This window comes from Peromyscus eremicus, chromosome 7 (assembly GCF_949786415.1).
Source record: "Peromyscus eremicus chromosome 7, PerEre_H2_v1, whole genome shotgun sequence".
NCBI classification, from domain to species: domain Eukaryota; kingdom Metazoa; phylum Chordata; class Mammalia; order Rodentia; family Cricetidae; genus Peromyscus; species Peromyscus eremicus.
This window is the reverse complement of record NC_081422.1, coordinates 91,302,673-91,374,761: the sequence shown is the minus strand read 5'-3', so window position 1 is coordinate 91,374,761 and position 72,089 is coordinate 91,302,673. Positions and strand designations below refer to the sequence as shown.

The 72,089-nt window shown below is 40.9% G+C and overlaps 2 protein-coding genes across 2 annotated transcripts; one reads left to right on the top strand and one right to left on the bottom strand.

Moving 5' to 3' along the window:
* The first annotated feature begins 19,308 nt into the window (after positions 1 to 19,308).
* Slc25a36 (solute carrier family 25 member 36) lies at positions 19,309 to 51,877 on the top strand. Its single transcript, XM_059268411.1, has 7 exons — positions 19,309 to 19,543; positions 29,845 to 30,009; positions 33,071 to 33,148; positions 37,045 to 37,145; positions 44,627 to 44,693; positions 47,380 to 47,669; positions 48,164 to 51,877. The coding sequence occupies exons 1-7, from the start codon at positions 19,503 to 19,505 to the stop codon at positions 48,355 to 48,357; spliced, it is 936 nt and encodes a 311-aa protein (XP_059124394.1). The 5' UTR covers positions 19,309 to 19,502; the 3' UTR covers positions 48,358 to 51,877.
* An 18,489-nt stretch (positions 51,878 to 70,366) lies between these two features.
* Positions 70,367 to 71,023, bottom strand: LOC131915672 (proline-rich protein 23A3-like). The gene has a single exon (XM_059269075.1). It carries the CDS (start codon positions 71,021 to 71,023, stop codon positions 70,367 to 70,369), a length of 657 nt encoding a protein of 218 aa, XP_059125058.1.
* Positions 71,024 to 72,089: the final 1,066 nt, after the last annotated feature.

Below are 72,089 nucleotides of genomic sequence, written 5' to 3'. Positions count from 1 at the left end.
CGAAAAAAAAGAGAAAGGAAGGAAGGAAGGAAGGAAGGAAGGAAGGAAGAAAGAAAGAAAGAAAGAAAGAAAGAAAGAAAGAAAGAAAGAAAGAAAGAAAGACATTAAAAAAAAAAAACCAGATCTACCAGTAGGAACCAAGCCTTCAACACATGGACCTTTTGAAGAGATCCTTCATGTCTAAACTAAAACGTCTTGGATAATAATATAGTCTTGTATTTTCTTGTTGCTGGGACCAAATATCTGACAAGAAACAACTTAAGGGATGAAGTGTTCATTTGGGCATACAGTTCAAAGAAACACAGTCCATCACTGTGAAAGGGCATGACAGCCAGAGCATAGGTCACATTCCATCTACAGGCAGGAAGCAGGAAGCACACAGGAAATCCAGCTAGGCTGTAAAACTTTAAGGTCCGCCCCCAGTGGTACACTTCCTCTGGCAAGACTCCACTTCCTAAAGACTCCGTGACCACGGCAAACAATATCACCAGCTGAGACCAAGAGTTCAAACACATGAGCCTATGGGGAAGGGCACCTTTTTTTATCCAAGCCACAACACAGTTCTTTTTTTTTTTTTTTTTTTGGTTTTTCGAGACAGGGTTTCTCTCTGTAGCTTTGCGCCTTTCCTGGAACTCACTTTGGAGACTAGGCTGGCCTCAAACTCACAGAGATCCGCCTGGCTCTGCCTCCTGAGTGCTGGGATTAAAGGCGTGCTCCACAACCGCCCAGCAACACAGTTCTTATATGAGAATGTTTTGAAAATATTTTCTTGCATTCTGTGACTTGCCTTCCAATTCTCTTGATTCAACTTCCATATTTAAAGTTTTGATCCATCCATTTAGATTCATTTATATTCATTTGTATTCATTATGTAACAGCATTTCAGCCAACAATTGATGATGATGATGATCTCGCAACATTGTATCCACCAGTAACACAATAGCCATCTTATTTTGTTTAAGTATACTCTATAAAGTTTGTATAATCATCAAATTGCCTAAAGACAAATTTCTCAAAATACAACATTATTCTACAAGGTTTAGTGATAAGTGACTATAGTTTTGAAGGTGAGATACCTAAATTCACCTTGGTCTGGAGAGATAGCTCAGTAATTAAGAAAATTTGCTATTCTTACAGACAACCTAGGTTCAATTCCCAGCACCCACATGGTGGCTCACCAACCATCCATTGGCATGCACAAGGTGCACATCCATACATAGGCAAAACCCTCATACACATAAATTAAACAAAAATGTCAATCTAATAAAAAAAAAAAAAAACATGTTTAAAGAAAAATTCACAGCTGGGTGGTGGTGGTGCACGCCTTTAATCCCAGTACTTGGGAGGCAGAGGCAGGTGGATCTCTGTGAGTTCGAGGCCAACCTGGTCTACAGAGCAAGATCCAGGACAGGTACCAAAACTACACGGAGAAACCCTGTCTCAAAATAAAGAAAAGAAAGAAAGGAAGGAAGGAATTCACCTCTCCCCGCTGATCTGAAGTGCTTTTAAAAACTACGTGCTCATGTACATTTGGATTAGAGTCATTTCCTTGTAGTTGCTCAAAACAAAGGGTGCCTGAGAAGCTTCAGACATAGTGAGGTGCCCCAATTATCCCATGCATGAGCTCACCATATCCTAGAGTGTGTATTAAACCATTGTGGAACCACATTGGGCAGGAACTTTCCCAAGGGTAACTGGAGTGTCTCGGAGAGCAGAGACCATTAACCTGGAAGTTCTGGGCGCTTCTCTTCCTTTTCAAACTGACCGTTCCCTAAGGGCAGGAATAGTATCACATCTCTCAGAAAAAGATGGTCTTTCTCATCAGTCAAAAGGGCTCCTGTGAAGGTGGTGATCCTCTAGGGCAGTCTGCACTACTTTCCTGAATCACTGGCTACCTGCCTGGAATATTGGCCACTCCCTTCCCCCCATTGGCCCCCTCTCTCCCTATTAAAACTGTCTCTGATACTGTGGCTCCCTGTGACAGTGTGTGCCACCGGGAGCCAAGAGAAATAATGACCCCCTATGTTTGGTTGAGTGCTTACATTCCTCCTGGCCAGCAGAAAACCATATCGGGATAGAACAGCCTCACCCCACAGCCAATCATCCTGGGAGGTTTAAATATGCCTCCTGCGGTGACGTCTCCTGCTGAGTCTGGGTGGGGAGAGAGTGTCTTGACTCTGCCTGCTGCATCCCTCATTTTTTTCTGGACTGCCTTGCATTTTTCACCTTTACCGGCTGTCCTTTTCTTCTTTCTTTCTTCCTTCTTTTCTTTCTTTCTTTCTTTCTTTCTTTCTTTCTTTCTTTCATTTTCATCATTTTGTTTTCCTTCTCACAAAATACTAATACTAATACTAATAATAAAAGTTTGCAGCTTTAGTCAGAAGGACAAAGAACAGAACTCGGCAGAGTTCTGGTAGAACAGCAAAGAGGATCATGACATAGAGTCCAACACGGAAAACGGAGGATGGGGACTCTCAATAATGAAATAAATCAACCAGGCCAGGGGTGCGATGGATGACACATCTAGCAATGAGTCAGAAAAATGACACAAATTAAGGTTACTGAGTGCTGACCAGACTTGATGTCTGCGAGAATTCATGACAATCTATCATAGAGAACAAATTAATACACTGTGCAAATAAATGGTCCTTTTTAGCAACTCCATCTTAATGTGGCCTGCAGCCCAAAGTGATAATGCCTGGGGCACAAGACAGCACAGAGCCCTGAGGGATTTGTTGATAAAAATTAACTAAATAAATTAGTTGCATACCTGTGTACATAAGTTTTGTTTCAGCCTTTGGCCCAAGTGGATTCTGCAGTTTCTCATCCACATTCACAGTTTGGCTAGTTAGTGACTTCTTCAGCTTCTCAACCCTTACATGTATGTACTCACCTGGTAACTTCATGCCACTGACATGACTTGTTTGCACACCACAAAGTAGAGTTGTGCAGACAATTTATAGGAAACAAATTCTATCAGCTGTAAATTCACTCAAGCCTGAAACAATCCTATAGTTCAGCCCAAAGGACTAATTTCCAATTAGAATTTCTTTGTGCTCAGAGAACACAGTCTGTGTCCCCAGTCCTCTTAAATTCAGTGTTTTATAGCTCTGATACGATCTGTATGGTGAATGTTCCATGTTCCACATGGCAAATGTTCCATGTATAAAGAATATAAATTCTTCTGGATATGCAGGAATATGCCTGTAATCTCAGCACTTTGGAGGTGGAGGCAGAAGGAGTTCAAGGCCAACCTCAGCTACAAAGTAAGTGCAAAACCAGCCTGAGTTACAAGAGACCCTGCCTTCAAAATACAATAGAGTTAGCAAATATGGGTTCAAGCCCCAGAACTCACACGATGAAAAGAAAGAACTGACCCCTACAAGTTGTCCACTGACCTCTATACACATGCTGTAGCATGTACATTTACTCCTTCTGTTCTACATACAAATAAAATAAATGAGAAGGGATTTAAAAAACAATAACAGCACAACAAAGAAAAAGATGCTATTGAGAGACCATCTATAAATGTTAGGACAAGTGATTGATAGTGTTGTTCAAAGCTCCTGTATGCTCACCAATTTCTGCCTACTTGTTCTGTCAATTATTCCAATAAGAGTGCTAAAATATCCAACTATAATGTTAAATTTGTCTATTTCTCCTGTATAGCCCTACCATTTTTTTTCTTTTTTTTTTTTTTTTTTTTCTTTTTGGTTTTTCGAGACAGGGTTTCTCTGTGTAGCTTTGTGCCTTTCCTGGAACTCACTTGGTAGCCCAGGCTGGCCTTGAACTCACAGAGATCCGCCTGGCTCTGCCTCCCGAGTGCTGGGATTAAAGGCGTGCGCCACCACCGCCCGGCACCATTTTTTTTCTAACAGGACTATACCACAATGAAATGACTTTCTTTCAAGAATAACTTGCTGATATACTTTGCTATGAAGTCTATTTCATTTCATTTTAACCTATGCAAGACATCTTTAACTACTATTAATATGGCATATGTGGTGGTTTGAATGAAAATGGCCCCCATAGGCTCACAGGGAGTGGCACTATTAGGAGGTGTGGTCTTGTTGGAAGAAGTATGTCATTGGAGGTGGGCTTGGAGGTTTCAAATGCTCAAGCCAGGCCCAGTGTATCTCTTCCTGCTTCCTGCTGATCTGGATGTAGAACTCTCAGCTACTCTCCAGCACCATGTCTGCCTGCCTGCATGCATGCTGCCATGCTTCCCATCATGATGATAATGGGCTAAACCTCTGAATTGTAAGCAGGCCCAATTAAATGGTTTCCTTTATAAGAGTTGCAATGATCATGGCCTCTCTTTACAGCAACAGGACACTAACTAAGACAGAAACTGGTACCAGGAGTGGGGTGTTGATGTGACAGACCTGACTATACTTCCTGGCAAAATGTGGACCCTCAGTCTTTGGATAAAGAAAACAGTTGAATGCTTTAAGTGGGGCTTGCTGGGCCATACTAGTAGGAACAGGGAAGACAGTGGTGCTGAGAACAATGTAATATGACAGCCCAGCTCAAGAGGTTTCAGAGGAGAAGAATATTATTAGTAAATGGCCTAGAGATCATTTGTGTGATATTTTGCCAAAGAACATGGCTGCTTTCTGCCCTTGTCCAAAAATCTGCCTGAGGCTAAATTGAAGAGTTTTGGATTAATGGCATTAGCAGAGGATGTCAAAACAGCCTAGTATTGACTATGTCACAATGTTGTTAGTGATGAAATAACTTCCTATGGACTCTATCCAATTTTGCCTGATTTGTGACATTTTCCATTTTACCTGAGGTGAAAAGGCATTAACCTTTGATCTTAACCCCAAGTACAATATAATTCTCCATGACCTACCTATTTGCCCAACTATTAAGCCTGCTAAGAGGTGGTGGCCTGGTGTGGAGGCTAAAGAAGATGAAAAGCTGCTAAATCCATTTTCCAAAACCCAGCCCTAGAGGGAAGCGGCCTCCTGAAAAGCGCAGCTGCTGTCACGCTCTTCACTGAGCATTGTTTACCAAGACTTTGTTCATGCTCCTTCTCACAGCACCTCTGCCAAACTGGACACTGAATCTCTAAACAATGGCCCTTGACCGTGGCTGCTGACTCAGGCCTGACCTTGGGCCAGGTGTTGTAGCAGAAGGAAAATAGTAAACATAATTTTGGTTTGGGGAGCTAGAAGACAAGCTGGCACTGAGAAACCACTGAAGACAGTCCAAGGGCATGCCCAGCATTTCACTTTCTCACTGGAAGAGTCCATTGGGGACCCAGCCACAGAGAGTAACGAGAATCCACCAGCATCCTGATACTTTGTCATGGAACTTCCCAAAATGGGGGATAACGATAAAGTTCCTAAAGGTTTTTTAAAATATGAGACAGAGAAACAGACAAGTAGGAGGCTGGACTAGGAGCTCGCTCTGCATCAGCTATCATCAGAAATGGAGTAGCTGAGGTAGAATGCAGTGTGGGGAAGTGAAAGGGATATAGGGAGGAAAAGCCCCTCACACAGGAATCTGCTTTGCTTTCCTCATTGGCTAAGAGACAAGAATCTCTTCACTACTGAAGGAAAAACTAAGAAAAAAACAAAAAAATAAAAGCAAGAAAACAAAAACACTTGAGAGATTGCCAATAGACACAACAATCCCTTTCCTAAGAAACATCTTAAATAGTACCAAAGCAGAAAAAGAGAGGGCTTCAGCTTTTAAGAGAGCTTCCTGTTGTTCTTCCTAGAAAACACAAGTTCGATTCCCAGCACCCACATGGTGACTCACAAACATCTGTAAGTCCAGGTCCAGGGGATCAGTCACCCTCTTCTGGCCTCTGGGAGCACCAGGCACACACAGGCATGCAGGAAAAATATTCATATACAGTAAATAAAATACTCCCCAAAAGTAATAAATAAATAAATAAATAAATAAATAAATAAATAAATAAATAAATAAATAGAACCAGAAAATGGGGTAGGATGGGGTTGGGTGGAGAGAGGGCTCAATGGTTAACATTTGCTTCCCTTCTGAGGACTGGAGTTGGGTTCTCAGTACCCACATCAAGCAACTCACAACAGCCTGTAACTCCAGCTCTAGGGGATTTGATGTCCTCTTCTGGACTCTGAGAGCATTCACATACATAGGATACACACACACACACACACACACACACACACACACACACACACACACACACACCTTCTGGGAAACTCCAAACTTATATTCAAAAACAACTGTCCCCTTTCTAGTCCTGCTAGCTAGCATGCCACATACATGGACTCCAATGGCTAACATCCTCATGATGCATGAATACAGACACCAACCTCTGACTCAAGGATGGCCATCTGACCACTGGCACAGGATAAAGGGAGAGGGTCTGACATTAACTGCCCAGCTTCATCCAGACAAAGCCAGAAGAGAAATAGATGCCCATAAGTCCCTTGGGCCTCACCTCCCTTCCCTCCAATCCCTATCCCACAAAATCATTTCTTTCTAAAAATATTTTGTGTGTGTGTGTGTGTGTGTGTGTGTGTGTGTGTGTGTGTATGGGTGCCCAAGAAGGTCAGAAGTAGGCATAAGATCCCTTGGAGCTAGACTTACAGGCGTTTGTGAACCTCCCAACACAGGTTCTGGAATCCGAACTAGGTCCTCTAATAGCGCAGTAAGCTCTCTTGCCTACTGAGCCATCTCCCCCAGCCTCCCTATTTTATTTTATTTTACTTTATGATCTGGGGGTATCTTGGCTAGTTTTATATCAATGTGACACAAGCTAGAGCTATATGGAAGAAGGTAAACTCAATTGAGAAAATGCCTCCATAAGATCCAGCAGTAGGGCATTTTCTTAATTAGTAATTGATGGGGGAGGGCCCAGCCCATTGAGGGTGGTTCCATCCCTAGGCTGCTGGTCCTGAGTTCTATAGTGTGGTGGTTTGAAAGAAAATGGCCCCCAAAGGGAGTGGCACTATCAGGAGGTGTGGCCTTGTTGGAGTAAGTGTGTCACTGCGGAGGTGGCCTTTGAGGTCTCATATATCTCAAGCCACATCCAGTGAGATAGTTCATTTCCTGTTGCCTTTGGATCAAGGTGTAGAATTCTCCAGCACATGTCAGCCTGCATACCTCCATACTCCCAGCCGCCATGCTCCCTGCCATGACGATAATGGACTAAACCTCTGAACTGTAAGCAAGCCACCCCAATTAAATGTTTTCCTTTATAAGAGTTGCCATGGTCATGGTGTCTCTTCACAGTAGAAGAAGTTGGTGCCAGGGACTATGGTATTGCTATGATAGGCCTGACTATGCTTTTGTTTGAGGGAATATGGACCTTGGGACTGTGGATTAGAAAAGCTTAATGGAGCCGGGCGGTGGTGGCGCACGCCTTTAATCCCAGCACTCGGGAGGCAGAGCCAGGCGGATCTCTGTGAGTTCAAGGCCAGCCTGGGCTACCAAGTGAGTTCCAGGAAAGGCACAAAGCTACACAGAGAAACCCTGTCTCGAAAAACCAAAAAAAAAAAAAAAAAAAAAGAAAAGCTTAATGGACCATCCTCATAGTAGTACTTTCCCTAAATTGCTAAACTCCTACCATGTGACAGTCCCATAGGATTGTCTTCCTAAATTACTGCCTTAAATCCTATCTAGGACTGTCACTAATCCGTTAAACTTAGAAACTTTTCCCTCTAAACTCAGTGGCCCCCCTCTCAAAGCTCAGAGACCCCGACCCTCTAAAGTCTGTAAATTGAAAAACTGCCTTTGCTCTGCATGTGTTGTTGAGTCTCTTATTCCAGCTTCCCCTGTTGTGAATGGTTGGCCTTAGGAAGGACCCAGCCCCCTGACATCTGTCTAAGCACATCTGTCTACTGGACCTGAATCTTTATTATTTACAACACTGAGCATGGGGATTCCAGGCCCTCAATCAAGCCCGGCTTCCACCTTGACCCTCTTCAGCCAGTGCTGACATATAGATTCATAACACTGTACAACCATGACCATTTCCAGATTTTCCCATTATCCCTAACTGAGCATTGTCCTCATTAAAAATTAAACTTCCTACAACCTCTCTCTCCCAGGAGCTTCTATTCTGTTTCTGTCTCCATGAATTTGCCTTTCTCTCTCTTTTTTATAAGAGAAAGAGGAAGAAATATGGAACTAAAAGCTAAAAGAAAAATCTTATAGTTACTCATAGAGACAAAAATGAGGAGCTAGGAAGGTTGGGGGATCTGATATTTTCCTTGTAACTTTCCTAGTAGTATATATTTACTTTATGACCATTGCACTGCCTACATACTTTTATTGTGGTTAAAAATCTATAACATAACATTTTACACATAACCACTATGGAACATAAACTTTATTGTTGTTAAGCACATATGTGAGCTAGATGTGCTAGTGTGTGCCTGAAATTCCAGCACTCAAAAAGATAAGGGCCGGGCGGTGGTGGTGCACGCCTTTAATCCCAGCACTTGGGAGGCAGAGGCAGGTGGATCTTTGTGAGTTCGAGGCCAGCCTGGTCTACAAAGTGAGATCCAGGAAAGGCGCAAAGCTACACAGAGAAACCCTGTCTTGGAAAAAAGAAAAAAAAAAACAAAAAAAAAACAAAAAGATAAGGAAGCGGGATTTTAGGTTTCAGCCCATCCTACGATGCATATAGCAAGTTCAAAGTGAGCCTGATATACATAGTAAGACTCTTGCCTGAAAAATTCAAAAGCTCAGCATGTAATTCTGTGGTACAAGACGTGGCTAGCCTATGCAAGACCATGGGTTTAATACCCAGCAACATCACACACACACACACACACACACACACACACACACACACACACGGGTTTAATACCCAGCAACATCACACACACACACACACACACACACACACACACATGGGTTTAATACCCAGCAACATCACACACACACACACACACACACACACACACATGGGTTTAATACCCAGCAACATCACACACACACACACACACACACACACACACACACACACATGGGTTTAATACCCAGCAACATCACACACACACACACACACACACACACACACACACACACACACATGGGTTTAATACCCAGCAACATCACACACACACACACACACACACACACACACACACACACAGGAGGGGAGGGAGACAGGCAGGCAGGCAGAGAAAAAATAGTGTACATTCACATTATTGTATGGCTATCATCACATATCAATGCCTGAAACCTTTCTATCTTTTTTTTTAAAGATTTATTTATTTATTTATTATGTATACAATGTTCTGCCTGCACACATCCCTGCAGGCCAGAAGAGGGCACCAGATCTCATTACAGATGGTTGTGAGCCACCATGTGGTTGCTGGGAACTAAACTCAGAACCTTTGGAAGAGCAGCCAGTGCTCTTAACCTCTGAGCCATCTTTCCAGCCCCAACCTTTCTATCTTAAACTGAGATTCTGTACCATCAAGCAACAGCTCCCATTTTTGTTCTCTCTTCTTCCCCTACCCTCGGTGGCCATTTTCCTACTTTCTTTTTCCATGACTTGACTATATACTAGGTGCTTCCTGTTAGTGAAAACATAGAGCATCTGCCTTTCTATGTCAGGCTGATCTCACTTCAAGTGTCTCCATGCTGCAGCATGTGTCAATTCCCTTCCCTTTAAAGGTGAGTAACGTTCTTCTGCGTGCATAGGGCATCTGTAGTTCGTCCATTAGTATACTTGTTGCTGGGGAAACCCGGTCAGCTACCCTAGATGATGCTGTTATGAGCATCCAATCATCTCTTTGAGTGCCAGCTTTCAAGTCTTGAGGTGTATGCCCAGGAGTGGAACTGCTGGAGACTATGGAGATTCTGCTTGACTTGAGGAAGCACCATGAAATCTGTCATAATGTTTCACATTCCTTCCAGCAGTGAGCAAGAGTTCCAACTTCTCCGCTCCTGGCCAGCTCTTGTTATTTGGGGCTTTTTGTCTGTTTGTTCAGCCAGCCTATGGGTAGAGGAAGTATCATTTTGATCTCTATTACCTTGGTGGTTAATGACATTAAGTGTATTTCCATGAGCTTTCGACCATTTATTTTTAAGTCTTTTGTTGTTGTTGTTTTGGTTTTTTGATAAATGCTGTTCAAATTCTTTCCTCATGTTTGATCTGGACTATTTGTTCCTGTCAGCTGTTTGTTTTTTCTTGGCGTTTAAGAGATTTATTAGGGGCTGGAGAGATGGCTCAGAGGTTAAGAGCACTGAATGCTCTTCCAGAGGTCCCGAGTTCAATTCCCAGCATCCACATGGTGGCTCACAACCATCTGCAATGAGATCTGGCGCCCTCTTCTGTATACATAATAAATAAATCTTTAAAAAAAAAAGATTTATTGATTTCCTCCATTTTTGTTGTTGTATTTTCCTCCATTTCTTTAAGGGATTTTTTTCATTTCCTCTTTAAGGACCTCTATCATCTTCATAAAGTTCTTTTAAAGATCATTTTCTTATGTTTTGGCTGTGTTGGAATGTTCAGGTCTTGCTGTTGTAGGATAGCTGAGTTCTGGTGGAGACATATTATCCTTCCTGTTATTGATTGTATTCTCACACTGGCATCTAGGCATCTGGATTTGGGGTGACTATAGGTCTAGGTGTTGATTCCTGTTGTTGGATGGGTGTTTTATTTCTTGGCATCTGTTTCCTCTCTGGTTTTTTGGCCTAAGTGGCCAAGGGTTCTGATGACTGATGAGTCTTCAGGTCCAGTAGGGTGTCTTCCCTGGGGTTTGGGGGGCCTTGGGTCCCTTGTTCTGGCCTGGCCCCCTGTAAAGCCTGAGTCTTCTTCTGGGGTACCTAGGAGCAACTTGGCCATCAGTACAGCTGCTGGGGGTGCTCTTTCAGATGGCACGAACTGTATGCAGGCCTATGGTGTCTGTTCTTCCAACTGGTGTGGACTGTGTCTGGGCCTATGCAGTCTGCTGAAGTCCCATTCTGGTTTATGTGGTCTGTGCCTTAGTGGCAGAAGCCTGCTTGGATTGGGGGTGGGAGCCCAGCAGAGCAAGGCCAAGGATAAGCTGGGATGGCATTGGCCTGGGGAAAGGTGTTGTTTTTGCTCTTTTGGGAGCCTCCCAGCTCCCAAATAAATCACATATGGAGGCTTATTCTTTTTTTTTAAATAATTTATTATTTTTATTTACTTATTTTTATTTACTTGTTTTGCCTGCATGTATGTCTGTGTGAGGGTGTCAGATCTTGGAGTTACAGACAGTTGTTAGCTGCCATGTGGGTGCTGGGAATTGAACCCGGGTCCTCCAGAAGAGCAGTCGGTGCTCTTAACCACTGAGCCATCTCTCTAGCCCGGAGGCTTATTCTTAATTATAAATGCCTAGCCTTAGCATGGCTTGTTTCTAGCCAGCTTTTCTTACATTATCCCCATCTATCTCTTGCTTCTGGGCTTTTTCCTTTTCTTACTTCTGTATATCTTACTTTCACTCTCACTCTGTGGTTGACTGTGTGGCTGGATGGCTGGCCCCTTCTTTTGTCACTCCTTGATCTCTCTTGCTCTTTCTTCTTTTTTTCTCTCAGATTTCTCCTCCTATTTATTCTCTCTGCCTGCCAGCCCTGCCTATCCTTTCTCCTGCCTTGCTATTGGCCTTTCAGCTCTTTATTTTTTGACTATTAGGTGTTTTAAACAGGCAAAGTAGCACAGCTTCACAGAGTTAAACAAATGCAACATAAACGAATGTAGCACATCTTTGCATAATTAAAGCAAATGTTCCACAGCATAAACAAATGTAACATACCTTAAAATAATATTCTATAACAGAAGGTCTCAGTGGACAGAATCCAGGGAGGGGTACAGTTCTGCTGCTAGGCAGGTCATTCACCCATTCTGGCTAGTGTCGCCTGGACCTGCTTGGCAGAAGTCTTCTGGGATTGGGAGGAGGGTCCAGCTATGGGGCTGGGGACTAGCTGGGAGGGTGTGGGCTTGGGGACTGCAATCTGGACTGTTTACTTGACTATATTGATTTGTTTGTTTAGAACAAATATTTAGAGACTGTTGTGGAATATTAGTTGAAGATATGTTACATTTGTTTATGCTGTGGAACATTTGTTTAATGATGCAAAGATGTGTTGCATTCTTTATGTTGCATTTGTTTAACTCTGTAAAGCTGTGTTGCTTTGCCTGCCTAAAACCCTGATTGGTCTAATAAAAGAGCTGAACAGTCAATAGCTGGGCAGGTGAAAGGACAGGTGGGGCTGGCAGGCAGAGAGAATAAATAGGAGGACAAATCTGGGAAGAGATGATCAAGGAGCAAAAGGAGGAAAGGAGGACTCCAGGGGCCAGACACCCAACTGCACAGCAAGACACAGAATAAGAAGGAAATAAAAGATATACAGAAATAGAGAAAGGTAAAAGCCCAAAGGCAAAAGGTAGATAGGATAATTTAAGAACAGCTGGCTAGAAATAAGCCAAGCTAAGGCCAGGCATTCATAAGAAAGAATAAGCCTCCATGTATTTATTTGGGAACTGGGTGGCAGGCCCCCCAAAAGAGTAAAGAGTAAAAACAATTACAAGGAACCATGAAATGGCTTAGTGGGTAAGGACATGGGATGGTTAATCTTAGTTGTCAACTTGACTACATCTGGAATCAACTAAAACCAAAGCAACCAGGCACACTTGTGGAGGATTTTTCTTGATCAGATCATTTGAGGTAGGAAGACCCACTCTACATCTGGATCATTTGCGATCAGAAGGCCCACCTTAAATTGTGGTGATATTTTATCTGTGTACCCCAATAAAGTGTATCTGAGGATCAGATGAAAAAGCCAGCCACTATAGTAAACAGAAGTCAGGTAATGGTAACACATGCCTTTAATCCTAGCATTCGAGAGTCAGATCTCTGTGAGTTCAAGGCAACACTGGGAACACACGCCTTTAATCCCAGTACTAACCATGGAGGTCTATACAGACAGACAGGAAGTGATGTAGCTGGGCAGAGAGAGGAAGTAAGATGGCAGGACAGAAAGAAATATAGGCATGGGTATACAGGAAGTAGGTCTCTTTGGAGGCTGAGGAGTCGGTAAGGTAAGGTTGGCTGTGGCTTGACTTTTCCTCTGATCTCTCGGTTTTCACTCCAATATCTGGCTCCAGGTTGTTTATTGATAAGACCATTTAGAATTTCGTCTTACATTAAATCTGGGTCATTTGAGGTCAGAAGGCTCACCCTAAATTTGAACCATACCTTCTGGTGGCAGCCCATATAAATGACATGAAAGAAGGAAGCTTTTTGCTTTTTCCTGCTTTCCCTCTCTGGTGCTGGTGAGTTCATCTATCCTGCTGCTGAGGAATTCCTTTGCTGATGTTAGAACCTACTTCTTTGGAATTCCAACACAGACTGAAAACCAACTGAGACATCTACCCTCACGGTCTGAACAGCTACCTGATTCTTGGCCTTTGCATCAGGAGATAGCCATTGCTGGACTAGTGGGACCACAGCCTGAACATCACTCTAGTAAATCTACTTTTGGTATTGTATTAGTCAGGGTTCTCTAGAGTCACAGAGCTTATAGAATGAATCTTTTTCTCTATTCATATATTCTCTATTCATGTGTGTGTGTGTGTGTATATATATATATATATATATATATATATATATATATATATATGGATTTATTGGAATGACTTACAGGCTGAGTCCAACAACGGCTAGCTGTGAATGGAAAGTCCAAGCATCTAGAGTTGCTCCATCCCATGAGGATGGGTATCTCAGCTGGTCTTCTGTATATGCTGGAATCTCGAAGGAGACTCCAATGTCAGTGAAGGGACGGATGTGCTGACAAGGCAAGGTCAAGCAGGCAAGAAAGAACACACCCCCTTCCTCCTTCTACTATCTTTATATAGGCTGCCAGCAGAAGGTGTGGCCCAGATTAAAGGTGTGCCTTCCAGCCTCAATGTCTGGATTAAAGGTGTATGTCATCCAGCCTCAAGATCCGGAGCAGAGGCATGTTATCTTTTTGCCTGAGGTCTGGATCACCAGAGTGCCCTCCATTTCTGCATTATAGTTCATTCCAGATATAGTCAAGTTGACAACCAAAAATAGCCATCACAACTATGTATAGATTCGTTCTGTCAGTTCTGTTCTTCTAGAGAAGCCTGACTGATGCAGCTTGTTAGACCAGGAGTGGTTCTAGAGAAACACATGAATTTTGTCATAGACTGTGTGAAAAAAAAAAGTTTTTAAATAAAAATGTTGAAGTTTTTCAGGGAATCTTGGGCATGTTTTGGGAGCCCTGAGACAGAATTTCCCACAAGTAAACAGCTGATTCACCTTAGGGAAACTCCATCTTTGTAAGGAAAGTATCTTATCTACCTCCAGTACTCCCTCTAAATGCTTATCACCAGTGTTCATAGCTAAGTCATTAAATGTCACTCAGTATAAGTGTCACAGAGTGGCTGATAGGAAGGTATCCCGGGGAGATTAAACTGCATAAGGAAGCTATTACCCTGGGATTTTCCATTTGGAGCTGAGATATAAGTACACACTTCTTCTCCAGACCTTTATCTTCTGATGTCTCTCCTCAAAACTGCTCAAGTTTTTGTAGGAACTTCAGCTTATGTTCTGAATGTGGGGAGGGGCTACTGAGCTATCAGTGTGGACTAGAGAAAGTGAGAATAGACTTTAGAGCCAGATTTCTTCAGTTTCCAGCCCAGCTCATCACTTGCAAGTTGAGTCAGCTTAGTAAGTCCCACAATCTCTCTGCATCTCAATTTCCTGTCTGTAAAATGGGACTTCCTTATACTGCGTGTAGAGAGGATTAATTTAAATATGTGCCAAGTATTTGTAATGCTGCCTGGTACATAAGAGGAACAAAAGCCTATGTCGATACAAACGAAAGTTCATAAGGACTTTATTTGTAATAACTGAATACTGCATGCAACTTAAATGGCTGCCACAGACCAGAAATGAGCTACCAATTCATGCTACTGCATGAATTAGTCTAAGAATAGTTATGCTCATCAAAAGAAACCAACACACCCATGCATATGTGGTATGTATGTATACATGTGTGCATTCTGTGGTTTTATTTAGATCAAATTGTAGACAAATACAAGTGAAAACATAGTGGTTGCCTAGAAAGGCTAAACAAAATTGGAAAAATCACAATGGGCAGGAGATTTAGGGGTGGGGTGGAAGGGAGTTGACAGATACATCATTTACCTTTATTACAGTGGTGCTTCTGATGTATGCATATAACATATCATCAAATTATATTACTTAATTGTGTGGTTTACTACATGTCAATTGTAACTCAATGAATCTTCAAACAAAACAACCAACGGCTAGCCATACATAGTGCTGTATACATATAAAGTGCCTCAAGATTATCATCACCATGGCACAAAGTGTCCAAAGAGAGAGTCACCCAACTGTGGACAATGGTTTCCACTGAGAAACAGGATTTGGGAAAGGATATTGGCAAGAAGATAATTTTTTCTTCAAACCCTTCTGCATTTGAACTTACTGCTAAAAGTAAAATGAGGAAGTAGGGGTGTGGCTCTGCTGGGAGAGGGCTTGCCTAGCAGCATGACGCCCTGGGGTCCAGCAGCAGCACTACACTCAAACCACAGCTCCACATAAAAGCCAGGTGCGGAGGCCTAGACCTGTGATCCAGCTCTGGGGAGGTGCAATCAGGATCAGAAGTTCAAGGTCATCCTCAGAGAAGTAGTAAGTTTGAGACCAGCCAAGATGCCTGAAACCCCATCTCAAAAACAAAACAAAAAAAAAAAAGAAAGAAAAAGAAAAGACGAGAAAAGAAAAGAAAGAGAGAGAGAAAGAAAGAAAGAAAGAAAGAAAGAAAGAAAGAAAGAAAGAAAGAAAGGGGGAAGGACAGAAAGAAAGAAAAGAAAAGAAAAGAAAGAGAGAGAGAAGGGAAAAGGAAAGAAAAAAGAGAGAAATGCCACATTTGGTAAAAAAGAATCTACTTACCCTTTGAGAGGGTTTGAATGAGAAATGTCCCCCATAGTTTCCAGCATTTGGACTCTTGGTCCTCAGTTGGTGGCACTGTTTGGAGATGTTTAGGTGGCAAAGAAGCCTTCCTGGAGGAAATACATCATTGGGAGCAGGCTCTGACACAAAAAGACATACCACTTCCAGTTGGCTGTCTCTGCTTCCAAGGTTCCCCTTGAGGATGTGAGTGCTCAGCTTCCTGCTCGGGCATCATGCCTACAGCTGGCTGCCATGCTTCCCCACCCCACCATGATGCACTCTTATCCCTCCCAAACCCTAAGCCAAAATAAATTCCTTTAAGTTATTTTTGGTCATGGTGTGTTACCATAAGAATACAACCTTACACAACAAAAAACCACCAAACATTAAAATTGATGTGCCAACCTAAGGCATGAAGCTTATAAGAATTTCTAAACCTACAAGAAATAAAAATAACAGGAAAAAATTAAAAAAGGAGATTAACACTGTGGCATCAGTCTAGCTGTGCTCTACTGCACCTTACCCCCATAGCTACTAAGAACTTCCTTCAACTCTTTAGCAATCAAAATTAGAAATCATTATTAGCCAGGAAGTTGAGGCCTTTGTTTTGAGGGACTCATCTGATGGTGACCCACCATCCAGAAGCCCTTTGGTAGAAATTTAGAGAGAGTGGGCAAACTGGTGGGAAGCGTCCTTTAGGTTCCATTCACCTGGTCCTAATACCAACCTTCAGGAAAGCGCACAGAAGCTTGTAGAAAGTGCAAAGGGGGCTGTAGGAAGAATTTGTTGAAGAGGTGTTCTAGTCCAGAGAGATAAGGAAGGTTATGATGGAGCTGTGGCTTGGTAGCAGGCTTGGCGGTTAGCTCAAGCCTGAGTCCTTGTGGACTTCAGCAGCTGTGCCCCAGTGGGTCCCCCCCCCCTCACCCTGCCCTGATTTAGCCAAAAATGTGTTCAGTCAGAGTCTGCTTCCACAGTGGCCTCTAAGAGAGTCAGAAAAGGAAATGGCAATACCGGACTTGTCACTGATCTAGGAATTACAGAAACAAGTAATTGTAATGGATTGCACAGAAACTTGTCCACGCTGCAGCATTGGTAATAGCCTCAGCATGAAAACAACCCAAGTGACCATTCACTGAATATGGATCATATTGTGATCTAGCCAAGCAAGGAATATCAGCCATGAAAGGGAATGAAGTACCCATCATGCAGCATACTACAATTCATCAAGGCCACACATCGTATTATTTACTTATATGTAATGCACAGCACAGGCAAAACCAGAGGGTAGAAAAATAGATCAGCGGTTTGCAGGGAGTAGGAGGAGAGGAGAAGGGGAGTGACTACTAACAAATATGTGTTTGCACTGGGGTGAGGAAGCTTCCAGAATTAGGTAGGTGAGCGTTGCACAACCAGGAATATATACCAAAACCCACCAAACCACACATTTTAACAACTATTGTTATGGGAATTGTCTCAACAGAACTTCGGTGGGATAGAAACACCCACTGGATGTCATGCCAGAACTTCTGGCGTTTGGCCAGGCTTGTCACTCTTGGAGTCTGCTCCTCTAGCTCTGCTCTAATAGACAGCTATTATTTTAACAACTAAAGCCCTGAGGTCAGACTCTCCTGGATTCAAATCAGAGCTCTTATAGGAGGAAATGGGTAACCTTGGGCAAAGTACTTTGACTGCACATGCCCCTCCCCCAACAACAACAATAATCAAAACAAGAAGGAACACAAAATCACTGGCACTTACGCCAAACCGTTGAGGTTCTTTAAATATTTTTACTCACTCAGTCCTCTACTGTGGTGTGAACACTTGCAGTCTGTACATTTTGTAGGAATTTAGGTGCAGGTCAAACATGGAGAGAGCTAAGGCAATTAGAGACTTTTGTCAAGGAAGTGGTGCCGCCAGGAAAGTGGCTCTGGAGAATTCCATGTAGGCTGGAAAGGGTGATGGGGTCCCTGCAAATGGAAGGGCAGTTATATGAGGAGGAAAAAAAACAACAAAATTTGTTTTGCTTTTTGGGGGGCCTGCCACCCAGCTCCCAAATAAATTACACACGGAGGCTTATTCTTACTTATGAATGCCCGGTCTTAGCTTGCTTAGTTTCTAGTCAGCTTTCCTTAACTTCTCCCGTCTACCTTTTGCCTCTGGGCTTTTCCTGTTCTCTTACTTCTGTATCTTACTCCATGGCTGCTGTGTGTCTGGCCCCTGAAGTCCTCCTCCTTCTCTGGCTGCTCCTAGATCTAGATCTCTCCTCCCAGATTTCTCCCCCTATATAGTCTCTCTGCCTGACAGCCCTGCCAATCCTTTCTCCTGCCTTGCCATTGGCCAGTTCTTTATTAGACCACCAGGTGTGTTAGACAGGCACAGTAACACAGCTTCACAGAGTTAAACAAATGCAATATAAACAAAAATAACACACCTTAAAATATTCTACTACATTGTTCCTTCTGTATGATTAGCATATTGGTATCTATTATATTATTTTGCCTGTTCATTTGTGCCTTGGAAATAATTGCCAGTTAACAAAAATTAAAAATAATGACCATTTTCTAGAGAAAGAAAACACTTTCCTTAGTCCTACGTATACATATAAGAAACATGTGTTAACCAATAAAATAAGTAGTTAGTTTATTCCTGTAGTCAATCTTCAGATTAATCTACTTGCCCTTTCCTTAAGACACTGAAGATTTCCCCCCCACATGACTCTACCTTATTCCTGTCTTGCCCTTTCCTTAAGACACTGAAGATTTCCCCCCCACATGACTCTACCTTATTCCTGTCAGGAATTCTCTGTCAGCATTCCATCACAGGAATGAATGTTCTGCAGAGTATGGAACGTCTTTAATCCCACCACTTAGGAGGCTAAGGCATGCCGGTCTCTGTGAATTGGAGGCCAGCCTGAACTTTATTGCAAGCCCCAGACCTACCAGAGTTAGTTTCACAGTGAGACCCCTCTCCTGACAAAAAGTTTCGTGATTTATCTCGCCACTGCCCTACAGATGCCAACTTAACACTAATGTTTAACGATCACGTTTAGTACTGTGCTGTTTGTGAGACTGCCCACAGGATCTGTGCAACCAGCCTTTCCAAGCATTCAGCGATCTCCAAGGCAAACCCGGGTCCACGCCGCTAAGTGGCGACGGCTGGGCAGCCTCCCGGATTAGCGGATCAGGTGCGAGGGCCAGTCGACCGACGACACTCCTGCACGCGCTCCCATCCTGCCCCGCGGCCCTTCATTGAGGAGCCGCCGCCCCCCCCCGGCCCCCGGCCCCCCCCCGCCCCCTCCGCGATCACGTGAAAGAGGCGTGCGGGGCTCGTGACGTCACGCGGCCTAGACCAATAGGAACTTCTGTTTATGTAGGGACGTCCGACTCCTCGGGACTCGGGCTGCGCAGTCTGGCGGAGGTCGCTGAATCAGGAACGCCGCCGGGAGGGTTCGCCGGTGGCCTTCCGTCGCTGCGGCTCCGCCCGCTCCCCCGGCGTCCCCTCTCGGCCCACGCCTCTGACTGTGGCGGGCTGCTGAGTCCGCGTCCCGCCTCTGCGCCCGGAGGACATGCAGAAGAGAGAATGAGCCAGAGGGACACGCTGGTGCATCTGTTCGCCGGGGGGTAGGTCGGTGGGGCGCGCGGGGTGGAGGCTGCGGGCGGACCCACCCGCGGGCCCACCGAGGCCACGCCGGGCCTGGGCGGGGGTCGGGCGGGAGCCGCGGCCTAGCTTGTCTGCTGCGCGGCGGCCGAGGCGCACGGACCCCGGCCTCACGTAGGAGGCTTGGCCTGGCGACAAAATGGGAGCCGCCTCGGCCTCCTCGCCCCGCGCGCCTGGGCCTCACGTTGCCCACGTTCGCGGGCCACCTTGTTTCCGGCCGCCGCTGCGCGGTTGCTGCTGGCGCCCGGGGCGTCGCAGCCGTCGGGGAAGGCGTTGTTGTGCCTCTCACCCCCGGGGACCTGGAGGTTATTTCCAGCCCGGGGAAATTTTTCTCTTCCCTCTCTTGTCCGGCTTGCGGGAGATGGTGCAAAGCGGTAGTGGCTTTGAAGTCTTTTCTCTTGTTATGTTTTATTTATTTTGAGGAAAACCAGCCCTCTGAGCACGCGCTGCTTTGGAGAAGGGGTGGGTTGAGAGAAGTCATGCACTTAGATGAACGTTTAACTATATATGTGTACAGGATTAGGATGGAGCCTGAAGTCTCGTTTGCTGATGCCACAGCCATTTTGCCGAGCCAACTTTGTTCCTCCATTCGATATGTTCCTTCCCAATTATTTAGATAAACAGAACAACGTTTTATCTGTAAGATTATAACGTCCTATGGTGAATTAACTTTCTAATCTGTGTAGTAGAAATAAAGTACTATTCTCAAACCCCAAGGGTTTGATTTTTGGATTAATCGCTTTAAGAATATCAAAGGAATACACACGCACTCTCTTCATGCTTGTTTGCTTTGAGTTAATTAGTTCTATTGCTAATAATGACAATGCTTTCCTTAGTATGCACACATTTAATCCAACATTTGTTATTTACCAAATTTTGAACCGTCCACTACTCTGGCATTAAAACAACTTCTAATTTTGTGAGAACCAGTTTGCTTTTCATGTTTCTGAAATATTTACTGCCAGTAAAGGGCTAATTAAATCTCTGCTGGACCTGAACTTTGCACATGCTAGGCAAGTTCTCCACCACAGGGCTCCATCCCCAGGCCTTTAAAACATGTTATTAAATTCTGTGTGTGTTGCGGGGTGGGGTAAGGGAAAGTAAAGATGTATTGTCCTGAAGTTATTGGATTTCTACTTGTAATTAGATCTTCTGGCAACACCTGCAAGTTAAAGACCATAGATGTAGTTCAGGCTGATTGTTTTAATTTGAGTAAAAAAATAGACAAAACTCATTTTAATCACTTCACCTGTAAAAACAAAGTTGATGTCTCTTCTAAGGCAGGCCCTTCTGTGGCTCCTAATGTTTGTTGTTCTGTGTTCAGGTTTCATGTTTTGCAAGTTTGTTAAAGATAGAGCGCACTTGTATATGAAATAAATGTTAGCACGAGTGCATTTTCAAGCTTATATTAGGATCACATTGTGCTTATTAATACTTATGAATTGAGGCCATTCTATTTAGTTTTTTTGGTTGAGAGCTGGAATGGAGGATTTTTATGGGATCCAAAAATATCAGTTTGTTCCCTGCTTCCCGAAGAAGTCTAGAATGTGCACAGTGGAATGTTAACTGGGACAAGATACAGTGTTTGGGCTTGTAAATTCCCTTCCTTAGCATTTCATCTCGATTTCATATTTGTAATAGTGGTTGCCTAAGTGATTTAACATGCACTCTTCACAGAAACAGAGTGATAGGTGATAGCAAAAGTTATTTTGATCAAAATATAGAAAAAAAAACAGATGTCAAAAAAAGTTCTCTAAGGTAAGGTCAAACATTTTCATAATATGTAAAATGAGTCATAAGTAATTGTAAAAGTCTTGATGGTTCTACATAAATTCTGTTCTGTATCTCATTCTGGCGGTGTTGTATGTGATAAATGTGGAGATGCAAGACAGGTTATGTTGGAAATGTTCTTAATTGAAAATGTCTAATTTATATATCAGAATTGTTTATTCTTTGGCAGTAATTTAGTGTGTTCTTCGTAAGTGCTAGAGTTTTGTTTTTTTTTTAAATCATGATAGGATCAGCTTTATACTAGAAGTCATAAGTTGTTTTACTACACAGAAGAGGCGTGTCTGTGTAGATTCTATCTGGGCTTCCTCACATGGTATTCTTTTGGATTACACTCAACCTTTCTTAGTGGCATTTATTCTTAGGCAAGGGCTTTCTTAACACGAGAGCCTTTGAGTTCCTTTCCTGATAATTAAAATTGTGTATACTCAAGTGTGCACATCAGGATCCCAGGAGATTTTTACTGAAGGCTGTCATGTTAAACAGGAACATTTGAAACAGACTGGCATGGACCTTGATTCTGAATGACATATCACGTGCTTAGCTCGTGCTTTCTTTAAGGCACCCTTTGATCTCATTATGCTTTTGCCAGAGTTGATATTCAGAATTTGTAAGGTCATTTGAGTTAATTGAGTTACAGAGACATACTATGGTAGCTTGCAAAAAAAGAGAATGTTAAGTAATATTTAGTTTTCACTATACTTCAGATGCTGTATGTCTGTTTATAGACATAGAGTAGTATGAAGACAATTTTATCAAGTTACTTACTAACTTATCATTTATTGAGTAATATTGTAATTTTTTTATTGTGAAATTATTTCACCTGGCTCCTTGTAAGATCAGGCCAGAATAGAATACTTACTTAATGAGGTTTATTTTTATTATACTATGATTTTTTTTTACTATTCTCATTTCCTCCATCTTTCCTATTTTTCCTGTGGGGTTTTGGGGTGTGTGTGTGTGTGTGTGTGTGTGTGTGTGTGTGTGTGAGAGAGAGAGAGAGAGAGAGAGAGGTATTTATGTGTGGCTGGAAAGATGGCTCAGTGGTGAAGAACATTTGTTGCTCTTGGAGAGGACCCAGGATGTTTGATCCATACAGTGGCTCACAACCATCCAAAACCCCAGTTCCAGGGAATCTAACAGGTACACATGGTACAAAACATACACATGAAGTAAAATAAACCTTAAAATTATGTATATATTTGTATATGTGCATATTTGGGTATGTGTATGTGCACCATATGTGTGCAGGAGCCCATGCAGACCAGTCAAAAGAGGGCGTCAGATACACAGCCATGAGCTGCCACATAGGTGCTGGAACTGAACCCAGGTCCTCTACAAGAGCAGTAAGTGCTCTTAACCACTGAGCCATGTCCCCAGTTCTATCCTGTGTCTTACTTAGACCTTATGCTATCACAAAACCATACATCAGGTGGCATCTAAAAAGTTAACATTTATTTGCTCCAGGTCTAGAACCTTGAAAGTCCATGTGATGGTGGTGGAAAATTACATGCCTGCCTGGTGAGGGCCTTCTTCCTCAGACTGCTTTCTCATGCTGTCCTCAAATGGTAGAAGGGACTAGCTAGCAGCATTCTTTTATGACATAAAGCTCTGTCTCAGCATCTTGTCACTTCCCCAAAGCCCAGCCCTTCTCAGTGCTGTCACCTTTTAGGGGGTAGGATTTGAACCTGTGAATTGGGGGAGGGATCTTAAACATTGAGATATACTCTCCTGTGAGAATTTCATTCCAATGGATTGGAAAACTAAGGGAAGTTGTTTATTCTGACAATATTTTGTTAAACTATATCCCTGTAGTGGATTAGTGTAGCACAGCAAGGGAGTGATGTTTCACTTAAAAATATTCATTTGGGGGGAGCTGGGGTAGGGAGTCTCTGCTGCTCAAGCATGAAGACTTAAGTTCAAATCTCCAGGAAAAGATTAGAACAAGAGGAATCATCAGAGTAGAAGAGCCAGATGAGTGTGGTGGTACATGCCTTTGGTCCCAGCACTCAGGAGACAGGCAGGCAGATCTCATGAGTTTGGGGTCAGCCTGGTCTATATAACGAGGTCCTATCTCAAAAAAGAAAAGAAACTAGAAGAAGCAGAAAATGTGTTCTGAAACCGAGTGAAGTAAGTATCCTGCAGGAAGGAAGCCATGGTGAGCTTTCTAGTGTTACTGCCATATAAACTATGTTGAGAGCCCTTAGCCATTGGATCTGATCCGATTGGAGACCTTCAGTGATTTTGATTAGGTGTTTACAGGACAAGGAGTTAAAAATGTGATTGGAACAGGAAAGAAGTAGAAAACAAATGGACAACTTTGAAATTTGAGGCAAAGGGAAGCAAATAGACTTAAGCTAAACTTTATGAGGGAAATTTATTTTTTTTATTTTTTTTTTCGTGGAGCACACATTTATTTATTTGTTTGTTTATTTATTTATTTATTTATTTATTTAGTGTTCTGCCTGCATGTATCCCTGCAGGCCCAAAGAGGGAACCAGATCTCATTACAGATGGTTTTCAGCCACCATGTGGTTGCTGGAAATTGAACTCAGGACCTTTGGAAGAACAGCCAGTGCTCTTAACCTCTGAGCCATCTCTCCAGCCCCAAATTTAATTTTTAAAATATCACATTCCTTCTGTTTATTTTGCTTCCATAGTGGATTTTTTAGTCCTTAGTCTGAGATTACAACTGTATCTTGATCTATGTGTTAGTGTCCTTTCACATGTCTGTGTTTATCTAACCAGTTGGCCAGCATTTTTCTGATTCGAGTATTACTAGTCTTTATTTTCCTCTAGCATTCAAAGAAAGAATAGTCTTAATTATTTCCCTGCACCAGAAACACAACACATACCTTAAATACCCCTTTATTTTCAACAGTTTATTAAATTTTGTGTGGTAATCTGTCACTGTATTGGAAATGTTCCTAGCCATTTTGAAAAAGTGTGTTTCTTGCCTTAAATACTAAAGGCTTGAAGATAATGCTCAATCTGTAGTATTGCTTAACAAATTAAGCTACAAAAGAAAAAGTTGGGGGTAAGAATTCCTTAATGAGGTTTACAGGATTTTAGAGGTGACCCATGTGTTTTAAGATACAAAACCCCCTTAAGATTAGTTAACATTTTTGTGAACTGTTTTTTAGTGTTGTTTCTCATGAAATGGTGTATTGCTTGGAGACAGGAAAATGGGTCAACCTGTTCATTCTTCTTTTACAAAGATAAACTGCATTTGTCTGAGGAAATAGGTTTGTGTAAAGATAAGAAAGATGAATTCCCAAGCACCTTTTAAAATGTGCACACAACCCAGATTTGTGGACCTACTTAGGAAATACTTCACACACTTAGGAATGTCCTTGCCTGCCCAACAAGTGTCCTGACCCAGGCATGCTCAGAACCTCAAACTGAAGGCAACCTATGTCTGACAGTCACAGTCTTGGAATCTGTTGTGTTCTGTGTTCCTCCCTTTCCTTCAACAGAATCTTGAAGGTTCTTAGGTTCCTGTGCTCTCCTGACCCCCAGTTTGGTTAGTAAGTTCTTTATAGACAGCGGAACTAGTTCTAGTGGTTCATTAGTTTGAGACTGTGTGACTGTATTTGTGTGTGTACACCTGGCAGGCTCATGGGTTGAAATGGATCTGCTTGTTACTTCACTACTGTTTAGTGAAAACTTCTCCTTTGCCTTCCCCATCCCCTCACTCTCAACTTACAGTCCTTGTTCCCTGGGGTAAACTTGTGTGGGAGAACACTCTGAAGCCCTCCGTGGCCACATTGCTTTTCTACAAGATCTGTTTGCAGAGGTTTTGGTATTCTGTGCTTTTAAACAGTCTTCTTGGTTACACTGTGCCTGCCTTACTCAATCAATGCCACTTTCTCAAGAGGTTGGTAAAAAGTACTAAAGTAGTTGACCACTGGTATGCCTGAATTTTTTTTCTCTTAGGTACATAAGCAAATAGAAGCAACTCCTCAAAGTTGGGTAAACGTACTGCACAGACAAACATAAAAGTAGACATTTTAACTGTCCTTATAAGTTGTTGAATTTAACAATGATTGAATAGTCTATACCGATGTATAGAATGCGTGACTGTCTAGAATACACAACTGTCTTTTCTCTGGATAATCTTGGTGGTTTACTCCTTTAGTTCCTTTTCCTCCCTGGTTCTTCCTTCCTTCCTTTTCTCCTTCCCTTCTTCCTTCTCTCCCTTCCTCTTTCTGGGTGGCAGTGTTTTGTTATGCAGGTCTGCGGTTCTTGAGTGCTAAATTATAGGTGTGTACCACTCACCAATAACTGCCTATATTTATTTATTATTTTGTGTGTATAGTGTTTTGCCTGCCTGTATGTCTGTGCATTGTGTGCACTGGGTACCCTTGGAGGCCGTTGGGTCCTCTAGAGCTGGTATTATATACTGTTGTGACCCTCCATGTGGATGCTGGGCACTGAACTCTTGTTCTCTAGAAGAGCGACCAGTGCTCATAACCTCTAAGCCATTGCTCCAGCCCCTGCTTATAAATTTTTAAAATGCACATTGGTCCAGGTAATTTGACTAAGAAGAAAAAAAAATTGAGGTTACTTTGGATATACCAAAGATATAATGCCATTTTATAGTTCAAAAAGATTCATAATCTAGAGATTTTTTGATGCTATAATGAATTTTTAATGCTCCTTGGTCTCAAACTTGGCTGTTCTCTCCCTGGAATTGCCAGTGAAGGATAGAGTAAATGAGTGATTGTTTTACAGAAATAACTTTAAATTGTAACTTTTAAATAGTAAAATATTCACATTAGCAGATTAATTGGCTGCCACACTACGGTTGCTCTAACTTATGGTCGCATCACTGGGTCAGAGGAAAACACCTGTAGAAGGCAGGAAGTCAATCCTAGGAGCGTGCTTTAACACACTTGGAGTGGGGTGCTGAGAAGCATGTCCACAGCCAGTGAGATTTGACAGTAATTGATTTTTCTTTCTAGTTTGTTGTTTTGTGACTTTTGTGTGTTTCCTTTGCTTTTTGAGACAAAATCTGCTAGGTACCCATGGCCGCCCTGGAATTTGTTACGTAGACCGGGCTGCTCAGAGATGCATCTGACTGTTTCCCAAGTCCTGGTGTGTCTTTTACTTTTACTTGTGTTTTTCTGATAGTTGAGTGTCAGAAAACCTTGAATCCCTTTTTACCTTCCTGATGATTTTTAACTTCTAGAACTTCCTATGTGAATATAGGCTTTTCAGCTCGTTTTGATTTGAGGACTTCCTCGTCTTGATTCTATGTTCTCCTGTTATTCTGCAAAGTAAACCAAGAGCCTCATGCTCTTTTTTGTCTTGAGATGGGATCTCACTAAGTTGACCTGGCTCATCTTGGAATGGAGTAGCCTAGGCAGGCCTTGATCTTGTGATCCTGCTTCTTGACTTCTTGCTATTTAAAAAACGTAGTTATATTGGTTATGCAAGTTGGTGTTTCTGAAAAGTTTAATTATTGCCTTATGAAAATTTAATTGTTTATTGGTATGAAACTGGATGAATGTAATAAGGCTAAAATAATATTACATAGTATTTGTTTTCTTAAGATAGGGCTTTATGTAGCCTAGACTTGTTTGAAACCACTCAGGATTACCTTGAACTTCTGATTCTGCTTCTGCCTCCTAATTGCTGAAACTAAAAGTCTGTGTCACAACACAGCTCTCAGGCCCTTTCCATTAAGTAACTACTTGCTTAGCTTAGAATAATTGTGCCATCCACATCTTCGATTCATAAATGAGCTAAATACTGTATATGTATATAGTTTAGTTGTGCTCAACGTTCATTTAGATGTGGTGATATTGTGTTCCCCAAAATATTGTGCACCCTAATAAACTTATCTGGAGTCAGAGAACAGAACAGCCACTAGATATAGAGGCCAGAAAATGGTGGCACACACCTTTAATCCTATCACTTGGGAGGCAGAGATCTATCCGGATCTCTGTGAGTTCAAGGCCACACTGGAAACGGCCAGGCATGGTGACATCATTAATCCCGGGAAGTGATGGAAGAAAGGTATATAAGGTATGAAGACCAGGAACTAGGTTCGTTAAGCTTTTAGGCTTTGAGCAGCACAGTTAAGCTGAGAAGCATCCAGTCTCAGGAAACAGGATCACCTGAGGAACTGGCAAGGTGAGGTGGCTGTGGCTTTTTGTGCTTCTCTGATCTTCTAGCATTTAACCCAATACCCAGCTCCAGGTTTGTTTTTATTAATAAGACTCTTTAAGATTCATGCTGCATTTAGACTAAAGCTAAATGCATTATAGCACAGTGCTTTAATCTTGTGCACGAAGTTGATGATGCCTTAAAAATAAAATAGCTTTCACGTAAGTTAAATAAATACAATGTTGCTGAGTACTCAGGAGGTAGAGGTAGGCAGCTCTAACTTCCAGATCAGCCAGGGCTGTATAGAGAGACTGTCTCAAAAAGCACTTTGAAAATAGATGCATATGATAAGAAAAAAAACATCTGCTGAAAGATAATAGAACCAGCCACCCTACCACCTCACCTTTACTTAGTAGTGGATCTCTGTGTCCAACTCTAGGTTTTTCTTGTAATTCTAGTTATTGATTTTTTTAATTACTATATGATATTCTGATAGATGAGAATTTAGTTTAGTGTAACATTCCTTCCTCACTTCTACCTTTTCACTATGGTTAGTTATAGTACAATTTTTAATAGAATTAAGTCAGAGCTTACCCTCTTTTTTGTTTGGTTCAGTGCTTACCTCTTGTAAGAGTAAATATCTGCAAAGTTAAGTTGTTTCTTAGGCTTATCTTCTCTTACTTGAATAATGTCACTTTCTCGTTGGGTTAATAATTGTACTTATATATGTTTTTTTTTTTCTTAACTACGTGAGTACTCATACTTGTGATTCTTTTGTTGTTTGCTTGGCGTGGTTTTGAGACAGGTCTTATGTAGCCAAGGATAACTTTGAACTCCTGACCTCCCTTGGCTTCCCAAGTGCTGGAGTTGTAGATGTAAGCCTCCACACCTGGCTTCTATTTTCTGTGGTCAAATATATTAGTTTTATTAACTCCCTTTTAGAGGTTTTTGCCCTTCTGAGCTCTCATATAATAATCCATCTGGATTGTCACTTCCTTACCATTTTGTGACCAAAAAAAAAAAAAGTGTGTTGTGGGGGGAGGGTATTTTGTTCCTGGATTAGTTAACTGTCCAAGAGAAAAACAGTGTAGGCCATTCTCGAGCATCAGTATCCTTTGTCTGTATAGTAGTTTGGTTTTGTTTAGGATTGAGAAGTCTGACATTGGGATGTTTTCTCCTTTTTGTGTTATCTTCTGTTCTCTCTGTGGGCATGAAGTCTGCAGTGGAAAAGATTGCAATAATGTACCTGCATGCAGTGCAATTTGTTAAACTTGAACTCAGATTGTTTAGCTCATCAGGGTATTAGACTCGTGCCCAGGAATGTAAGGAATATAGTGCTCCTGTCTGTTCGTTCTCTCTCTCTCTCTCTCTCTCTCTCTCTCTCTCTCTCTCTCTCTCTCTCTCTCTCTCTCTCTCTCGTGTGTGTGTGTGTGTCTGTGTCTGTGTGTCTGTGTCTGTCTCTGTACCCGTTTCCTGGTAAGCTGGTAGCCAGCAAACTCCCAGAATCTACTAATCTCTGCCTCCCCGTTCTAAGACTACAGACATTCAATCATTCAATCACTGTATGGCCATGATGTGAACCGTTGTGCCCTGCTTTTGTATTTAAAGAGAATAATTGCTTAGGTTATTACTTAAGTTCTTTTTTTTTCCTAACCAGTTTAAATAAGACATTTTGTTAAAAGTTTTTATTTTGTTACTCTGATGATCAGTCTTTATTTAAAAGGGGCTTTGTTGTTTATTTTTTTCACTAATCCTGCCTGTTCTGCACATTGCGGACATAAGAGATAGTGACTGAAACTATGTTTTGTAGGTAAAGGCCTTCTGAGTGTTGGGAGTACTTAAATTGGAAATGTGTATATGTATGATTATCCATAAGTAGTTGATCTCTGTCCTACTGCTCAGAATTATTTGGGGATCTTAAAGGGTTAGAAATTTGAAAGATGGGATATATTTCAAATACTGGTGTAGACTCCAACAGAGCTGCAAGTGATGCCTGGGCAAGGAGCACTAGTCAGCTCTTTAATTCAGTGTGCCAGTCATTTAAGTAACAGTCATCACTGGAACTCTGCCTCTACCTAGTTGTGTGTAACGTACTAAACTCAGCTTTCGTTTGTTTGTTTGTTTCAAATTTTATTCTGATGTGTGGGGACAACATGCTGGGTGCTCTGCATAGCTCCCTCAGTTCTTTGTAGTGACTGAAAGTGTTCATTTGCAATCAAGTAAGTGAAACTTTCACAAATTAGTCTTCAGATTTTTAAATTTTAGTAAGGTTGCAAAACACCTTTGGGTTAGAGCACCAGGTAAGAACGAATATTCTCATTGGCTGATGAGATACCCAAATTCTGGTCTTGTTGTTTTTTTGTAGATGTGGTGGTACAGTGGGAGCTATTCTGACATGTCCACTGGAAGTTGTCAAAACGCGGTTACAGTCCTCTTCTGTGACACTCTACATCTCTGAAGTTCAGCTGCACACCATGGCTGGAGCCAGTGTCAACCGAGTCGTGTCCCCTGGACCCCTGCATTGTCTAAAGTGAGGGCAAAGCATCAGTGGATGTGGCCGCTGCCGCCGCTTATTAGTGATCCCACACGCTTAGTTTTTCCTTCACGTCTGACAAGGTTCTTTAGAAAAGTTCATGACAGAAGTCAGTGTGAATCATACTTAGTAGTGGTAACAGGCCATAATGGAGTAGAACAGTTACAAAGATTGTATATATTTAGAATATTTTTTCTTAATTTATCCAGTGGGTTTCTTTTCTAAAGTTTTAAATGGATTAATTTTAGTTTCATTTGTTTTCAGGCAAGGTCTCACTATGTAGCCCTGACTGGTCTGGAATTCAGTATCCAGAACAGGCCCACCTCTGTGCCACCATATCCAGATGACGGTTCTGTTTAGTTTTGAAGTGAAGGTAGTGTTGGTGCTACTAATGTGTGTTTAATGTTCACACATGAGCACAAGTACCTGCATCTAGTTGCTTACAGTCTGTTTTCTTTTACAAAACATATAACATATAACCTAAAAAGCTTCAGCTTGAAACAGTTATCCCAGTTTTAAAAATCTGTGTGTTGGCATTTTCTGATGATTAGAAAAAGATTGGCATATTTCTATTACTAGACTTAATTAAGTTGCTTTCAAGACTAGCCATGGTGGCACACACCTTTAATCCCAGCCCTTGGGAAACAGAGGCATGTGAATCTGTGAGTTTGAGGCCAGCTTGGTCTATAGAGCAAGTTCCAGGACAGCCAGAGCTACGTAGAGAAATCCTGTCTCAAAAAACAAAACTTAACTCAGATGAGTTTCTATGTCTTTATATTTGTATTAGAGTTCAGTGCCTGTGTGTCTGTCTTATCAGCTCACTTGACTTAAATCTGTTTGAACTTAGTTCAGTAGTATTTATTTTGTAGTTGCAAATGAACTCATCCAGTGTATTTACATTTGCTACTAAAAGATTGCATCACACCTATTTCAACTTGGTTACCTAAGTACATGAAAGGTAGGATAAAACTGTCAGCAATTTTGAATTAAAATGTCACAATTACAGAAAAGTACTGATTGATGTGGGAAATATCTCCTTATAAAAATATTATTTATATATTTTATGTATATGGGTATTTTGTCTACATACATGCATACTAGAAGAGGACATCAGAGCCCATGGGACTACAGTTGTAGATCGTTGTAGACAGTTGTAGCTGCCATGGGGGTGCTGGGAATTGAACTCGGGATCTCCAGGATCTCTGGCAGAGTAGCCAGTGCTCATAACCACTGAGACATCTCTCCAGCCCTAGGAAATGAATCCTGACATCATAATTCTGACATTACCATTGATCAGATCTTAGAATTCTCCCTTACACCCCTGAGTTATATTTATTTTGTTCTGGTTTTCAGTAATTTTGCTTTTCCTTCATCATAAGAACTTTTTTTTTAATTTAGATTTCTCGAGTGTTTGTTTGTTTGAGACAAAGCTTCATTATGTAACACTGACTGACTTTGAACTCTATATAGACCCAACTGGCCTTGGACTCACAAAGATTCACATGCTTTTGCCTCCCTGGTGGTAATGGGATTAAAGGCATGCACCACTACCACCATTTCCTCAAGTTTTTCATGCCCTCCTTTAATCTCTTTATAAATTAATTTACTTAATCACTAAAGTACCCAATAACTGAATACTGTTTTGTTTTATTATTCTAAAACTAAGGTGGGTGAAGTTAATTTTTTCATACAGTTATTCTCCACCATTGGACTTGATAGAGAAAAGTCTTGCTTTCAGCTCATACCTTTAATTAACTATTACACTCATCTGCCATTTAAAAGATCTTTCTTAAGTAAGTAGATATACTCGGAGAAGCACTTGATCTACCTCTTTCTTAGCTCTAAAGTTTCCTTCGCTTTATTTTTATTTTTTGTTCCAAGTCAGTTCTGATTAGACTGGCCTGAACTACTTCAGCCTTGAACTCCCAAATGTGGGACTACAGGCGTATGCCACCACATCTGGCTTCTAAATTAAAATATCCTGTCCCTTCTCACCTCTGCAACTTCATTGAACTACTTAATTTCAGAAAGCCTTTTATGTTTTAGATTCTGTCCCTTTTTCTTCTGGGGATAAATATCTTGTGCAATATTTGCTTTTTGTGACCTATTAAATTATTTGCCTTAATATGCTTTTTTTTCACAACTATTCAAAGTTTTCAGTGTACAGGGTTCTATCTTTTCTAGTCAAAAGATCTTTATACACTAAGTTCTCAGTACAATAAGTGTTAACTGATTGGAGGGAAACCAACCATTGTAGTAACCCATGTGTGTTAGGGTGATAGAATTGCCATAGCATCTCACTGGAACTGTTGATTGGTATCATACTTCAGAACTTGAGGTAATTTCTAGGATTGTGTAGACTTCAAGAATTGGGCTGTGTAAGAGGCTGAGTCAGATCCCCAGCACCAGACAGAACTGTGAGAGCAGGAAGAAGATGCATTTCTGCTTGTGGAATTGAATATGCTGATAAAATGAAAAAGAGAGAGAGAAAGCAAGTCAGTGTCATAATCTATTTCTTCATCTTTTCTGTTATTTTGAGACAGGGTCTCATGGAGCCCAGTCTGACTTGAAACTCACTCACACTTAAGATGATCTCTTATCTCAGCTTCCCTCCTGGTGTTGGAATTACAAGCATGAGCCTGCATACCTCAGTAAAACTGTAATTTCTAAGATTTTGTGCATGTGTGTATGGGTACATACATGGCACAGTATACATGTAGAAGACAGAAGCCAACTGTGTGGATTCAGTTTTCATTCCAGTATTAGAAGAGTACCAAGGATCCAAATCCGATCCTCAGGCCAAAAAGCAAGTGCCTTTACCCACTGAGCCACCTTGCTGGCCATTTTAGAAAAGAATATGTACAGAGTTTTATTATCACTAGTATCACTTTGATTCTTCAGTACTTTTTCCTGTTCCCCTACCCCCAAAGTTTTTATTAGTAATGAAAATAGACCAGAAAGATACATTATAAACAGGAGATGATTGGCTTTGCTCTGGGATATTAGTGAAGGATGTAATAGAGTATTTCTTTCTAATAATTTCTTTTTCTCTTTTCAGAGTTATCCTGGAAAGAGAGGGTCCTCGCTCATTGTTTAGAGGATTGGGCCCCAATTTAGTGGGGGTGGCCCCCTCCAGGTAAAAAAAAAAAAGGCTAAAATTATGGCAGTCTTTATTTCAAGGTATCTGGATATCATCATCGGTAGATACAGTTAAATTTATAAATGCGACTTTCAGTATTCATAGGAAGGTATTTGAGAGTTTCTGGTGTTAATCAAGTATTCTACAAAGAAAAGCATGATTCTGGGACTGACAAATTCATTGTACTAAGGAAATGTTTCATGTTGTAAGGGAGAAGGGATAATGTTTGCTTTAAACTATTAATGCTCACACTTGGAAAATGAAATGTAGAGTAAAATAATTCTAAGTTTAAAACTATTTGTAGATAGTTTCGATTTTAAATTGTTATGAATGGATCTGAGATTTGAGGGGAGAATACTATATTCAAAACTATAAATTGAAACAGCATCTTTAAATTGGATTGAATAGGACCTATTATACTAGTAATGCTTTCAAAATAAATGTAAATTTTCTATTATGATAACTTCTGAGAAAATGCTTATATTCTCTTTTGACCTTAGGAATTAGAGAAATTTTATAGTTACGGGAAGGGCTGGATATTTACCCAGGGCAAAAACTATAAACTGATGTGTGATGGGTTTTTCTTTTTTTTTTTGTTTGTCTGTTTTGAAACTAGGTCTTACAATGTAGCCCTGGTTGGCTTGGCCTTGGTATATAAACCAGATTGGCCTTGAAATTACAGAGATCCACCTGCCTCCACCTCCCAGAGTGCAGGGATCAAGGCTAAACTTACGTTTAATGATAAATTGTTTGAAGTTATGTTTTTAATTTAACTGGGGTAACTTAAATTTTAAAAAAAAGTCTTTAAAGAAAATAAAGGGTTTGGTGTATGGTGGGGGAGGGGAGTGCATGCTTTTGTTTTGAGACAGTCTTACTGGGTGGCCCTTGCTAGCCTCATTTACCAACCTCCTGCCTAAGGCACTTGAGTACTAGAATTACAGAGATTCACCTGGCTGTACCTAAGTATTTTTTAAAATGTTTATTCTGTATGAATGTTCTTCATGCATGCATGTATGTACACCATGTGTACCTAGTCAGAAGAAGGAATCAGATCCCCTGCAACTGGGTTCTTCTATAGTAGAATGCTATACAAAAAAAGTTCGTATTTAGAATGTATATGGACACCTAGTTCTGTACTTTAAACCACATACCTCATTCACATCTTGTTATTTACTGGATTTCACATCTTTCATTTTAAGAAATTATTCAGAGCTGAGCTTGTTTGCCTACACCTGTAATTGGGAGGCTGAGCAGCATTATCTTGCTTTCAAAACCAGGGCTTAATTTAATTATTCGGGAGGGGGAAAACAGCATAGGTGGTGGTAGTGAGATGGCTCAGTGCATAAAGGAAAGAACTTGCATGCAAGCCTGGTGACTAGAGTTCAGCACTCAGAACTGACAGTGAAGAACAGAATGGACTCCTAGAGCTGTTCTCTGACCTCCACATGCACACAACGGTAATAAAGTCGAATGTGACGATTTTTGAAAGGCGTGTGTGTGCACTGCACGTGTTGGTATGTGCACATGAGTGCAGGTATCCATAGAGTCCAGAAGAGGGCACCAGATCCTCTGAGCTGAAGTTACAGGCAGTGTGTGCCACCCAGCATGAGTGCTGGGAACCCAACTGAGGTTCTCTAACAGAGTGGTAAATGCGCCCACTGAGCCATCTCTCAAGTACCTAAAATAAAAATTTCAAAAGAAAAGAAAATCCAGTATTTCACATCATCATGAAGATGAAGGGGGAAAAAGTATCATAAAATTTCACTTTCCACCTTAAATATATTGCCTTACTGGTTGCGTTTTCCACACACATTCATTCTTTTCCTCAGCCACCATTAATAAACAGTGCAGTGTACTTCATCCCAGTAATTTTCCTTGGCTGTCATATGCTTAAAGACATGTGCATATATTATTTACATAAGCAAATCATAGGAAATACTTAATGTAACTTGTCTTGAAGCTCTATGGTCTTAATATTTTTACCTTTTGTGTACATATGTGTCTTTGTATATACAGGTGCCTGTGGAGGCCAGAAGAGGAATTAGATTCCCTGGATCTGGACTAGTATCCTCCTGGTGGGGGTGCTGGGAACCAAAATCAGGACCTATGGAAAAACAGCAAGTGCTCTTAACATCTAGGCCATCTATCCAGCTTCTACTGTAGCAGTGGTTTTGTGAATGTTCCCAAACATTTACCTTTTGTAGTTAAAGAAGTTTATTAGTTTATATTTGTTTTTGTTTCTTTGAGACAGGGTAGTAATATATAGCCAGGCTGGCCTCAAACTCAAAATCCTGCTTTTGCATCTGGAATGCTGGGATTACAGTAATACACAACAGTACCACAAAGATATATATTATTTTAGGATGACTACTTAAATAGGACTTCTGGATAAAGGGAACTACATGCATTGAAAAGTAGAGATTGCTAATTTGTCCTCTGAAGAGGCACATCATGTTTTTATTTTCATATAGTGAACTCATTGCTCCTAAGCCACATATTTATGAATGCTGGCTACTGTCCATCTTTTTAATACTTACTAAACGTACTAAAAAGTTTCTTTTGGTATTTGACATGTATTTTATTTTTTGTGTAATTATATCCTCTTTATTATAATTTGATCTTATTTTTTATTTATATTTCCTATATGTATATTCCATACCTATTTTCTCATTAAGATGTCCTCTGTGATTCCTTCATGGGAATGAGTTTATTTTCCCTAATGTTTTAGAATTGTGTATCCTAAGGGTTTTCTTGTTGTTGTTGTTGTTTTAGAATTGTGTATCAGAAGGTTTTTGTTGTTGTTATTTTCCTCATAAATAGAATGTTTTATTTCAGATTTTGAAACAGCCTTTCACTTAGTAGTTCAGGTTGCCCTTGAACTTACGATCCTCTTGCCTTAGCTTGCTGACTACTGAGATTGCAGATGAAAGCCACGTGCCTGGCCCCTTTTTTTCTTAAACACTTTACTTAAAAATAAAAATTTAGAAAAAAAAATAACAATAGTGGAAGCTGGAGAGATGATGGTTTGTTTTGTGGTTAAGAGTATTTGCTGCTCTTACAGAGGACCTGAATTCAGTTCCCAGTACTCTCATGGAGGCTCACAATCATCTGTAACTCCAGTCCAGAGGATCTGACACCCTCTTGTGGTCTCATGGGCTCTGCATGCACCTGGTACACTTACTTACATGCAGGAAGAATACTCATACAATCAGGAGGAAAAGACAGAATAATGAAACTGTCTCCATTATCAGTTATTAGTCTATTTTGTTACTGATATGTAAATCAGCATTGTTGAGAAATAATGCAATATTTGATTCAGGAAGCCAATAATTCAGTACTTCAAAGGCTAAAAGAACTCCACATTTAATGGAGTATTTATATACATTGCAAAACCTAACCTGACCTGATGGGCCTGATTACACTTGTTAAAATTATTTTGTCTTAAGAATACTGTGGGCAAGAGGTATAAAAGGGTAAAGGCTTGGATGGGATCTCCAGCACTAAAAAAGTCGAATATATGAACCTTTTCTTTGTCTGTTTCTAGTGTAGAATATACCACAGAATCTCAAAACTGTCCAGCATCAGACCTCTAAAATTCTATTCACCCAGCTGAGGTTAAGTACACTGGCACAGTGCAGACACCACAGCCTCACTGGTGCGGAGTCTCCAGTTATCAGGATGCTCTGCACGTTGTCAGTATTGAGCACAGCTTGGGAGCCAGGAGAATGGTTGCTAGGAACTATACATTGGAGTTTGGCTTTCTAATGTACAAAACATGCTTTGTGGAGAAAATGGGTAAACCTGATACTACATTGAATATGACTCAGACTTTATTAGATTTCTCAATTCTAAAATTAGGAAGATTTATGCTTTATTAATTATTTTATTTTTAGAGCAATATACTTTGCTGCCTATTCAAACTGCAAGGAAAAGTTGAATGATGTTTTTGATCCTGATTCTACCCAAGTACACATGATTTCAGCTGCAATGGCAGGTATGAATATTTAATAGTAAAAAACTCTTCTGAAACCTGGAGATGTTAATATTTTATGATGACTTTATATCAAATTAAGGTGGTTAGTGTGCTCTTTAATAATTAAAATCTACAAAGATGATTTTTTTGTTCACTTGAATAAACCATTTGCTATACATAAAATCTTAGCAGTTTTATCTTTGTAATGAAGGGTTTAAGTGGCAAACTAAGGTAGTATATTTACTTTGCTGTGTAGTGCCTAATATTAAATGCATTCGTGCGTTAAGAGTCCAGCCGTAACCCACTGGAACCAGAGCTGCCTCTTGCCCTCCTCAGTTCCCGTCAGCGCCTTCCTGCTGCATGTTTAAAGGCTTCTGTCTGAAATGTGCCGCCAGTACTTGGTAAAGGATTCACTGTGTCCTGTGCTGAGATGATACCGTTTTTGTAATGTTCATTATGACCCAGTTACTATAATTTGTTTATGCTTTAGAATGTTTATCATTCCTCATAATCTAGACTACATACTAGACCTGAACTTTAGACACTGGCTTATGTGTACATGCTTGAGTAGAAATGTTTCCAGGAACTGAATGTCATGGTGAGAATGATTCTGAATCAGAACATCCCTCACAGGTCTTTGCACTACCTTCTAAGGCTAAGTGTAGAGATGGTTTGTCAGTCTGGTTCTAGAATCATTTGCTGCCATGCATGTTAGACAAAGCCTTGAATTTTATTCCTTAATAGAAAATTCTTCCAATTTTCTGAGAATTATTTAATCTACCTATTTCCAAATTGTTCTGTAACTTTGTAAAGAAAACTGTAGCTGCTTGTATCAGCTGTTGATCAATAAATTAACATCCCATTGTGTGCTTGGTAAGTGCCTTAAGCTGCTAATCATTTTCTATTTAGAATAGTTTAATTTGAACCACATATTGAACTAAGTGCAAGTTTGAAATACTGATTTGTGAAAGATTGATAGCCTTTGCTATATAATAAATCTAGCATATAACTTACAAATTGTTTTCCAGACTTTCTATATTTGCAATTGATGACTGATTGACATTTTGAAGCTGGAAGGAAGGGACAGTGTTTAAAGTCAAGATAGTATATACTCTGATTTTCCAGTCTGGAGATCTTGATTCCTGGGAGTTTGGGGGACTTTATCCATGGAATTACTGGATTGATCTGGATAGATTGAGTTTTGAGAATTAGTTCTTAGTATAATGGTATTTACCTAGTAACAAACTAGAATTTTTTAATTGTACTATTTGTAGATGTTGGTTATGGATGTTTTCCTTTCACAGATTTGACTGAGTATAGGTGAAAATTGGACCAATTAGTTATAAACCCAGTAAACATCACATTAGGTTAATAATAATATATTTCTAGATTATCAGCATTTGTGTTGGGGGGGATTATTTGTCTCTAACTCCAGAAAATTAAAAAGAAATGTTAATATTGCTTTAAAAAATTGAAATCAAGAAACTAGATAAGCCAGGCAGTGGTGGCTCACGCCTTTAATCCTAGCATTTGGGAAACAAAGACAGCAAATCTCTGAGTTCAAGGCCAGTCTGGTCAACAGAGTGAGTTCTAGAACAGCCAGAGATACAGAGAAACCCTGTGTCAAACACATACACCCCAGAAAAAGAAAAAGAAAAACTAGATTAGCAGTTACTTTAAAGTTGACAGTGTTTATTATGGATTCAGTATTGCACATTTAGAGGTTCAAAGTATCAAAATTCTTACCGGAACATCTTATTATATTAGGATATCTCACAAAATTTATTACTATTTTTTGTAGCACATTGCAAAGTAATTCAGTAAAACTTCTTAAAAATTCTTTTCTCAAATGTATGATATCTTCATTAATACTGTTTTCCAACTTGAATTCCTTCCATTTTGGTAAATTGATAAGCATGCCTAGTCAGACATTATTATACTGTGCGCTTAAATGTGTAATTTGAAAATATTTTTTCATTTGTTTGCAGTTACATTGTCCTGAAAATTATGCCTTCAGCATTTCCTTGCACTGTTTGTTAGCACTGGCATCTAGCTTTGCAGGTTTTTATGTGTAGCTGCATGACTGGTGAAACAGAATGGTCCAGTACAGATTGATTAAGGTAGCTTTTTGCCCCCTTTATTCTTACCTGCACCAGATTGCTCTGGGTTTTCTTCAAGGTCATATTTTTGGACATCAAAGAATGATTGAAGAGGTACAAAGTACTTAAAGATAAGTCATGTGAAAAAGATTTTAACTGGCTGTTACCAAAAAAATGCTAACCTTGTCACCTTAGTAGCAAAAATGCATTAAAAGAGGCAGTTAGCCATATTGCTTGGGGATTTTGCCACACCAGTCAGCACACACAGTCTCTCTTCAGTTTCATTTTGTGTGTTATCCAGATTGACTACAGCATATAATTTAAACATTAAACTTTAAGTGCAGTTAAAGAGAGTCATTTCTTACAGTGTTATACGTGGCCACACCACCTAAAACGAACTGAACGTTTTCATTTACTGGAACATTTTCCAGTTACAAAGATGGTTAATCCAAGTAATCCTGATTGTCTTTGTGTTTTCCCTCCCCCTTTCCCACTTACACACGACTTGACACTGTTGACTATAGCTATTGAGGGTATCTGTTTGGTTGAAATAATCTTGAGTAGCCTTCTGAGTACACCATGACACCTATTAGCGTGTATAGCCAAAATATATTGTTTCTTCTTTCTTTATGGTAATTCTCAATTTTTAAAAGTTTACCTGACAAACACATATTTTTATGTGACATAAGTATAAAGGAAATGAATTTCTGTTTTTATTTTTATGTGTATCCATATAGGTTAGTGTGAAATTTGTAATGTGTCAATAAATATAATCATTTAGTGTTGTCAATATATCTAGTGAGTAGTATATGCTTACAGAATACATCATTATTATTTTTTGTTTTTGTTTTCAAGAACACATTTTTTTCAAGGTATTTTTTTCCTGTTATTTTAATTTCATTTAAATATAAGGTTAGGTGTTTTTTCACTCCTTAAATATAAAGTTTTCCTTACAATATTCAGCCAAATGCATGGTTGGACAGCTGCTTTGTATGCTTATTTGTGAACATTTTTCCTGTTTTCTGTTTTGTAGAACACAAGAATTAATACAAAATAATCCAAACTATTCCATAACTATGGATGTGCAGTATTACTGCTAGAGTCAAAAGGTGACAGGTACTATTGTTAGCACTGTGTTCTTTATTAGTTACGCAAAGTTCCAGACTTTAATATTCTGTTGGGGCTCTTATTTCTGTTTGGTTGGTTGGTTTTTAAATTGCTAGATAATCTGATTATTAAAGAACAGATAAAAATGTTTGAAACTCTTTTCATGGTAGATAACAGTGGCAGGAAATGGAACATAGAATCCCTTCTAAACTTTTATTAGATTCTCCTTGACAAGGTTAGCATTTTTTCATTAAGACAAAATTGATCGTCTTTTTAGGTAAGTATTTAGACTCGGAATCTGCTGAAGATGGTGGGATTGTCAGTACTCTGTACGCTTTCATAATAAAACACAAGGCCCATTCTGATATTCTTCTAACTTAAAATTTAAAAAAAAAAAAAAAAGATCTCACAGTCACTATTTCTTAAATCCTTCCAGTGGGATTCAGTTTGTACACATGTATCTGATGAGGTCACTGCTTGTTGTTATGATACAGAAAAGCCTGTGTCTATTTTAGGCATTTACTGTACATTTCTCCCGAGAAAAGAGTGAGATCGTGTCATCTCATGCTCCCCATCCGCAGGTCACTTCCTGTAGAAATATGGACTAACTTAAACCTCGTGAGTACTGATCTGAGCATCTCTTGCAGCCTCTAGTATAAGAAACACACCCTGGGATTTTATAATAGCTGTGGAATAGTAGAAGGTGGGACGTGGATTTGTGTGCATTGTTGAGTATTTCATAAAGACTTAACCCTGGTTCCTTTGTTATCCTAGAAGGAAGCATGGGGTACTTTTCAGTTACCATGTAAGCCTGGGGTCTTCAGCTTGGCCATAATGGTCTTGACCTCCACAGAATGACAACAGTATATATTAATATTAGAGAGAGCTATAGTTGGTAATATGCTGTCCTACAACTGTTACATAGTAATGGTTGTCTTGTCTTTGCTTAGCTAATGTTTAAAATTCTAATAAGGTGTTTTCCACCCTAGTCTATTGGTATTTGAATGACTTGATTACTGCTCTTTTTTGAAAATACTGATGTCTCTACTTTCTAAGAAGTCCAGGCTATAGTGAATGAGGTCTTAGCTGTTTTAGTGTAGTTATAAATTTTAAAATAGTTGACACTTTTCTCTTAGGCTGTATATGTTTTGTACTTTCAGAATTTAATTGAAAGGTACTGAAATGAAATACTGCAGGTATCACTCACTTAAACATTTTCAGCGAGTTTCTATAGGTGGGATTTGTTTCTGTTTTTAATTGACGTATTATCAAGTGGAGTTTTATTTGATGCATAACTTAAATTTACATTTAAAGTTTTCTAATAAAACACTGACACTACTAACTAAATGCCTGTCTTGGCACTTTGCTTTAGCTGATTCTGGAACAATACAGATTCTTACAATCTATAAGTGGATTCTTCACTATACTCTTCAGTTGATTTTAATGTTTTATTGGGTGTTCTGAATACAGTAGCCTTTTATCAAAATGTAACAACTAAAATGAAAAATAAAAAGTGATAGGCAATTTCTAAATTTCAGGATCACCTTGCCCAGTATCTGTGTGTGCTTGTCGTAAATGTAGGAAGAAGACATGTTTAGTTGTAGCTAACCACAAACTGCCTTCCCACATAATTTTGCTAATAGTAAAATTTTGTTTTATTCCATTTGTTTCATTTCTTGGGTTGATAGATTATATTTTTCCAGATTGAATTAATCTAATAATGTCTATTTGCTACTTAAACTATTTTTTGGTTAAGAGAAAGTAATACTGTGAAACTCAAGAACCAGTTAGCATTTTTTTTTTTTTTTTAAAGGATCAACAGCTAAAAACCTGTAGCTAATGCCTAGCTTCTTTATCCAAGCCAGTAGTAGTTGGCTGATTGGCTGGTTGTCTATCCTGAAAATTGGTGCCAATTACTAGAAGAGTTAAGCCAGAACAACCACAGTGAGCATAGCTTCCAGCAATACCAAGTACAAGCTAACATTCTCTCACTTACCTAAATCTTAATTTGGCCTCTTACAGATTGTATCTGGAAATGCATTTTAGTTAAGTGAGAAATACCATACCAGTTGTTTGCTTTCTGACGTAGTTTATTTACAGAGACGTTTTAAAGTTACCATTTGAGTCTTAAAAGTTTTGTATTCTGAGTAATATTTTAAAATATTTTTATATGTGTTGTTCCTATCTTAAAGTGAGGGATTTTGTGACTTGGAAAGAGATTAAGGGCAGAAACTTGAATTAAAAGTTTTATTTTAAACTTAAAATTGGTGATAATCTTTTCAAGAAAAAATTAAATGAAGTTTTTTAATTGGATAGCTTTATTTTTAGCTTAAGAGAAGGATTTCCATTTTATGCCTCTTAAGTTTTATAAGAAGTCAGGTTTTTCCTAGAAATAATTAAAATTATTGTGAATAATGAATAATTGTGGATTTATGCTACTCCCTATCTTTTCACTTAGAAACTCTTAATCTTGCTGTAGACATTTAGCTACTATAAATGCTTTGGAGATAGAATTCTTGTTTAACTAATAAGAATCGGGTTAGGGATGTGGCTTTGTAGTTGGATCACCTGCCTAGCAGCTGTGAGACCCTGATTTCAGTCCCCAGCAACAAAGAGTCGCTTAGTTGGTGTTTTGACTTGTATTGTTGTCTGATAATACATAATTTTAATATGTTGAGCTTAACTTTCTCATTGGGGTTCAAAGGAAGAAAATAACAGTGTAAGTTCGTTCTCAGATTAAGCATGTAAGACAAACATTTCAACTAGTCTGATAGTCATGTTTTTTCTTTCACCAAGAATATATTCATGAGAAGAACCCCTTATTAAAAAGATGTTCCTTGGCAATTTGCTCCACATTTATTATGTTATTACCAGCTAATGCTGCCATAGTGATTGGTCTCATTCCTCTTTATGTATGTAGGATTAAAAGCACTTAAGAAAAGCAGAAACCATGTACTAGTCACAAAATTATTAAAAAGTTAATAAACCAGATTTCATTTATCTTGCTAAGTAGGTTTAATTGGGACACCCCTCTGTGTGTCATGGGGCCGTTTCTACAGTGTTAGAGCATAAAACGAGTAAAATGTGAGTAAGTTAATGATCTGATATTACAGAAGGGAAAGAGCACTATGAAACCAAATTTGGCTTTGTAAACAGTTCAGTAAAATTATTTCACGTATGTAGCATCTCCAAAAGCCAAGGAAAGTTTATGATTGAGTCTAATAGCTTTTAAAGTAATACTAAATTCGTCATTTGTGTCCATAGTAAGTGTGATGAGTATAGTATATCTTTAAAAACAACCTGCTTGACTTGATAATAGTTATTTTAATACTTTCTATCAAATAAGTCCCTTATTTCTGTGTCAGTTTCCAGTTGAGTAAATGTAATTCTGTAAAATTTCTATTACTGATCTTAAATGTAAAAGGGAAATAAATACCCTGTTTTGTGTAGATGAAACATCTTTATTAATGCCTGTCATTAAGATTGCATTTTCTAAGTTATTTTTTTAAAAGTAGGAAGACACCAAGTAAAAAATACTGCATGGTCCCAGAAGCATACTGCTCCAGAGATCCTAATTTACTGTCTGACACTGAGCCGCCGTGGGGACTGCTCTGCAGTAGTAGTTTCTAGGTAGACTTGAATGCTAGGAAAGGAGGAGAGCTGCCTTCTCCCCTACTGACTTTCTTCACTGTCTGTAAGAGTGAGAGGAAAATTCCAGTTTGTAACTTTTTGGACTTTAGAATTTTTATTTGTTTAATTGGATGACAAGTAGATCCCACCTATTAACCCTAACAGAAACCTTACCTCTGTGCTAATACTTATTTTTAAAAAAACAAAAAAAAAAAAACACTGGGCCAAACAAATCTTTTCTGGCCCACAGACCTAAATATTAGTAAGCAGTTCCATTTGTGTAGGATTCCATTTGAATGTAGTGTGACAGGTGATGTGACTCGCCCCCAGGCAGCTATTTTAGAATGCATGCTTTTTAGCTCTTGAACACAAAATTTCTGTTTGTGAACTCGGTTTACAGGGTAGAAAGCACCCTGTTTTCATGTAAGTTAGGGTAACACTTGAGGTGAGATAAGACTATTCCTGAACGACTCTTCTAGGAAGGGCAGAATTGAGAAGTTAGGTAGATGAACAGGTCTTCAAAGTGTAAAGCTTACTTCAGTTAATAGTTTAAACATTTGTTGACATTGTCATTACTGTAGAGTAATGTATGTAAAATGTAAAGATCCTTAGTGTGAACAGTGTGGTTTCTTTGTACTGACATTTATTTTAAATATATTTGTTTAGGTTTTACTGCGATCACTGCAACAAACCCCATTTGGCTTATAAAGACTCGGCTACAGCTTGATGCAAGGTACGTTTTTATTTGTTTGGTTTGGTTTGGTTCGGAGACAGGGGGAGCAGAGGCTGCCCTCTTCTTGCCTCAGCCTCCCAAGTATTGTGTTTACAGGTGAGTCACCACACCCAGCTTAAGGTATATTTATTCTTGAAAATGAAATAAGCTAACATAGATTTCACTAATTATTTATATAAATTTGTATCAGTAATGCCTCACAGCCAGGTTGCCTTACCTCATTTTATCCTATTTATACACAAAAATGGGATGGCATTATGACATTTCCACGCATGCACATGATGTCTGTCTATCATATTCACCCCCATTACTCTCCTGCCCAATTCTCATGATCCCCTTCTCAACTAGCCCTTTTCTGCTTTTGTCTTTCTTGTGTATGCAACTGTGAATTTCTTTAGGATTATTTACAGGAGCCCTGAGTAAGAGTTTATTTGCAAGAGGGTAAGGCCCTTTAAAATAGCTACACCACTGAAGAAATTCTTTCCCCATCAACCTTCATCTGCATCTAAATCTTGAGAGAAAAGTAGCATCCCATAAGCCCCCTTCTCGTCCCCCAAGAGTCTTGTGGAGATCCTGTGCAGGTCATTTACAACTGCCATACCGCAGTCATATCATGACTGGAAATCAGTGTTCCACACCTTTCCCTTTCCTCTGGCTCTTATATTCTTTCCACCCCTTCTAACGGTGTTTGTTGAGCCTGGAGGGGGTTATGTCCCATTTATAGCTGAGCATTCAGCAGTCATTTCTTCTTGGTACTTTGACCAGTCTTGTTGTCACTGCTCACCATTACAAAAAGAAGCTGACATCAGCATTCTTCTATGAACATGAGCATAGTTATTTAGAAGGCAATTTGACAGGCATATTATGTCCACTTAGCAAAACACAAGTCGCTTCCCCACTTAGCCATGGAGTTTTGACCAGTTTTCAGAACCAAATGTGAATCTTTCCTATGCAGAAAGCCTCACATTCAGTCAGAAAGCAGATTGGGTATCCCCTGAAATAGACTTGCCAGTATTGCACTAGTAGGTTCAACTTGCCTAGCCAATCAATGTTGTTGCCCACAGGGTCTACAGCTGAGTAAGATCTGGTTGAAACATCTTACCTGACATCCTGAATAGCACTTTCCACTGCTGGGAGGGCTAGCTGCTGAATATTTATTGTTGCTTTTGCTTCATTTTGAAGCGTGGATCTCCCATCACAAGCAAAAAGTTATATAACAGTTGATAATGAGACAATCTAAAGAAGAAAACTGCATGTATATTAGAGTTTTATGTGCTTTTTATTGTAGGATAATCGGTTGACCAAGCCAGAGAAGTGTTACTCTACCTACCTGTATGAGTTGTAAGGACCTCCCAACAGCTAAATAAGTTACATGGTAGCTAGTCTAAAGTGAAGACCATCGCTCAGATCCAGGGACCTATGTATAAAAGACCCTGAGCTAGGAGGTAGCATTCCTATGATATATTCCAGTAAGTATTTTTACAAGGTTATGTACATATGAAAGAGTAGATTCTGTACCCTTACGTGGCACTAAAGGAGATTGTGTTGGGAAAGATAACTGAGTAAGCACCTTGTAACTTTAGGGACTGAGTCATCATTTACCAAGCTATTAACAAGGACACCACATAGGATGTCAGGCTTCCGTTTATCTGGTAACTTCAGGTGGACCTGGGTGAAATTGAAAGAAACTCAGTCATATTCCTCGCTTAGTGAGGCCGTGTCATAATTAACACCTCCCTCAGTTGTTGTTTTTTATTTGTTTTGTTTTGATTTTATTGGGGGCTGTTTGGTTGTTTTTGTTGTTGTTTGGTTAGGTTTTGGGGGTTTTTTTGTTTTTGTTTTTTGAGAGTGGAGTCTGTATTGTGTAGCTTTGGCTGGCCTAGAACTCACTATGTAAATGAGGCTGGCCTCGAACTCACAAAGATCTACCAGCCTCTGCCTCCCATAGTGTTGGAACTAAAAGTGTGCACCACCATGCTCAGTCCTCATTGTTTTTCTGTTACTAAATGCAAAGGAAGTTGAGCATCACTAGAATAGAACTGGAATGATCTCAGTGTAAGGAGTTGGGGGTTTTGATACTTTGAGTCTTCCTTGAGTCAACACTTGAGCATGGAGTTCTACCACCTGAATCCCATTGAGGAGCAGGGAGGCTGAAGAGTCAGTGTAGTGTGTTGTGTGTTTGGTAAGATAATTACATGATATCCATCTTAATAGGACAAATTTAGGAGAAAAGATGAGAAATCTAACAAATGTTTACTTTGAAATTCTTTTTTTTTTAAGATTTATTTATTTGTTTATTTGTTTATTTATTACGTATACAGCATGTATGACTGCAGGCCAGAAGAGGGCACCAGATCTAGTTACAGATGGTTGTGAGCCACCATGTGGTTGCTGGGAATCAAACTCAGGACCTCTAGAAGAATAGTCAGTGCTCTTAACCTCTGAGCCATCTCTCCAGCCCCTACTTTGAAATTCTTAATGAGTTGACAAAAGACCATTGTTTAGTAGAGTGTCAGATTTTATATTTATTTATTTATTTATTTATTTATATATTTTATTTATTTATATATATAGATAGATATATATATATCTATCTATATATATTCTATAAATATATATAGAGTCAACTTTGATAAAAATCTTCCAGTACTTAATGTCAGTAACATTTTCCCCTTTTTCCTTTCAGGAATCGTGGGGAAAGGCGAATGGGTGCATTTGAATGTGTTCGTAAAGTATATCAGACAGACGGACTGAGAGGATTTTATAGAGGCATGTCTGCCTCCTATGCCGGCATATCAGAGACAGTTATCCATTTTGTTATTTATGAAAGTGTAAAGCAAAAACTACTGGAATGTAAGACTGCTTCTGTGATGGAAAGTGATGAGGAGTCTGTGAAAGAAGCATCAGATTTTGTGAGAATGATGTTAGCTGCTGCCACCTCAAAAACCTGTGCCACAACCCTAGCATATCCACATGGTAAGAGAGGAGCTGGGGGGATAAAAGTGCATGCTCCAAATTGGAGCATGCCAAATTTGACATATAACAAAACGCTGTTCTTAATAGTGTTAGGTATGCCATCATTTTCAAATTGGAAACAAGAAGAAATGTAAAAATTAAGTAATTTGCCCAAGGGTACCTCAGAAATGGATCTCAAATTTAAAGTCTTTAAATTTCAAGGACCCAAACAATTTTATTTTATGTTGGCACATTAAGCATGCCTGCCAAAAAATTTTCTATATTCATCTTTCCTATATTTATGAATATTATTTATTCATCATGCTGTATATACACCCTTTTATCTGTGCAACAGGTACTTTATATGATCTGGGCCATATTAGTTTGGTGTTTATGTAGTCTGACTGGTTCAGTAAGCTATACATTGAACAGATCAGGGATGTGTTCAGTATGATGAGAGTGAAAGGTAAGAGTAATGTTTCTGTAAAATGATTTTTCTTTTTTTCCCTAAACAGAAGTTGTAAGAACAAGACTACGTGAAGAAGGAACAAAATACAGATCTTTTTTTCAGACACTGTCTTTGATTGTTCAAGAAGAAGGTTATGGGTCTCTTTACCGTGGTCTAACAACTCATCTGGTGAGACAGATTCCAAACACAGCCATTATGATGGCCACCTATGAATTGGTGGTCTACCTCCTCAATGGATAGCAGCATGGGCTGCCATGCTACAGCGCAGGAAGACCAAAAGATGACAGTGGACCATGGAATCTTGAAGCCAGCACGGTGGACAGGAGACAGTAGTTTGGAAACATCCAACTACTATGGCTGAGTGGAAGTTTGGTTGTAGGAAGTAAAATACTACACTACATTAGTCTTTCAGTGAAGAAACCCTGGGCCACCTGTAAGAGAATGCTTTGAAAAGCGTTCCTTTTCCAAAATTGCCATTTTCTCTACCATTGTTTACCAGCTTTGGTTTTGTTTTGTTTTTTTTTTTTATTGATTTATGACATTCAGAATATAGTGTTAATTCCATGAGCATTCTTTCGGGCTTCTAAACAAAGTCATCTCTAAGTGTGTATCCAAAGGTAGTTGTGACAATTACAAATGTCCAACTTGACATCTTCTGTGATACTGTAAATACCATTTCCCTGAGAGGGCTCTGACTGGTACAATGTTTTAAGTTATTTGGCATCAATAGTCAATGTATTTTGACAGCCAGTGAAATATTATCTAAATACCATATGTATTTTCATCATTAAAATGTTTTGGTTACAGCTAACATTATTAATGGGAACTTTAAATTAACATCAAATATGCATGGTTAATGTTGGGACTATAAATAAGCTAGTGGATACTGACTCGGTGACTTAGAGTGTATCATCATGCCTTCTCCAGTTACATAATGCATGAACAGAGCTGTAATGTGATTATCACATTCTCATACCCACCTATTATTTACTTTAAAAGTAGAAAAGTTAATGATGAGTCTCTTCTACTTACTTTCACATTAAGAATTTTAACCTTTAAATTATTTCCACATCTGTATAGATTATTCTTGGTTGGTAGAGAAAATGGTAATTTTGCACTTTTGCCCTTTATAGGTTCCTTGAAGTGATTACTAATATTTAGGACAATATAAATATTACAGAAAGAGGTCCTCAGCTGTGCGATGCAGCGAATCTTCATTGGCAAAGAGTCTGTCACTGTGTGTGCTGCACTGGACAAATCTGACTCTGTCCTAGTTTCCTGAATGCTCTATCATAAAGTCAGGCTAATTTTAGTTCAGTGTGTTAACAGGATATAGTTTTTAAATTTTGCTATTGAGTCAGCAACACCTTTTAACACTTAATTGTATTCTATATGGCCATTATAAAGGTGTTTGCTGTAATACTGTAGATTTCCCAATGGATGTTACTCTACTGGTATATAAAACTTCCACAGTTAAACTCCACTGTGGTACTCATCAGTGTACCTTAACCTTACATTTTTGTGCAATGGCTTTCTCAATTCAGAATGACTGTGTGAATGCACTTTGTGGCCTTTTAAGGGGGTAAGAATTAGGAGAGAATTCATGTTCATTTTTTTAACATTGTTATATATTAGGCAGAAACAGTATTCATAATATTTTTCTGGAGTTTTAGATATGTTTTGGAGATCTTACAGTATTTTAAGTGTGCTGTGTACTGTGTAATGCCACAATATTATGGAAAAAGCCACATGCCATTGAAAGCTTTCTCTGCTGTCACAAATGAAGTTTAATGCCCTCTTAAATTTCTCACCTTGACTTCTTTGTAATCAATAACTGGATGTTTTTGAGGTGCTCAATTGGAATTTACAATATTCCAGTCTATTTGGAGACCAAAGGCAAGTTCAGATTGTTACCTTTGGAATTACTGCAGCTTTGACATTTATTACACGGAACATACCAAAAATAAATCCTCACCTGGGGGTTTAACTTAAATCTGTAGAGAAGGTCTCAGACTAGAGCGATTGCCTCTTCAGGTGCCATTGATACTGCCTAATACAGTGCCATTTGCTCTGTGAAGATCCATAACTCTTAGTTGTGTTGAATGTAGGACATGTTCTCCTGAGTTACAGAGATCTCAGATGGTGAAGAGTGGCAAGAAAACCAGCAGCTAAGGAACAGCTTGTGTAGTTGGAGCAAATCCATAATAAGTGTCCTTCAAGGATGAACATGTATTATTCTGTATTTTGCAAAAATGTAACATTAACCTCTAGTGCGTTGTGCCCAGCTTTTAAAGTGTTGGTGTGTGTTCTGCAGGAAAGTGGGGGGTTAGAGTCTTAGTATTGACTTGGAAAGCAATTCTTGGAAAGGAACAGTGAGGTCTGTTTTGTTTTTCCCGAGTACTGTCTCCATAGTTTACTTTATTCAAAAAAATAAAATAAAATAAACACATATATATGTGTTACATATAGTTTGTCTTTAAAGTATTTCTTTGAAGATTTTCTTAAATCAATTGTAATGTTTAAAAAGCTGTGCATACTCAGAGCATTGGGTTTTTAAAAACAGTTTTCAATCAGATAATCTTCTAAAATTGTCTTAGAGAGCTAGTGTGGACCTTGTTGTATACTTTTGTTACGGTCTTCTCAGAAAACTGGACTTAATCAGGTGGAGCAATAGCTACTAGAAGCAGACCCTCACACAGCAGGAACTCTGCTGCTGTGGCTCAAAGGCTTGAGCTGTGCCTGTTCCAGGTGTTGAATTGCTGAGCTGTGGTGGGATACCATACAGTGCTTTAAACTTCCAGGGAATGATCTACCACCAAACTTCTGTCTTTGTTTTTGTTTGTTTGTTTTGTGATAGGGTCTCTTGTTGTTCAAGATGACTTTGAACTCCCGATTCTCCGACTCTGCCTACTAAGTACTGGCATTACAGACCCACCTCTTCATGCTCACCAATCTGTCCCAATTTTCATTATGTGACTGTGTAGAACCAGCCTGACTCACTAGAGGGGGCTCAAGCTGGCTTGTAATTCTGAAACCATGGCAGCATCATTAGGTCATTTAGCCCGGCCTTTTGTCTCCTAAACCTGGATGTCTCCTTGTTAGGATGAGCACAATTCGGGGTGTTCAAAAGAATAAATGTTTATTTACTAAAGTGGCTTTTTAAAGTCACCACAAAATAGTGGTTTCAATCTGAAGAACTTAAGTGGTAGGAATCAATCTCCCCTTTCTCTAAGGACTTTGTTCATACCTCTCAGTTTACATGCTCTTTGTCCAAACTGCTAGTGTTATAGGGACCCCTGTAGGGCTAATACCTAGCTCCTTTATCCTCATTGATCATGACTTTTAACATTCCTAAGATGATAGATCTGATTTAAATGGGACAGAATTTTACCATATGAAATGAAGTGTGCTTTCTGCCCCCTCACATAGCTTCTCTACCATAACTTTGTTTCTCTTTAATTGTACCTTGATTTTTATGATACCCATTTTAGAAACTAAAAAGTCTAATTCTGCTCAGTTACGTTGAACTTTCTGAATGTACCCCAGTGGATGTGAATTAAATTATACCGATGACTCATAGTTTAGTTAGCTTTTAAAGAGCTGATGAGTTTTGCCCTTTCATATGAGTGTTGCTATTGTTGCATTTTTGTACATGGCCGCAGATGATGTGCATTTATTCTGTATTTATGTTAACTAGCTGACTTGTACTTGAATTAAAATTCAAAAAATTAAAATGCTTTTGAAAATGTGGTTTTTAAAATACTATCTTAATACTTTGTTATGGTAAAGATACAATCATTGTGCTGTGTGTAGAACAGATTGCACTGCTCTCTGAGTTAGGCATTAAGCTCATCTATTCATACCGTGAACTGCCTACCTGTAAACCTGGTGATGGTAGTATCTATGGGTATCAAAAGGTCAGGTTGTGTAACTCCTTCATATCTTGGTAAAGTATACCTGTTCTTGTATGGTCCTACAAGTCTATTGATGTTTGAGTCCATTGATTTTCATGTATCAAAACATCCAATTTAGAGAACATTGAACAATTCGAGTCTGATTAGATTGTTAAATTGATGCACTTTGGGTTGTAACACTTTTGCATCAACTTTTTTGTTCTAATTGTAGATTTCAGGAAAGTTAATATTTCTTAACCCAAAGGGCTTGTAGAATAACCAAGTGAATCCATACATAGTAGGTGATGTAGGTAAAATAGATATTAGTGGGCAGGCAAGATGGCTAAGCAGGTAGAGGTACTTGCTGCCAAGCCTGACCTCCTGGGTTAAGTCCTTGAGATTCATCACATGGTGGGACACAAAAAAAACAATTGTTACAAGTTGTCCTCTGACTTCTCCATGCACAACATGGCACTCGCTCCCACACATACACACATAATAATAGTTGTTGTTTTTAACTGAATTGTGCACCTAGTGCCCACCCACTTTACAATTGTAATGTTGTCCCTGAGTCCCCGTCAACAACAAACATGGCATGGTTTTCCAGGCACCAAAGCCGGGTCAAATTGGTCCTGTTCCATGGCTGGTGGTATTCTTTGTTCTAAAGGTGCACTGACAAAATAACAGTTGAGATTGGTGGATTTAGTTTGTGTCTCATGCTAAGGGGTCGGAGTGTGGGTATATGTGTCTTCCTAAACATCAAAAGAGCTGTGGCAGGGAAAAGAATGGATTTATGCTTTCTCAGACTCAGTGTCACGTTTGTACAACTTGTAAAACGCAAACATTTACGTTGTGCAGATCTTTCCTGTCCTTTGTTAAATTAATGGAATTGTTTTCTTTATTGCCTCCTCAAATACATTATTTGAATGTGGGAGGCTGCTGGGTTTTGTGTTAATTCTATATCCAGCCATTTTGCTGAGCGTCTTCATCAGCTGTAAGAGTTTTCTGGTGGTGTCCTAGAGTCTCCTATCATCCACAAGTGGAGGTGCTTGCACTTGAACCTCTTCCTTTCTAGTTCGTTATCTGTCTGTTTGCTCTTCTTATCCTGGGCTTTAGTTTAAGACTTCTAGTGCAATTAAATAAGAGAACGAAAAATGGATGCCTTTGCGTTACATTAACAAAATACAAGTTTGTCATGTAGCCTTCATGATGGTGAGATAGGTTCCCTCTGTTCTGAGTGTCTTTAGGACTTTTAATATGAAGGGGATAACATATATTGATATATGTATATTGAGCCATCTCAGCTTGATAATTGTGAATGATCTTTTTTAAATGTATTCTTGAATTCTGTTTGCAAGTAGTTTGTTGAGAATGTTTGCGTCTATGTTCATCAGAGAAATTGGTCTGAAATTTTCATTTGTCACATTTTTTTTGTCTGTGTTTGGTATCACGTTAATAGTAGCATCATAGAAGAGTTTGGTGATGCTTCTTCCTGTTCTGTCTTGTAGGATATTTGGAGAAACACTGGTTTTAGTTCTTGGAAGGTCTGATAAAACTCGCCAGTGAATCCATCTGGACCTTAAATTACTGATACATAACTTCATTTTCATGGTATTTTTGTAGGTCATGCATCTGTATTCATCCATTTCTAACAGCATTTCCAATTCAGTGGAATGTAAGTGTTTAAGTTCAGACCCAATGATGTTATAAATTTCATCAGTATCTCTTGTAATGGCTCCCTTTTCATTTCTGTTTTGTGATTCCTATTTCTTCTGGTCTGGCTAAGGCTTTAACAACTCCATTTAGCTGTTCAAAGCAACTTTTTGTTTCATTCTGTTATTGTTTCTATTATATTAATTTCTTCCCTGATAATCATTTTTTTTCCCATGTACTGATATGGAGTTTGGCTTGTTTTTGTTTTTCCAAGGCCCTAAGTTGTATCATTAAGTAATTCATTTGAGATGTCTCTAATTGTTTTTTTCCAACTCAAATGCTTCTTCCTCTGTGAAGGATTTTATTTTTCCTCATGACTGCATTTGTCTATCAAATCTCTTAGACTTTTCATTTCTAATGTCTGAATGCATAGTTTAATCTTTTTCTTCCCTTTTCTTCTTCCAAGATTAGTTCAATGTAGGGATTCTCATATCTAATTCATTAAATGGAATTCCTGAATATTAATTGTGTTAGGAAATTAAAACATTTGCAGATTTTTTTACTTTAGTCATTTATGTGGTCAAAGGCATGTCTGGCATTTTCTTTTTCCACAGAAATAAAACGATATTAAAAGGAATCATTCTTGCTTATTTTTAATTTATTTTTTTATTCATTTTACATACCAACCACAATCCCCCCCCCCCCCGTGTCTCTAATTTCTTACTGTAGGAACCAGTATCGATAAACTTCTCTTAGGACCGCCTTCATTATTTTCCATGGGCTTAAGGATGTTGTGTTTTCATATTCATTCATTCTCCGGGAATTTTTTTAAATTTCCTTCTTGATTTCAGTTATTCATTCATCATCCAGTGTGGTGGTGGTTAGTTGTCTTAAGTTGGTACATGCCTGATAGTTTCTCTGTTTTTAAAAAATTACATTTCACTTCTTTGAGTATGCACAACCACCAAGAAGGAGGAGAGAGACTAAGTAAAACACAATGGGACAATAACCCCGTTCCTGCCTGTACCCAGTTGTGTGCCTTGGCGCTAGTTAGTGGGAGTTTGCCATAGTGGCGCCAGTGTGGATTTCTGCAATTCAGGTGGTGAATGCTGAGCCTCGTCCCATGGGTCCCAAACTCCCCTTGTGACCAAATATGAATTGTCCTGTGGGGCCATAGAACTCAGCCAAGGTCATGTGAATTGAGGATGGGATCTTACGTGGTGAATGTCAAGATATCTCTGTAAATATGCTCTTACGAATAAAAATGTCAGCCTGGAGAGATGGCTCAGTAGTTAAAAGCACTGGCTACCCTTGTGTAGAGGACCTGGGTTCAATTCCCATCACCTACATGGTGTCTTAAAACAGTCTATATGACTCCAGTTCTAGGGGTTCTAGTGCCCCCTTCTTGCCTCCACAGACAGCAGACACATATGTAGTACACACATACATGCAAGCAACCATGCATACACAAAAACATCTAAAAGGAATAAAAACAAAAGAAAATTTAAAGGTTGAATATATCAGCACCATCTTGATCAAATAAAAAAGTATATAGATGTTATAAGCAACACTCAAGCAATTTGATCTAGTCAACATTTACAGAATACTCTAGATAACAAACATCTTTTAAATGTATAGTGTATTCACCAAGGTAGTCATAGGAAGTCTTAATAAATTTAAAAAAAAATCACTTTAGGAAGGAAGATACCTGGAATAGCCTCCCCAATACTTGAAATTAAACAGCATACTTCTAAGTAACACATGTATCAAAGAAGAGGTCATGAGATCTGTTAGGAAACAATTTTGAAGTAAACAATAGTAAAAACATGAATTTTCAGAAAAGAATATGCCCAAAGGGTAGAGAACCACTTAAACTGTTGCATTAAAGGTGAGACAGAATCAATGATGCTACCTTAAGCTAGAAAAAGATTAAATTAATTCCTAAAAAGAAGAAACGTGATCGTAACGTCAATTAAATAGATGAACTGTAACATCAACAGCTACATTTTTTAAATATCAATGAGACTGATAAGAAAGCATATATACACCAGATGAAAGATGATGAGGTTGCCATCACCGGACATGCAGAAAGAACCACATCATCTTTGATCTTCCATGTGCACATGCCACTTTGGTGTCTCATGTAGTAGAGTGTTACTTATGGGTTAAAGTTTCAGATGGACCTCCACTAGACCATTGCAATGACCTTTAAGGCCAGAAGCTGAGGTGGTACATTGTATGATACAAGGGTTCTGTGGTCACAGGCCCATCTCCCACACTTCCTTCCCTGTAAAGTGGCCCCCAGTTTGACATGGAGACTGCATTCTTAGTTCTCAAATGGTGGTGGTGGTGAGGCAAGCAGAAATATCAAACATGAAATTCAAGTCTAATTCTGTTATTCCTGAACCTTCTCAAATGCAAGACCCTATAAGTGGTTTCTTGGTCTCAAGAAATGGTACCATGCTTGGCACTTAGCTTCAGCCTCCATTAAAGGAAGACTGCCACTGGGTGGCAGCACTAGCTACATCAGACCTGACAGGCCCATACTGTTGGACCCAGGGATCCTTCCATCTGTATGGGGGTGAATACTTGGCTACAGTACCTGTTTGGAGGACTAGAGTAGGAATTAAAGTTTTTCAGACGCATCACTGCTAGATGATCCATCCTGTTCCTACAAAGTCACAGCTCTGATCCTGGACATACTAGACCTATCTGGTTAGGCGTTTAGTCTTGGAAGATGGTTTATTTCATGTTGATGCTACTACTCTCTGGTTTTCATCCTTGTTTTCAGCTGCCTGCTAATCACTGCAGCCTTGGCTAGAGCAACTGGATAGCTTAGTAACAGCCATCCAGGTCCATGTATTTGTGCCTTTTGAATATATCCTGTATACCCATCTAGTGTGCTTGTCTCTACAGTTTCAACAATGAATAAAAAAAGATGTGTCTGGGCTAGAGACATGGCTCAGTAGTTAAGAACACTGAATACCCTTCTAGGAGACCCATGTTCAATTCCCAACACCCACATGGTGGCTCACACCTGTCTGTAACTTCAGTTCCAGGGTTTCTGACACCCTCAGACATGCAGGCAAAACACCAATGAACATAAATAAAAATGTTATTAAACAAAACTGTGTATCTCAACACTTCCCATATCTTACTCCCTTTATTTCATTTTGCCTGGAATGAGAACATCATGCCTTAAGCCAACCAGCCAGTGACAAGGCAGTCACAACATATACCTTGGGACTGAGCAGAAAGACTAAGAAATCTGGGTGCCAGACAGCACAATGGAGCTACCACAGCACTCCATAAACAACCCACTTCTGATAAGAAAAATAAAACCTGTTTAAGTCACTAGATTTTGGATTGTTGTTGCAAAAAGAAAAAGCAAAATGCTAATTTTATGATCATGGAAATGTTAAGAAAATTGCAAATTATAAGGATCACCAAAACTATTAATACTTGCACCTACAAGCATCCTTGAAGGTTTTAATCATGTTTTACCAGCCACACAAGGACCAGATCATTCCAAATACACACATTTTACCAGAGGGTAGGAAACAAGGCTGTAGCTAGAGTTTTCCTGCCTGGCCCACAGTCAGGACAAATCTCTGTCACCCGCCAGTCCGACAGCCACTCAGACCCAACCAAGTAAACACAGAGACTTATATTGTTTAAACTGTTTGGTGTAATGGCTCAGGCTTCTAGCTATCTAGTTCTTACATCTTAAATTAATCCATTTCTATAAATCTATACCTTGCCTCGTGGCTTACCAGCATCTTCACATGCTTCTTGTCATGGCGACAGCTGGCAGTGTCTCCCTCCGCCTTCCTGTTCTCTCAATTCTCCTCTCTGTTAGTCCTGCCTATACTTCCTGCCTGGCCACTGGCTAATCAGTGTTTTATTTATTGACCAATCAGAGCAGTTTGACATACAGACCATCCCACAGCACAAGGCCATCCTTTGGATTAGTATATCTTGATATGAAAGTGGTAAGAAAAGCCGCAGGTAGATCTCACTCATGGACTTGGAGCAAACTGAAGTGCTTCCTGGCTTTTAAAAGGTCTTTTCGGTTTCTTTTGAAAGAGGATCTTTGTAACTCAGTCTGGCTGGGAACTATTTATGTAGAACAGGCTGGTCTCCAACTTAAGAGCCACCTGCCTCTGTCTGCTGAATTGATAGGATTACAAATCTGACCTACCATGCCTGGCATTCATGACATTAAAAAAAGTCTATTATGTATGTGTGTCTATGAATGCATGCATATACCTGCAGAAGTCAGAGGAGGGTGTCAGACCCCCTGCACACTTAAACACTGAACCTTCTTGTCAGCTCTGTTCCTGGCATTTTTGTAAAAAGATGGCAAGTCTTGACAAAATTGGCTTAATCCCATGAATTCCAGGTTCATTTATTGTTAAATTTACCACATCTGGCCAGGCAGTGGTGGTACATGCCTTTGATCTTTGATTCCAGCACTCAGGAGGCAGAGGCAGGTGCATCTCTGATTTTGAGGCCAGGCTGTCTATAGAGTGAGTTCTAGGGCAGCCAAGGCTACACAAAGAAACCCTGTCTCGAAAAAACCAAAAAAGAAAAAAAAAAAAAAAACCACAAACATCTGAAGTTTAGTGAAGAAAAAGCATATGATCCTCATGGAAAAGCATTCAGCAAAACCTGGTGTCTGCTCACAATTACTTATCAAACTAGAGATAGGAGACAATTTTCCTTGATTTAAAAATATTTTCCCATCATTAGGGGGATGGATCTCTGAGCCTCACTGACTAGCCAGCCTAGCCTAGTCACCAAGACCCCGTGAGAGACCTTGTCTCAAATAACAAGGTGTTCCTTGAAGGACACCTGAGGTTGACCTCTGACCTCCACAAGCACTCAGGCATATGAGTGCATGCCCCCATGAACACATGAAAATCCAAAATAACCAGTAGAACAGAAGGCCTAAATAGCCTGGATGCTTGTCAAGTGAGCAGAGGCAAGTGGTGTTGCAATTACAAAGTTTGGGATAATTAGAGACCATGCGGCTTGAAAGCGGATCTAGAGGAAGCAGTGGGGCTGGAGGTGGCACCAGGAACAGGCACGCGTGCTTAACACAGAATCCTGATGGAAGATGGGTGTGGTGTGCATGCCCGCTGTCCCAGCACTTGGAAGACTTGGGCAGGAGATTGAGAGGTTGAAGCCAGCCTGGACTACGTAACAAAACACTTAAAAGGAGAAAAGAAAAAACAAGAAAATGTATTTGGGTCGTAAATAGCATGACGAAAACTGGACGGACCATCCAACAAAATGGTAATGGCTCAGTGGTTATCCAAGTGAGAAGATAGCAAACTGGACGTTCATCTCCAGTTGGTGCACAGCTCATGCCCTAAAATCCCTCCCTGGTGGATTAGACCTAACTAGGGCAGGTAGGCTAACTTTTTACAAGTGTAAGAAATCATAGAACAGTCCGTGTAGACTGGTGGGAGAAAGGCTTTTCTGAGCACAATATTTAAGTGCGCAGCAGACAGGAAATGACTGGTAAATTAGTCTCCATTAAACTTCAGAAATCCTTTTCCTCAAAGTACTTCACAGAAAGGGAAATCTAATCCAAAGCCTGGAAATATTCGCAATACATATAACTGTCAAGGGATAGAATCAGAACACATAAAAACTTCTATGAATCAGTCAGCTAAAGCAACCCAATAAAAATCTGGACAAAAGTCCTAAGTAGGCATTTTACAGGAGAATCAAACCATAATAAATGCCGGGGGGGGGGGGGGGGGGGGAGTTCATCTTAGTGGCAATTATGAAACAGCAAGCTAAATTGCAATGAAATGTGATTTTTAAATCTTCCAGAAATGCACAAATTAATAAATCAGACAGTATGAAATGGATGGGAGACAAAGGAATTCTTAGGTGCTGCAGTTGTCTACAGTGAGGCTGTGTCAACACTGGAAAAAATATGTGTTGTACAGTTGATGCTAATAGCATAGAAGCTGGCCAATTCGCTCCTAGACACAGACCCCAGAGAAAACATAGCTCAGATGTTCCAGGAGTCACACAAGAATGTTCATAGCAGCCGGGTTGCCATAGCAAAACAGTGAAAACACTCTCTGTGTCCAAGAATAGGAGAATGGAGAAATTCACATGAGGGAAAATGAATGAACTCCAAGACGAGGCTGACTCAGTCCAGGACCTGATTTTGAATAAGAAAACTAAATCATATCAGTAAACAGAAAAGTAAGCCACCGCTGAAAGATCAAACCCACAAAATGCAACAATGTATTTAGGCAAGCAAGGTTCCTGTCAATATGGTACAGAAAGCCAAGAGAATGATAAACAAAAAAATTCTTGATATAGTCATCTTAGGCAGGAGAGAATATATTTCTTTTCTATCACCGCATAACTAACTACCCCAGACTTCACTCGGATATTAGATAATAAGATATTCACTTATTATCACTTAATTTCTAGAGACCCAGGAGCCTGGGTCCTCCATCTCAAGGACTCTGAGCGGACTCTGAGTGGCATGGTATCCGCTGGGGCTGGAAGGCAGTTGAGGAAGGATCTGCTTCCACACCCTCCTGTAAGAACTGCCAAGCCTCGTCCCACCATTGTTGGGCTGAGGATTACGGATCTGTAGTAGTTTGTCCTTGACTTCCTGAGCTCAAGGAAGCTCTAAACCCCTAAACACTTTCCCAAGATGCCCATAGAAGGAACAACCTGGCGTGGTATTTCTGGAAGCCGCTCTCTCCAACGCTGCCTCTTTCCTCACCCTACCCATCTCCTGGGCTGGTTGGCTCACAGAGCTCCAAGCAGACAGGGCTTTGTCCCTAATTACATCTGGGCACCTGACCGGAGACCCAGCACATGAACAGGTAAAGTGGTGTGGACCGAGCAGAAGGATGCAGGCCTTTGTGGCGAAACGTGGTTTCCATGGAGAAGGAGTAAAGGGCTGTACAGTTCCCAATTGGGTGGGGTTATAAAGAACAGTTGAGGGGAGGAGTCACTTTTAAGAGCTTTTGAATTTCACATAACGGGTTGTATATTTGTGGTTGCTTAAAATAACTCATCATTGATGGGAGACGTTTCTTTTTTCCAAATGAGACTTTTCATCTTGAAAAAATTTAAACCTACAAAAGTTGCTTAATATATGTCCTTCATTTATTAACTCATTTGTTAACATCTTGATACATTTACTCTGTGTGTGTGCATACACAGCACACACGTGTGTTAGGCAATAGAGTCCATGAAGATATCCACATCCTAACCTCAGGACATGTTGTGTATATGGCAAGGAGGGATCAAGGCTGCTAATCAGCAGACCTAAACTGAGAGGCTATCCTGGGCTATTAAGGCAAACCCAGCTCAATCATAAGTGTCTTTGTAATTGGGAAGAAGGAAGGGAACGAGAGGGTGAGAAATATTCAGCCAGCTCTTACTGGTTTTTAAGATGAGGGAGGCCATGAGCCAAAGAATTCAGGCAAATTCTGGAAGCTGAAAAAGGCAAAAAAAAAAAAAAAAAAAGCACACAGATTTTTCTGCTGGAGTTTCCAGAAAGGAATGCAGCCTAGTGGGGCCCATCTCAGACCTCTGGCTTTCATGACTTTGAGACTGTAAGTCTGGGTTCCGTAAAGCCACTAGATTGGTGGTAGGTGTGTGTGTGTGTGTGTGTGTGTGTGTGTGTGTGTGTGTGTTAGTCAGCTTTCTTTTGCAGTGAGACCGTACCTGAGAAAATCACTTTATATGGAGCAAGGTTTATTTTGGTTCATGGTTTTGGAGGCTTTGGTCAATGGTCGGTTGGTTCCGTGGCTTTTGTGCCAATGGCAAGACAGAATGTCTGGACAAGGGCACATGGGTAAGAAAGCTGCTCAATCACAAGAGGGGCCAGCATCCCAGCATCCCCCTACAAGGACACACCCTAATCTTGGTTGTCATCTTGATGTACCTGAAAAAGGAACCTCTATTGAGGAATTGTCTCCATTAGGTTGGCCTGTGGGCATGTCTGGGGGGGCATTTTCTTGATTGCAGATTGATGAAGGGGACTCAGCTCTCCATGGGCAGTCCCACCCCTGTTGTGGAATATTATTTTAAGATGTGTTACATTTGTTTATGCTGTGGAACATTTGTTTAATGATGCAAAGATGTGTTGCATTCTTTTTAAAGATTTATTTATTATGTATACAGCATGTATGACTGCAGGCCGGAAGAGAGCACCAGATCTCATTACAGAGGGTTGTGAGCCACCATGTGGTTGCTGGGAATTGAACTCAGGACCTCTGGAAGAACAGCCATTGCTCTTAACTTCTGAGCCATCTCTCCAGCCCCGTGTTGCATTCTTTTATGTTGCATTTGTTTAACTCTGTGAAGCTGTGTTCCTTTGCTTGTCTAAAACACCTAATTAGTCTAATAAAGAGCTGAATGGCCAAGAGCTGAATGGCCAATAGCTAGACAAGAGAAAGGATAGGTGGGGCTGGCAGGCAGAGAGAATAAATAGAAGAAGAAAAAGCAAGAAAGGAGATCAAGGAATGAGAAAAGGAGGAGAGGAGGATGCCAGCCAGCCAGCCACAGTCAGACATGGAATAAGAAGGAAAGATATACAGAAATAGAGAAAGGTAAAAGCCCAGAGGCAAAAGATAATTTAAGAAAAGCTAGCTAGAAACAAGCCAAACTTAGGCCAGGCATTTATAAGTAAGAATAACCCTATGTGCGTGATTTATTTAGGAGCTGGGCGGTGGGCCCCTGTAGCTAGAGTTTTTCTCTCCGGGTCCTGACAAGCCAAGCCCCGGCAGTCCCTTAGCCCACTTATAAAATAAATATACAGACACTTATATTATTTAAACTGCTCGGCCATTAGCTCAGGTCTACCATTGTCTAGCTCGTACTCTTTTTTTTTTTTTTTTTTTATGGTTTTTCGAGACAGGTTTTCTCTGTGTAGCTTTGTGCCTTTCCTGGAACTCACTTGGTAGTCCAGGCTGGCCTCGAACTCACAGAGATCCGCCTGGCTCTGCCTCCCGAGTGCTGGGATTAAAGGTGTGCACCACCACCGCCCGGCTTAGCTCGTACTCTTATACTCAGCCCATTTCTGTTAATCTATATGTCGCCACGTGTTCCGTGGCTTTACCTGCTCCCTTTACATCATGCTCCCTGGACAGCAAGACTGGCATCTCCTCCAGACTTCCAACTCTGACTTCCACCTCCCTGTCTCTCCTCTCTGTTTGTCCCGCCTATCCCATACTTCCTGCCTGGCTACTGGCCAATCAACGTTTTATTTATTCACAACATACAGGACATCCCACAGCAGGCCCCCAAAGGAGCAAAGAGCCAAAACAGGAAAAAAGAGTAACAGACAACAACACACCCCTGAGCAGGTAGTCCCGAATTAGGTAAACAAGCTAAGTGGGCAAGCCAGGGGAAGTGAGCCGGTAAACAGTGTGTTAGGTCTCAAACCTGGGACAAATGGCTAAGGTGCCTCTTTAACATATCACAGCAGCCCCTGGCCACCAGGTTCTCCCAGCATCCCTCAACCCGACCTGTTACAAGGCCCGCCTGCCTGGCGTACCCTGCCCCTACCCTAAACTTCTCCAGTCCAGGGGCTGAGTCGCCCTTTCCCCAGCTGCTCTTCCGTATGTAATTCAACCATTTTGGTTCCCTGGCCTTTCTGTCTACTCTTTGGGCCTCTTGGCTGCTGGACCTGGATCCTCTCCTTCCCCTCTTCTCTCCCCCTTCTCCTCATATGACACACAGCTCAGTCGGGACATGTCCACTCTGGACTCCCCCAGATGTCCCTGCCTTTAGCTGTGCTCTCCGCATACTTATAATAAACTTCTCCTCTACCGTTCCTAGGAGCAGTCACGTCCTTCCTTTGTTTCTCTTTTTCCTTTCACAGTGCTCCTCCATGCCCGCCGCTCCAGTTCCTGCTCTAACTTCCCTGACAGTGGACTACATACACCATGTAAACTAAGTAAGCCCTTTCCTCCCCAAGTTGCCCAGGTCAGAGTGGTTTCTTTCAGCAACAGAAGAGTGACTAGGACTTCCCCGGTGACCTAACTTCCCACTGCCACCCAATAGCACTAAGGCTGGGAACCCAAACCCTTAACACATGGGCCCTAGGGAGTCCCTCAAGATCCCAACTACAGCATTTGTCCGAGTAACTACACAGTGGGCAGATCATGTATGTATTTTTACTCAGATTTTTTCCTTCTAAGTTTCTTCTTTTGTTTCACTTTTGATCATTTCACAGGTATCAGGACATTATTTTATATAGTCACAATGTAATGGTCCAGTTCAGGAAAACTGGTATCGGGCAGTACAGCTGTTATCAGTGTTCAGCACAGTTCACAGTCACAGTCCAGTTCACAATCTCACATACTTATCGCATCTCTTTGAGACACTGATATTTTCTAGTGCACAGGCTAATTCTTGCATAGAATGACCCACACTTACAGTATGTCTTATTGTGTTACAGGAACAGTACCATGTTGTTACTGTGGGAGTTACAGGGTATTTTTTATTTTAAGTTTTGTTTATTTATTGTCACATATGTCTCTGCATGCATATGATGTGTGCATGAACATGTGTTCCACAGCATGCATGCATGAAGATCAGGTGACAACTTTCATTTCTTTCTCTCCACTGTGGGTCCCAAGAATCAAGCTTAGTTTGTCAAGCTTGCAGGGTAAAGGCTTTTGTCCTCTAAGCCATCTCGGTGGCCCTATCGTAAAGAGCCGGTCACTCCTGAAGCAATCAGAAAATAATTACTAGTGCATCTCAGCTTCTGAATTTAGTGAAGAATGATTCAAAGAAGGGCTTTAAGAACCAAACTGAGTAGGCGCCACCCACTCTCAGTCTCTAGGGGGTGCCAGCGCCTGCTGTGGGGCATGGAGCCACTATCTGGAATCTAAGTACATTCTTCCTGCCCTCTGAGGAGCAGGCACCAGGAGCCTGCAGAACCTGAGGACAGCAGCATGCACAGAGGAGTGTCCCTAAAGTATAGAAAACGCTCCAGATGCCAGGAGTCTGATAAGTGGTACTCACTGAAACACAAAGGGAATAAGAAATTATTTTATAGCCTTGTGTAGTAAAGGCCAATTAAATGTAGTTTGAATGCATATATTTACCATTGGGCATTTACCCAGTAGTAACATTCTATTTAGGCCAGGTGTGGTGGCTCATGCCTGTAAACCCAGGACTTGAGAGGGATTGCCGGAAGTTTGAGGGTAGCCTGGCCTGGGGGACATAGTGAGTTTCAAATTGGCCTGTGCTGCAGTATGAGACCCTGAGTCATAAAACAAATCAGTGAGCAAAACCCCACACTATTAGTACTGTTGAGTATATCCAAACTTTGTGTGGCATATTAATTAGTTTATGATTGAATGTTGTAATTTAGCTAGAATGAGATTGTAGTGTTGGAAATAGCAACCAAGTATTCCCAGATTTCCCATCTCCCAGAAAAAGGGTCTACAAAATATTGACATTGTATCTTTAAAAGCAGTTTAATTCTTATCTAATTGCAACTCAGACAAGTACCCCCTTCATCTCCTGCTAAGCCTCTTTCTCTTTCCTGGGATGGGATTTTACACCAACTTGAGCGGCATTAGCACAATACTTTGCCATGTCACTCAGGAAACCAAGGATTTAAAGTAATATTGTGTTTATTGGTGCAATTTCCTCTTCATTCCCTGGGGGTTTCAGCTGAAAGCAGGTGGGACAAAGGAGAAGAACCCAGGCCTTCAGTAGCCATCCCAGCCCCTCCCTTATCCATAACTCATTGAGACTGTTCACAGCCTGGGGAAGTATGGGAGGCACTCATCAGCTTTCGTGTGTATTCCTTTATATTCAGCAAGTGTCTGCTGAATTAGACACGTCCTGGAAGAGCTAGCTGGCGTCTGGAACTTCCTTCCACAGCTCTGTATGCATATGATGAAAGACCACTAAACTATGCTCACACCATATCCTGGAGAGAGCCGGCTCTGGCCAGCAAGCTTGACTAGAAAGGCCTTCAGGGAGAGTCTAGATTTACACTGTGCTCCTGGAGTTCCATATTTGGGAAATGAGACAGATACCAAGGACAAGAAGTCTGGCCCAGGGCTCCCCACAAACTACTATATTCAATAAGGCAGTGTACTTATTCTATGTGAAACGAGGAAGGGGACAAAGGCAGTCAGACAGTCAAGGACCCACTGGTATCCTGGATCACGTGGTTTTCAGTTCCAACAGGTCTTCAGACCCAGAGTCTGTCACCTACTCTGGGAACTTGAGTAAGTTGTTTTCTGTCCCCCCCCCACACACACACACTATAAGACTAGACGATGGAACACCACAGGGCTGTTCAGAGCATAGAACGTGACAAGCACTTGTGCAAAGGCCTGATGCACAGAGGCATGGCACCCTGCATGGTCCCACGTGGAGGAAAGAGCTGGATGCAGCGTCCTCCAAACCCCAAACCATGTGTTCATGCTTAGAGAACCTTCTGGCCTCAGTCTTTGTTGTTTCGAGAAACAAGACAAAATTGGCTTTAGAAAGGAAAGAACTGGGTAAAGAAAGCATTTTTCTTGATTGGAAAATGAAATGTATATATACGAAAACAAGACAGTTAATTGAGTATCTATTTAGTATCTATGGACAGGAGAGCAAAACCACAATGTGTAATAAGTTCACCTGCAAAAAGTTCTGCACAGCCAAGGCCTTGTTGAAAGCTAAGGGTGAGCTGGGTGTGGGGGCACATGCCCTTAATTCTAGCACTCGGGAGGAAGGCAGATCTCTGATTTTGAGGACAACCTGGTCTACAGAGCGAGTTCCAGGACAGCCAGAGCTACACAGAGAAACCCTATTTTAAGAAAGAAAGAGATAGCTAGATGGATGGATGGATGGATGGATGGATGGATGGATGGATGGATGGATGGATGGATGGGGGCGGGGAAGGTCAGTGAGGATGGGCTGTAGGAATTTTGACAGAAACAGTATGGTTGTGGTGTTTGCTGCTTCGTATCAAGCCTGTGCTCCTGGGGCCCTGAGGCTCTGTAACTGCATAAGAAGCCTGCTCCTCCATGCCATGTCTCAGGCTGAGCAGTAGCTGGTGTACATATGCCCCCCAACTCAGGCATTTTCCTTCAGCAAAGCCTCATTAGACTGTGATTTGACATTATCTAATGGATGAATCTTATGAGAAAAATGTGCATTGGTCAGCAGTGACTTACACTGGCTATGTGTTTCAGGACAAAACAAAGCATTGTGTTAATGACTATGGTCCTTACTCTGTGCTAGATCTTTTAGAGATTTGGGATTTATGTTCAGCATCTTGAAATACAGCTGGTTAAACACCAGCAATTTCCCAGTATCACCCTCTTTCTCATCTGACAAATGGGGGTGATGAAATGAAGATCCTAGAGCCATTGCTGGGGTCCAGGTCAAAAGGCATCCAGAAGGAGAAGGCACACCTCTTGTTGTGAGCTTGTTCTGCAGACCACAGACATGTGTGACTTCAGAGAGCTGCCTTCCATCAGTGGCACTCATCAAGGACATGGCAGGGTTGTCCTGCCTTGTGTCCAGCATGAGTTTACAGCACCCCATGGGAAATCCCCCTGGATGCAACAGCTGGTCTTACCACTCCATTCTCTGTAGAAACACAAGATATTTCTGTGTGTTCTAATAAGTGATGCATTTTCTAGAATGCACTTTGTCTTATTAGATTGAAAGTTGACTGAGGGACATTTGCCATTTCAGAAAGTCACAATATGACAATACTAGTTCTGGATCTGATTGAAAAATAACTTTGCCCTGCATTGGCGGAGCCCTACTCGAGGTGAGTCTGTCTGTGAATATTAGCATCTGACTGCCACACCGGGGCAGCTAGTCCAGTTATACCCAAACGTTCACAAACTGAAGTACATATTACTACAAATGACTCCTTTTTATTTCTCCTGTATGGTAGGTAGGTACAATTATGGTATTACAGATGTACCCTGGCTAGACAATATCATGACCTATGTTTTTGTTGTTGTTAGTTTTGAGAGGTCTTACTGTGTAACACAGTTTGGTCTGGAACTTAGTATATAGTTCAAGTTGACATCAGACTTACACTGTAGCCCAGACTGACCTCAAGTTCGCTATGCAGTCCATGATGTCCTCAAACTGTGGTCCTCTTGCCTCGGTCTCCTGGGTGCTAGGATGTGCACCACCATGCCTGACGAGACTTGGGGTTTTTGACAATGGCGCAAAGCAACATCTATTCAGTAGAAACAACTCTGCAAATTTTGCATTTTGGTTCTTTCTGTGGCTAGGCAGTAAGTGGTGTGATGGGCTCCTGCTATTCTGGAAGCAGCAGGGAGCCGCAGCCCACAGCCAAGCACCCATCACAAGAGTCAACTGTTCTGCAGTGCGCTGGGTGCCATGATGTCCATTACCCTGGGTGTGTTAAATGCATTTTCCACCTGTGGAATTTTCTGTATATGATGGATTTATCAAGACGCAACCCAGTTTTAAGTTGAGGAACATCTGCATGTGGATTTGGGTGTGCTGTAATTTTATTTCAAGGTGATAAAGAGGACCCCACAAAATATATTCCATGGAAAGGCAAGTTTTACACAGAAGCGAGGCTAAAAGTCTGTAAGCTAAGGGGTCTCGGAGAGGCTAGATTCTCTACAGTTCCTGCTTTTTCTTTTCTCCTCCCCTTGCCCCAGACAAGACTTCATGTGTCCCAGGCTGGCCTCAAACTCTCTACGTAGCACAGGATGACATTGAACTTCTGAACTTCCTCCCTCGGCTTCCAAAGCTCTGCTTTCTGTGGTCCTGGGCACCAAATCTGAGCTTCACGCAGGCTAGCAAGCATTTCGTCTGCCGAGAAGTCCCTAGCCCTGCTTCTGCTTCTGATGCTTATCTAGAACCCTGCAGCAAAGTACCCTAATAAATGGCCTGACTGAGACAGAGGTCTGTTTCTCTTTCTCATAAATGAAATCCAAAGAAAAGTGATTGCAGCTGGCACAGCGGTTCTGGCAGTCCCCGGGGCCCAGCCTCCTCCTGTGCCTCTGTTCGCTTATCTTTAATGTCAGGCTTTCATTTTCAAGGCTGGGTCCGAGACTGGAGTTCTGGTCTTCCTAATCACAGGCTATGCAGGAAGCTAGGCATGGCAGGAGGGCAATGGGGTACCTTGCAGCTGTCTGTCCCCTCCTAAGGAGCTTACCCAGAAGCCCCATTCAACAGCTGCTGTTCATCCCTTTGCCCCATCTCCTGTGAGGGAGGCTGGGAAATGCCATCTTTCAGCTGGCATGCATTGTTCTATGGATGAAATCAGGAGTGATTAAGAAAGGACATTGGTGTGGCATTTAGTGATCTCAGTGACTTGCTCCGAGTGTTGATAATGTAGACATACCTCCCTCCCCAGATGTGGAAAGCTGCTGACCTTCCAAAGAACAAAGGCTGTGCCGTTTAAGAGACATAACGTCTAATCGTGGCCTCGCTACCGAACTGTTGGCTAGCTTCAGCCAAACGACACCCTCTAAGCTTCCTTTCCCTCAGCTGTACACAGAGGACAGAAATAGAAACTACCTTCTAGAGTCACCATGAACTTTGAAGAAAAAATGGTTCACGGAGGCCCTGCCAAAGCCTTGAGTAGCCATTCGCCTCCTCCTGCCCGGTTACACACTGAACAATAGCAGTGCTGGTCCCTCCGTGAGGAGGAAGCCTTGCGCTGTCCCACACCCAGCTCCGTGAGCAGAGGAAGCGGGTCTTTAGGAAAACACCCGTTTCACACCTGTCAGCTCTTGGCCCCCGACTCTGCGGGACGGATTCGGAGACAGCTGGGTTTGGTTTTTCTGGGCTCTTCTCCACTATCCTTTCCGGCAGGGCCAGCCAGAGGCCAGACTCCTGAGCGTAGTCTAGTCTCCTGCAGCATCTGCCTCCCCTACACAAGCAAGGCTCTGACTGGTGACCGTGTGGGCTTCTCGTCCCCTTCCCGTCTAGACGCATGCTTTTAAAGGGAGTTCTCTTCCTCAAGCACCGTTTGCCACCAGAGGAACCAAGGCTCCTCGGAAACGGGGCCAGGGACAGGATCTGTACACAAGATAAGCCTGGGATAGCTCACATCCAGAAAGGACATAGAGCCCAACAGGAAGGTCAACCCTTCCGATGGCCAAAGATAAGGTGACTTGTGCATCAAAAACAATAATGAACAGAATATATGGAAACGTATAGTTTTAACATATTTTATTCTTAGCTTGCTTCGTGTGCAGTGTATGTATGAGTCATATATATGTACGCCTGTATGTGCATGTAAGCATACAGATGTATATGGAGGCCGGGATTCAGCATCAGGTGTCTTCATTGCTTTGTACCTTAGTTTCTGAGGTGGAGTCTTTAACTAAACCTGGAGCTCTCTAGTTCAGCCTGATTGGCTGACCATGAGCTTAGAGATCCCCGTCTGCCTCCCCCGAACTGAAATTACAGGTGTACGTGGACAAATACGACTTTTTGTATGGGTACTGAAGATTTGAACGAGGGTCCTCATGCTTGCTTAGTAAGCACCTTACTTACTAAGCTGTCCCTTCAGGCCTCCAGTCTGAACATGTTTTAGATGGCAGTGAACACTTCCTGTGGTTTTCTTGTTTAAGATTGAAAGGTCATTATTCTGAGAAAAGGTAAATGAACTAATCAAGTAGAAATACTTATGCTGTCTTTATTGGGTAGACTACATATCAAAGTAATCAAATAACCGATGCTTACTTTATCTTTATAGAATAAGCATAGCTCTCTGCACTAAGAGGGGCTGATGGGCCCCAGAGACGTGGCACTTGGCGCGGGAACAAGGGGCTGGACACCCTGGTGAAGGGGAGAAGCAGCCCCGGGACCATGCCGGCTGGAGCCTTCATCCATGGCATCGGCCTCACCAAGCCTCCTAAGCCTCCTTGAGAGTCTTCATCTGAGTCAGAGGCGTTTCCCCAGCCTTGGATGTCTGATAGAGATGCACTGGAGGATCCCTGGTAGAGGATACCCCGGTGGTCCTGGGGCATTTCCTGCTGGCTGACGGGCAAGAAGCCAGGCTGTCCAGGCTGGTGGGAGTCCTGGAGATCCTCGGGCACCAAGATGATGGTGTGTCCAGGGAGCGCCACTCTCCTGACCGAATCTGGCTCGGGCTCCAGCAGCAGGTCGACTCCTTCCAGATGGAGTTTCAGGGCAAGGCCAGCAGGCAGGAACAAGGTGCTGGTGAGCTGCTCGCTGGCCGGCCTGGTGGGCGCTTCCAGGTCTGGCTGTGCCTGCGACCCCGGGCAGGTGCACTCATGGAGGCGTCGCCGCTTGGCAGGCTTGGGTCCTTCTGGCTGCGGTGCCCAGCAGGGCAGCAGGTTGTCGATGGGGCTGCGGGGCCGCACTCCTGGCATCGTGGTGGCAATGGGGGCTTGGCACTTGAGGAGAGGTGCACAACAAGGTCCGATGCAGCTGATGGACTTGTGTGCTCGAGGTCTTCCTTTGGGGACAGCTGTCGTCTGGCTTCTTCTGCAAGAGACTCAGTGGACCCTCTGGGAGAGAGGAGATGTGATCAGGAAAGGATCTCAGTTCCCTATATAAGCCTTGCTTCCAAGGAAGGCCGGCTCAGGCAGGGCAGAAACCAGGCAGGGTGTGACCTTTGACCTTCAAGAACCCACCTGTGTGCAAGTGTGCATGTGTGTTATATTCTGTTTTTGACACCTGAAACCAGTTTTACTATTTATGACTCTCTCTCTCTCTCTCTCTCTCTGTGTGTCTGTGTTCCCTCCTCCTCCTGTCTCTACCATCCCCTATTGGAGGAGCTCATCCCCATACATGCCAGACAAACACTAGAGCTAAGCGCCAAGGCCAGTCCTTATTGGGCCTGTTGGTTTGATTATTTGCTTACTTACTTACTTACTTATCTACTTATTTCTTTGTTTATATCTAACAGGAGTCAGGTAATCCATCTGGCCTACTGGAGATGTAGGCCTAAGATCCTGATGGGTGAGGTTACCATGTTTTTTCATTTGCATTTTCATTGAATGTTTCTTTTTATTTTTCTTGTTTCTTTTTCTTTTTCTTTTTTATTTATTTATTTTTTGGTTTTTTGAGACAGGGCTTCTCTTGTGTAACTTGATGCCTGTCCTGGATCTCACTCTGTAGACCAGGCTGGCCTGGAACTCACAGAGATCCACCTGGCTCTGCCTCCCAAGTGCTGACATTAAAGGCATGCACCACCACTGCCCAGCCATTGAATGTTTCTTACCTTTTAAATAGTATATCAACGAATCTACTACATGGCACTATGGATATCCATTGGAAAACTCTTTTAAATGAGAGGAAGACAGTCATGTGATGATTCTGTCTGCCCTGCTGAGAGATCTTCTTGGAAAAGTTCTCCCAAAAGTCTTCCCTCCATCTGTTTCTCTCCTCCTCCTCCTAACAACTATACAAAATACTGGGTTTCCTTAGGACACT

Bases quoted from the DNA above. Each gene is read 5' to 3' on its own strand.
- LOC131915672 (XM_059269075.1), bottom strand. From the start codon at position 71,023: ATGCCAGGAGTGCGGCCCCGCAGCCCCATCGACAACCTGCTGCCCTGC.
- Slc25a36 (XM_059268411.1), top strand. From the start codon at position 19,503: ATGAGCCAGAGGGACACGCTGGTGCATCTGTTCGCCGGGGG. The intron at 37,146-44,626 runs GTATGAATATTT...ATATTTGTTTAG, and splicing joins GATTTCAGCTGCAATGGCAG to GTTTTACTGCGATCACTGCA. The intron at 44,694-47,379 runs GTACGTTTTTAT...TTTTCCTTTCAG, and splicing joins CGGCTACAGCTTGATGCAAG to GAATCGTGGGGAAAGGCGAA.